Raw genomic sequence first — 71,884 nt, 5'->3', positions numbered from 1 at the left:
GTGTGTGTCTTCGTAGACTCTGTCAGGCAGAGATCTTGAGTATCATATTTCAGCCAATAACAGCCGACGACCATTTAAGGATCTGAAACACCAGGAAATCATCATATCAAGGCTTGGGTTCAACCTGACTGTCACCCACGGCAACAACGAGGTCTGAAACGCATATACACACACACACACACACACACACACACACACACACAAACACACACACACATATACACCTACAGTATATTCACTCACCTCCCGGGTCCATGAACCCAAACGTAGAAATATGATAAAAGATCATAGATGTTCATAAACCTTTATCTTTTTTTCAAGATTATTTTTGGGCATTTTTTGCTTTATTAGACAGGTTGGGTCAGATAGGCAGAGAACGACCCGATTCGAACGATGAGGACTGAGCCTCTATTGGGGAAACTCACTACGTCCTAAAACCTAATCGTTTGATTTTGAGTCTTTGTTTTCTTTTGAAATGATTTTTCCTCAGAGCCAGAAGCTTGTGAACCAGCGGGTGCTGTTGGAGTGGGACATTCCTGCTGTAAACGGGCTCATCCACGTCATCGAGGCCCCTCTGACGGCGCCCCCCGTACCGGTGAGAGGAGATGGTTTAATCCCTTAAAGGGCAAGTGGCTGGGCAAGTGGCTGGGCAAGTGGCTGGACAAGCTTAATGTCAAGGCCTGGTTATGCATTACCTACTACATAGTTATTCATAGTAACTACTACAAAGTTATGCTACATTACCTACTTCATAATTATCAATAACTATACCAAGATAGTAACTACTATATAGTTATTGAAAAAAACACCGCAGGGGAGAACGGGGTAATCTGAGACACTTTTTACATTTGCTCCCCTCTAAGCGAGCTAAAATGATTTATCACTCAAATTTACACATTTCCCATTAATTCAGGATGTTTCCTAGAAATGGGCAGTAGCAGAATTTTTTCAAGACAAAGGGCAGTGAAAATATAATTGTTTTAAAAATAGTTGTCATGTGGCTCACTTTACCCCAGCCGTGGGGTAAACTGATCCACTTACTTACTTTTTCCACTCTGAAACTACCATAACAACACATATTGTAACAGTAAGAATCCTGAAAGCTAGCCACACATTCCAGAACTAATGTTGGACTAGTAAAATAATGGTGGGGTTTGGTCAATTAAGCAAAGCAAATTTTCTAAACACTTGAAAGTAACTCTGAACAAAATCAAATACAACATATTATAATTCAAAAGGTTTTAATAAGATTCAAATGAAAGATAGAACCAGTTAGATTAGAACACAGTCTGGGGGTCAGAACACAGGACCCTTAGAGCCAGCTTGTGTCTGAGGGTCAAAGCATAGGAAAATCAGAACCAGCGAGAACAGCCTGGGACTCAGAACACAGGAGAAGACCCAACTGGATTAAAACATCAGTCAGTCATACTCTACAACTAGGCCTACTCTACATTCCAGCCCTGAAGGTTACAGGGAAAGATGAGAAGGTGCTCTTTCCGTGTGGTTGCCCCAGGTCGTCTTCCTGGTGTATTTCCTTGGCATGATGGCTTTTCTACAATGTGTATGACATTAAAATAAAACATGTGTAATGTAGTATTACATAAAAATATGTTTAAGAATAAACTTAACTTGTGCCTCATGGTGGGGGAAAGTGAGTCAGTGGCTCACTTTCCCCCACAGCATTTGGCTCACTTTCCCCCACCACCACAATTTGAGAAAAAACTACCTCTCTTAGCATTTCAGGCTAATCTTCAGTTTCTCAGCATCACATGGTTTCATTTGTTGGTAGTTCATCAACACGTATGATATAAGTTTTTCTACGTGAATACATTTGCTTTGGCACAACAGTTGATTAAATTAACGGCAAGAAAATTTACTTTTACATGCAAAATACCTATTTTGGTGAAAAAAAACATGCTTACCACAGCACCATGAGGTCCTCTTTTTCAGGGCCATGGGGAAATGAGAGGGGCTTGAAAACATATATCTCACATGACCACAAATGTTTTCCGTTGCCTAGATACAGGGGGTGGCTCACATTACCCGATGCCTCAGATTCCCCCGTTCTCCCCTATATACTGTATATATATTCTTTTTAGTAACTACATAGTTATGCATTACCTACTACAAAAGTAATTTTTTTGTGTGTAACTACTACATCGTTATGCATTACCTACTACATAATTTATTTTTTTCTAGTAACTACTACATAGTTATGTATTTTTTTAAGGCTTCAACAGATATGTGCTGTACATGTTAACTGGCAAATCTTTTTTATTTTTATTCAACACAGTTCTAGAAATCATATATTAAAACCCAAATACAGAGTAAACAAATAATAAATCCTTTTCTCTTAGTCTAATACTTGTTTGCTACAGGGTCGGTCCTGTTTGTCTTCTGATTGGATCTTTAACTTTAATTATTCATTTTAATTGGTTAATTTAGATTTTAATCTTCCTCTGGGAAAATAAAGCTTGTGGCGATAACCCTGGACTAGAGAGTCAGGTCTCCATGGCGACAGGGCAGCTAAGCGTTACTATGGTTATTAGAGATGGACAGATATAAAGAGTGATAGTGTGTGTTAGTGATAAAAGATAAGATAAAAAGGATTAATGTGATTCCTCATATATGTAATCATTCTTGTGTGTGTGTGTGTGTGTGTGTGTGTGTGTGTGTGTGTGTGTGTGTGATTCCTGTTCTCTGCAGATCTCCCATCAAGCTTCTCGAGGCCACGCCCACGCCAGCAGCACAGCGTCGGCCATCTTGGTTTCAGTGTTACTTGCGTGTGTGTTGGCAGCGCTCGGATACTACGTCTTTAAACACAAGACAGATGCCTTCAGATTCCACTACTTCAGAGTGAGACACACACAGACACACAGACAGACAAACACACACACACACACACACACACACACACACATACACTGAACTGGTGCACTGACTTGGTGTTCTGCAGGTTATACTGGACTAATTTGGGATGAAAACTGTTTTTAGTTGTCACATTTTTTTCAACTGCAATGAAATAAAGTTGGAAAACATAAGAGTTGCATTTGGTCCATATCTATAAGTTAGAATGTATCCCATAGCTGTTGTTTCCTCTGTGGCAGAACGAGGATGAGGACGGTGCGTCGGGCGGCGGGAAGAAGCCCACGCTGGTCTCCATCCCAAACCCTCTGTACAGCGGCTCCAGAGCCTTCAGTGAACCGTTCGGGGTGAGTCACCAAACACAGTCTGACTGAACTGCTCTCTCTCTCTCCTCTCTCTTTCTCTCTCGCCTCTCTCTTTCTCTCTCTCCTTCTCTCTCTCTCTCTCTCTCTCTCTCTCTCGCGCATTAGTATCCAGCTGCAGCCCTGGAGACAAACACCCTGGCGTGACAACAACACCCAGGCGTGACGGAAGTAACTGTGGTGTGACGGACGTTACCTGTAGATTTTATTTTTGCCACGTCATAAACAAGACCGCAGACCGATACTAAGTTTGTGTTATTTATATTGTTTTGGCGATTAGGTTCAGGCATCACAGCTGGGTGGTTAGGGTTAGGGCAAGTGAGTGACGTAGCAGACATGTCATGGAAGCCAAATAGTCAACAATCACGTCCGTCACACCACAGTACTTCTGTCACGCCTGGGTGTTGTTGTCACGCCAGGGTGTTTGTCTCCGGGGCTGCAGCTGGACTCTACTCCTCTTGGGTCTTTTTCACACTTTTCACACTGTTTCAGCCCTCCAACAGAACTCAGACCTATTAGTCTTGTGCATATGTGAACAATCCAAAGGGACTCAGGTGGTGGTCTGAGAACAGTATGCTTCAAGTCTTTGTTACAATTCTCTTATCCTGGGCATTGTGAACACAGCACGCTCCGGGTTCGTTTTGCCTTTTGCCAATGTATTTTAGCCCTCTGGGCTTGCTGTAGCCAGAGCAAATATAGGCCGCTGGAAAAACAAACAAACGGTACTGATAGAGCCATGGCTGCGGCTAAAGCTAGCGAGAGAACTGAAACATATGAGTACATCATGTGTGGGTGTGGAAAAAACATGTACTTGCTGGTATGATGTATAAAAACTATTGAATATTAGAATCCACACAATCCAAAAATAAATATCTACTTTGGAAACATTGGCATTAATGGCATACAATACATTAATACCCAGAATGATGGATTGGATTTTGTCTTCCATCACTTACACTAGATGCACATTAAGAAGAACAGAGAACAAAGCCTCTTTATGAAACCATAAAGGTCAAATGTGAATACATTTACTAATTCCAGGCCATTTTCTGCACTCTTAAATCATTATTCCTTTTAATTCTGTGCACAGCAATATCTTTCCTTTCTCCTCCATTTTATGATCCGTGAACACCCTTAGGGGTGAATATGGGAGCGCCCATAATTATTCACTTTATAAAATAAGTATGTGGACCCTGCACACACTTCTCCCTTGTATGTCTCACCCCATATACTGTACAGAATATAGCCTATAGAGACAGTGGAAGACCGTTCCATTCACTTTATTGAAGGAAACCTGTCTTCTGCAAACAAACTTAATTAAACATCCATTTAACAAAAAAGCGTTACTTTCTTTAAAGCCACGACTCTTGTCTGTCTATACGAGCTGTTTTTGTAAAAAATTATTGAGTAATTTTCAATATTGAGGTGTGTTTTCCCGTCCGACCTGGCGAGGATGGAGTATACGTGAGGGTTAGCCTACAGCAGAAGGCTAACATTAGCCTAGCATACAGTATACATTAGTTGAGAGTTGTCTCGATATTGAAAATAACTCAATAATTTTTCACAAAAAACAGCTCTAAAGCCACGACTCTTGTCTGTCTATAAAGAAAGTAATGTGTATTTGTGAAAGGCATGTCTTATTACGTTTTTATTAATGTTTGCAGAATACTGTGTCATTCAATACAAAGTGAATGGAGCGCTGGGAATTGTTTTCCCCCACGATGGGCGTGGCCTTTGATTATGACACGTTCCGCACTGTCTCTATACACTGCATTTTGTATATATTTTTTGTATTTTCTTTTCGTCTTTTTTTATTGTTTTGTTTTGTATTGTTTTGATTTAATTTATTTGATTGTTTTGCATTGTTGTTTAATTATTATTATTTTTATTTTTTTACGTGTTATATTCTTATATTTAAATGTTTTTTCGGTGTGGTTTACATACAAGCCTGTACATGTTTCTGCCCCACCCACACACGTACTTATATGTTTTATCACTATGTGTTTTTATATTGTTTGTATGTGAAATAAAGCTAAACTAAACTAATCAAGTTTTCGTGATTTGATCTTTCTACAGGAAGCCAATCCGGGGACAGAGCCAGAAGAACCTGAAGAACCTCCAAAGATTCTGGACTTCGAATAGTGAAACCATTATTAAAACTGGATCTATCTGTTTACATAACGCACGCCACACTGTTTTATCATGGTTCAGCTTTTACTCAGTTCATCTGTATGCTTTCCTTAATAAGAAATACATGTTGTCCGTGTACTTAGCCCAGGTGATCTCAGGGAGGAAAACCAATATTTTAATATTTTTTTTATTAAGCAACGGATCATCCCAAACTCTGCAGCTCTACGGTGCGTTTTAGCCTCTTTTAGCTGCTTTTTTATTATACATTGTCTGTGAGGTTCAGTCTCATAGTTTTCGGCTTTCATCAAACAAGCCGTAAGATATCTGTACATTACCTGCCTAGCAAAAAACTGACAAAATTGAAGACTAGTTGTCGAAGAAAGTGGAATATTTAAAGCTATAGTGCGTAACTTTTCCTATAAATGATTGTTGGTTACATTCAAGCCAGTTCCAAATTAGTTGACACTCAATTTGATTAAGCCTATCAGGTCCACAAAACTCTCTGCTTATTTCTCAGTATGGCCCAAGAAATGTTCGAGCAGTTGATTTTACTGAAGAAAACACCTGGACGTACAGCAGAAGGAAAATCCATGAGCAATCACTGAACGCTTAACTCGTGTAGATGTGCCGACAGTCTTGTTGTAAGGACTCAGAATTCCTAATGGGGCAACAGAAGTTACATACTATAACATTAAAGAGAAAAACTTTATGCAATATTGTTGTAAAGAATAGCCAGTGTTAGCCATTCTTCAGTTCCTTCCATTGATGTATAATGTACTAACAGCCAAGCTCATCATTTGAAATCACAACCTCCGAGAAGATATTAATAAACTCCATCCCTCTGCCTGTCTAAGACTGGTTTGTCATGATTTGTTTATATTGTTGTAAGTCAGCTGAAATGTTAATGTAGGGGAGACCGGGGCTGGTAGGCACACTTTTTACTCTTGTGAGAATTTTTCATCACCTAGACATCTTTCAATGGTCACTCCTACATTAAATTGAAGCTTATGGTGTTGGCTTGAAATGTGTACCCCTCACTTTTTCTAACTTATTGTAATAAAGAAATTAATCATCAAAGACACCTTTACACATTGTGACAGGGTCGGTTGTCACACACTATGGGGTTGTTTGTCACAATGTTATCTCATTAGGCCTACATAACTGGATGCATCTTAACACAAAATGAATCAGGAAATACCCTCTCGTATGTAACAACATAAAGAACAAAACAAATAGGTCTAACAATAATAGCCTACTCAACTAGGCTACACACATCTACTGTTTCTTCTTCCCCAGCTGGTGTGGAGTGCACTGTGGTGCAGTAGTCTTCGCAACTTGTCTAGTTTGGGATGCACTGGGTTGTTTTGATTTGGTTGCCCTTTTTCTCTTTTGCGTGCAAGCTTCCTTTTCCTGTCAGAAAGGATACAGCTTGACATTTTCTTTTGTTTCTGGGTTCCTTTTATGGCTGCAGCCTTTGGATAACATGTAACAACCAACCCCCCAAAATTCAGATTCAATTTGACATGAAAAACACAAACAGTCCTCTCACCTCAAATTCAGCAGTCTAACTCCAAGGAAGACTATGTAGGTGACCTCTGATCCCAATTCTGGATATTTACTTACCAAAATTTAACAGACAGCGCCTTCTGGTTCCGAGATATAACAATTGTGACAACCTACCCGTGTGACATATAACCCCGTTCTCCCCTACTGAGTTTGTCAGGAAAAATAAATTAAAGGTGGAGTCAACAATACTGGAGAATGCTTGTTGTTAAAATCCCCTTTTGTCAAAATCATTGAAAATCTCCTCAGGATCTACTACAAAGCCTTTGTTTACATGCCAGTGTACAGAGCCTAGGCTGTTAACACTACTTTCTGGTATTTTCTCGAGATTTGTACTGATTTGAGAAAATGCTCTTGTTTTCTTGAGATATTGTGGTTAATTGACAAATATAAGAGTTTTCAACAACAACAAAAATAACTCGGGTATTGCGGGTTTTTCTTCTGGGCTTCCGAAATATCTTTATCTATCCAGAGAAAAAAAAGATTTTGTCATTTTGCACTTTTGTGGTGGACAATTTTCACTATTTTCTAAACTCCTATTTGAAAAATTAAGACTTTGACTAGTTGGGTTCAAACAGATTTAAAGGAAAAAAATTGGATTTGAAGGAGGGAATTTCCATCTAGGCTTATTTGCATATGAACCACTTTTTATAAATTTTTATATATTTCCAATTCACAAATTGAATATCTATCACATATGTTTATTCTTTCACAAGTTTATTTACAGAAACCAAGATCTCCCGGAAAGCTTTCAGAATTTGTTTACTTATTCATTTAACGTACATTCACATCGCACTAGACAGAGCAACAATAACAACTTATCTTTACCCTTTTCCCGCACATCACATCATCAATTTAGTATATATTATAGAGGCCCGGCTTTATGGAATGTCTTACCTCCCCCTTTAAGATCCATTTCATCCCACTCACTCTTTAAAAAGCAGCTTAAAAAACATCTTATCTTTTTGTGAATCTTCTAATCACCTCCTGTCTTCTCCATTGCTTTTTTCTTTTTCTTTCTAATTTTTTCATTATCTTTGACATGTATTTATCACATTTTTTTCCATCTATTTTTGATTATTTTGAGTATTTATGTACCTTGTCTCCTTAATTTCTAGAGTTTATTTGTTAGCCTGAATATGATTTAATTGTGATTATTGATAGGGGTAGAACTCTGTACAAGCCCATTGGGCTTCGTTCCCTCCTTGCACCATTAATTGTTAATGTGTGCTAAATAAATAAACTAAAAAACTAAACTAAAAGGGGACAATTTTGCACCATATTTTTGAGTATTCCTCCATTTGATTTACATACATGAAAATGACACAGGTGCACCCAGGATGTTGTCTGCATTCTGCACTTCCCCTTTTGCACTTTGCACGTTGTGAAGGGCATGCTATCTTTTTCTCTCTTTTTTGCAAAGACTAAATCTAAAAATGCTGCCAAAATTAAAACTGGTACAAAACTCATGACAATCCATTTCATAGTTATTGAGATATTCTCTGTCTGCACTAACCAATACTGCCACCATTAAAGCCTTGAGACATGCATAAATCTAAATGTTAATTATTACATCATGATTAGTTTAATTATTGGTGACAAATTTTGCACAACTGAACAGGATGAGCTGAAAAGTATTTCAGTGTTTTTCTCAATGAAACAGAGTCAGTAACAGCTGTTTTAGAGGATGGCTAATGGATAACTGATCCAGCCCTGCTTTTAATTAAAAAAGCTTGAAGTTATGATCCTTTGCTGGCTTTGCTGCCATAACTGTTATAGCATAAATCTGCATCAGCTTTCAATTTGATTTTATTTGACTATAATTGGCCCCCAAAAATAATATGCATCTGAATAATAAAGCAGAGGAAATTATATTGAGACCTCCAAATGGTTATAGTCCAGATGAAATGTACTCTAAGAATTACAGCAATTAAAGGTGGAGTCAGCGATTCTGTAAAAAGCTTGTTTTCAAAATCACTTTTTGTCAAAATCAGTGAATATCTCCTCACAATCCACTACCTGTCAGTTTTGTGTGTGCACTGAAAAGAAATCTGGTGTTAATACACAGCCTAGGCTCTTCCAACTGGTAGCCTAAACAACACCGTAGCTAAAATGCTCGTAAATTAAAGTCTATGTATTGACACTGGAATGTTTTTCAGCGCACACACAGTACATACAGGAAGCAGATCGTGAGGAGATCATAGACAGTATATAAAATGAGGAGATATTTACTGATTTTGACAAAAGGGGATTTTGACAACAAGCGTTCTCAAGAATCGCTGACTCCACCGTCCTGTGTGAAAGCAGCCATGTTGTTTATGACGGAAGGAGCCGGTTTGTTTGTTTAATTTCTTCTGTTCAAATCTACAGGCAGAAAGAGAGATGGTTGTTATCCTGCTGCTCCTACCTCGGGCGCACAGTGATACAACACCTCATAACGCTTTCTAGACCTTCACTTTAAATAGCTTTCCTTCTCTGCTTTCGACATTCAAGACACAAAAAACCTGACTGACCTCTCACTCGACTGTCTACTTTATATGTGGCTAGTGGCTTATTGGTTTGACAGAACAGCAGAAAGCACACAAGGTTCATAAAACAGTGTAATTACTTATTATACATTCAAGCCATATTGAGATCTGACTATCTATGACGAGAACATTTCCAAAATGGAGAGTGAGCAATCAGCTATGGAGGTTACTGCCTCTCTGCCTGCTGCGCTCCCTTCCCCCAACACACAAAGAGCCGCGCGACAGAGCAGAGCAGCTTGGAAATGGTTGTGCCTGAGAAGCAATGCCGCTGGGGGGAGAAAGGAGGGAGAGAAGGGGTGAGGGCAGTGAAGACCAGACTTCCCGACCTCAGCTGCTTCACACTGGCTGGCTGTTTGCCGCCATTGGAGACCCTGTTTAAAGCCAGTGTTGTTGAACCACATCTGACTTCCTCTACGATGTAACGTTCTGAATAGAGAATTTTGAAGCCGTTTTACTTTTCCTCCATTTCGTTTCAGTTTCTCAAGAGAATGAAAACCAGAAACGGGTCAGTTTTAGGAAAATATATTTTCACGCTTTTCGTTTATTTATGATTACGGTTTGATTTGAAAAAGTCAAGTTTTAGTTGAATCTTTCTTATGTGTAATGGGGTTCATAAAGGTGCGAACACACTGCACTCCGCCAGTTTACATACAAAGTCAATGTATTCTGCGCGGCGATAATGGGCGGCCAGAGGCACACATAAAGCTGTTCACGAGGCGCGGCGCGACTAGGGCGCGCAGGAGTTGAGAATATTGCGCCGCCATAGCCAATCAGCGTTGAGCTCCTCCCGACGTCACACGCTTCGGGACAACGGACAGAGGAAATTGAGATGGATGAAAACATAATAGTCACAGTTTGCACCCATAAGTTCTTTGAATAGCCTATGTGTCTGTTGCCTGCTGTGTACAGCTATCAGTTTTGCTTTATGAACCAAGTTAGCACCGGTTAGCTTGGGTAAAGCACAGCAGACTGGTCCCCTCAGCACCGGTTAGCACCAGCACAAGCATATCCCCAGAGTAGAGAAGGCTACTCTGGTCGGGCGGCGGGCAGCGGACACAATATGACCCAATATGATCACGTGGCGCGGAACCTGAGATTCGCGCAGTGTGTTCGCACCTTAAGGAAGCTAGGTAATCGATCAACAGTGGGAGGAGAGGTCGTTTTCTGTATGACACTTTTGCTTCTTTTTTTCATGTTTGAAATCCATCAAAACAAATCAAATCAAGAGGTGCTGAAATGCGACCAATGATCCCAAAAAATCCCCATTGTAACACTTGGGTGGGTATAGTTTTTTTTAAGGAAGAAGGCACAATGCATGAACTCTATTGAGACACAAAGGTAAGCCTGTGCCTTGGTGAAGCAGCATCAGATTTTTTAGGGATGGATTCACCACTCCACTGACTCCTCTTGAAATCGCCTCTCACTGATTTCCCTGGTGTGAAGAGAACAAATGTGATGATTCTCCAGTTTGGTTGGACTGCAACCAGACAGTACATGGTGGATATCTACTGAATGGTCCTTTTGGGCCAAATATTCCCAGGAACTTGAGTCAGGAAATGGTAGCCCATTTGGGTGGGGACCAAGAATTTTTTGAGGAAGAAGGGACTACATTGAGGGGCACTTTACACGGTGAAAACATGACAGTTTTCCCGTTTTTGGTTTAAAAAAAAAAAACCTGTTCAGACACAATTTATCTGACATCTTCACTCGTACACATGTTTTCAGAGGAAACGGGACGAAATCGCTGTTGTAAGCATGAAAGTCAATAGTCAGTGGTGACACTTAGGGGCACTTTACACGACAACACGAAACGGTGCATACGCGAAAATATTTTCGCGGTTGCACTATATCATTTACATGAAAACAGCAAACGCAGGCATGAAACCGCAAGTTTTTGAGATCTACTCCCAGGGAGGATTTTTTGGAAAACACAACGGTTTTGGTTTCTTGTAAACACCGAAACCATTTTCCCTGGTAACGCTGACGTCACGGCTCCACTTCACGTATGCGTAGTCTATAACATTTGCTGTCAAAATACCCACACGCGAGTTATAAAGTTAGAAGACAACATAACATGAAAGGTGTCTCCACGGCACCATCACTGTGATCAGCGGAGAGTGTCGTGCAGGGCTCAAATATAACACTCGCCAATTTAGTCTAAGCGATTAGTAAGTTATTGAGACCACCCACCACTTTTTCTGGGGAAAGATTTGTGCTCTGCCGGTTTTTCTAGCAAAATAAACGTGTGTAGCTTCTATATGCCAGGGACACGGCTCTCTCTACATTAAAAAACACTATCCATAGTTCAGCGTGCAGCGGTTAAGTTACTGTTCAACAAAAGGCTAAACATTAATAGCATTTCACTGGACAAACGTGAGTTGACTTTTATTTTGAAGTACGCCTAACAGGAAGGTAGCCGCTCACAAAGCCCCTTCACTATCAGCATGTCTTCTGTTTTCACGAGTTCAATGCGGTGAAATAAGAGGACAGAAAGCTTGTAATTTACAATACTTGTAACCCCAAGCTTACACCAACCGCTTTATGAACGTTAATGGCATTAATTTTCGGTCACAGTAAGGTTTTATGCATCAAATTGTACCGGAAGAGCTAGAGTGAGCTATAGTGTCACCGCTGACTATTGGCTTGGCATGCCTACACTGCTTCTACAGCGATTTCGTCCCGTTTCCTCTGAAAACATGTGTACGAGTGAAGATTTCAGATAAATTGTGTCTGAACGGGTTTTTTATTTAAACCAAAAACGGGAAAACTGTCACGTTTTCACCGTGTAAAGTGCCCCTTAGCCTAGTAGATAGCTCTTCCGGTACAATTTGATGCATAAAACCTTACTGTAACCGAAAATTAATGCCACTAACGTTCATAAAGTGGTTGGTGTAAGCTTGGGGTTACAAGTATTGTAAATGACAAGCTTTCTGTCCTCTTGTTTCACCGCATTGAACTCGTGAAAACAGAAGACATGCTGATAGTGAAGAGGCTTCGTGAGCGGCTACCTTCCTGTTAGGCGTACTTCAAAATAAAAGTCAACTCACGTGTGTCCAGTGAAATGCTATTAATGTTTAGCCAGTGAAATGCTTTTACTGTGAAGCCGTAGCCTTAATGCTCCTTTTGTTGAACAGTAGCCTAACTTAACCGCTGCGCGCTGATAGTGTTTTTTAATGTAGAGAGAGCCATGTACCTGGCATATAGAAGTGACACACGTTTATTTTGCTAGAACAACAGGCAGAGCACAAATCTTTCCCCAGCCAAAGTGGCGGGTGGGTGGTCTCAATAACTTACTGCGGTAATCACTTGGACTAAATTGGCGAGTGTTATATTTTAGCCCTGCACGACACTCTCCGCTGATCACAGTGATGGTGCCGTGGAGACACCGTTCATGTTGTCTTCTAACTTTATAACTCGCTTGTGGGTATTTTGACAGCAAATGTTATAGACTACGCATGTGTGAGGTTGGAGCCGTGACGTCAGCGATACTAGGGAAAATGGTTTTGGTGTTTACAAGAAACCAAAACCGTTGTGTTTTCCAAAAAATCCTCCCTGGGAGGTGATCTCAAAAACTTGCGGTTTCATGCGTGCGTTTGCTGTTTTCATGTAAATGATATAGTGCATCCGCGGGAATTTTTCCGCGTTTGCACCGTTTCGTGTTGTCGTGTAAAAGTGCCCCTGAGTTCCTTTCTAATAATTTACTATGCAAAATAAGTTTTGAAAACATGCAACAAAGGGTTTGAAAGCAAATGGCTCCCTAACGTCTATGTTTTGGTGTAAGTAGCACTGGAGAAATCATTTGTTGTTACACATTGGGGAATTAATTAACTCTAAGCCCTGCAGCTGTGCCAGTTACATGCAGGACCCAATACACTCAGTGCCATCTGTTGCTGACACGAAAGAGACCCTTGTCTCCCAATCACCCGTTTGACAGCGCCATTTTGAAACATGTTGAGTGTTAATTCTTTAGCGTGTTACTCAATTGAAACAAAAAGCGATGTTCCATTTTTAGCCAATACTCAACCCAAGGATGACCAAATCTCGTTATTTGGCTCTTATTTGTAGCTGACAAGTTCTAACATTAGGTAAATGATGATACCATTACATTGATAATGGTGTATATTAGTTGCAGCAGTGAGGAAGTTTGTGTTTGGCAAATCAGTAACAGTCATTAAAAACCACTGTCCCAATAATTCCTAAGCCTCCAGAAAGTACTCTCAGAACACGAGATACGATCCAGGAACTAAATCTAGGAAAGGACGTCCTCACAGAAAACCGTTCATCTCCATATTCCCAATTGTCCAGTTCACCACCCCCACACAAGCCAAAGTAGACTACCAGGAGGGAAGCATCAAAACTCCTTTTATGGCGTTGCCTGTCTGGGTTCATTATGAGCTTCACCAACCAAGACATTCCTCACTTCTACTACCGATGTGAAGGGAGGCCATGGCTACAAGCAGTGACGATGGTTGCGTTCCGAATCGCATACTTTCTACTATAAAGCACTTTGAGTGGCCTTGTGTTTGAATTGTGCTATATAAATAAACTTGCCTTGCCTTGCCTTGCCTATATAGTATGTAGAAAAAATATTTAGGATATGCCGATTCTTGTGGCCAGATTTAGGATGGTTAGAAGTACCTGGATGTCCTACTTCCTCCGGCCAAGATTGTTAGTGTTGAAAACTGCATCCTATTTGGGCGATTCTCACCCACAATCCAGTGTGCACGTGAAGTGACGTCACATCGACGAAGCCTCCATATGAAAACAAACAGGGATGCGACGGATTTAAAAGCAAGAGGCAAGATCAAGGCGCAATGTTATGATGAAATAAAAGAGTAAAAGTATGTCCCAATAGTATGCCTACTGCTTCCTAACTAGATTATTTATATCGTCGGATGTAGTATGTAGAATAGAACAAAGAAAGAGTATGCGATTCGGAACGCAACCTTTGTTTTTCTGCAGAGGCTTGGAACGAATCAACTACTGTTAGCTCAGTATCAACTGTCTTCTGTCCACCTGCTGATAAGTCAGAACTATCCTATCCTGGCTTTGCTACATTAGTTCACTAAAGGCTGTTAATAATCTGTATGACATTTACATGAATATGAAATGCAGTAGGCGATGCAATCCTGACGATTCTCGTTAAAGGTGCAGAAGATCCCTCCCAAATATCACAGGAGCAGAGCCTCAGGCACATGAGAGCAGTGAGAACAATGCAAATGTATACTCTTTTGGACTCATTCATATCGAGTGACATACAGTATATGTCACAGAAGGGCGTTGCTTCAGGTTTACTAAAGCTGCGGCACAGCAGACTTCTTTGTTATAACTGAGCTGATAATTTAACATGATCTACAGACCCCATTTAATTGCAGACATCACAGTTCAAATTTTTTGTTGATACCGTATATAAAAATTTGCTTGAAGGATGAAGTTAGTTGATTATTTCCCAGTTTTTAATACATTTTTGTGACTTCCATTAACTGTTTCACTCTCTCTGTTTCTCTAGATAAACAGGGCGCCGGCACCCAGAGGGTCTTGCTGCAGCAGACTGCGTTTTCTCCACGGAAAGTGAAACCTGGACCTTGCTACTTTTTCTCCTATTTTTAGGGCCCGGTAGATGGAGCAGCTGTAGCTCTGGAGGTGGGGTGAGACTTCCTCTGATAACAGGGTTTGGTGCTCTTGGCAATTTTGATTCATTCCTGTCCAACTACGAAAGTGTGCTGGGGCCAGACACTGAACCCTAAATGGCTCCATGTGGGGTATTCTACTACAATGAGTGTATGAGTGAGAAGCAAAATAAAAAAAATTCTTTAGTAAAATTGTAAATTGCTTTGAGTCATAAATGCAGGCGATTTACAATTCATTGGTACTGCATCATGTTTTCTCTACTGGCGGTTAGAGGTCACAGTGACCTTGAACTCAAAAATGTCATTAGTTTATTCTCTAATCAAAGTGTTCAAGATAATATGTTCTTGAGTCACATCACATTATGAAAAACGTCATAGTTGAGGGAAAAGAACTCCGAAATATTTTCAGATATTTTTTATTGAACAAAAGAAGTTTTCAAATATCATGTAGGAAATACAATATACAAGTGTTTTGCACAAACAAGACTAACATAAAGAAGATCTAGAAAACGGAATTGTTGGTTGGCATGAACATGACTGCGTACGGACAGATCCTACAGGGCCACGAGGAAATTGAGACTTCCAGTATGTAACATTCAGACGAGGAAATATTATTCTTTTTTGTCAAAAGGTTAAAAAATAAAACTTTAAATTTGACCCCAAAAAATTTTCCATCATTTACTGACTTTTTTCAGGAGCTTTCAATCAACAACAAAAAGCTCTAGAAGATAATAAATGAACAATGGGTCTATTAAAGAACTGCTTCTGAGGTCAAATTTAAAATGTAAAAATAAATCAACTTCAGCAGAGACGACATTGTATTATTTTTTTTTATATCTTTGCCCACACAACTCAAACTATTTAGGGGAATACACAGGAGTTTCTCACAGATGAAATATGAAAATGTATTCAGTACGTTCCTCCCTTTGAAAAAAAGGTGATTTGGCATTTAAACATCCACACCTGCAGGGGGCAGCAGTGACAACAGTCCCTCATAGAGTAACTAATAGGAAGTCGCTGAAGGAGAAAGACGGGATGACATTCTTCTTTTATTAAGCACCAACATTGCAAAGTTAGCACCTGTAGCAAAAAACTGTTTCAACCCAAAATTTTTTAGATAATTTCTAATGTTTTATATGTGCTAATTTCAAATGTTTTATATGTGCCGCTAGAAATAAGAATTAAAATGACTTTTTAAAAATAAATATAAAGCACTAATACATTCTCAAAGTGCATATTTTCTTTTTTTAAGCTGAGCCACAAGTTTTTGATCATAGCTGAGGGATTCAAGAAACTTTAAAATAGATTTTTGTTTGCTAATTCAAGCTATTTAATAGACCACAAACGAGTTCTGAGGGGACATCAAACTTGCTGATGTGAGCTTCAAATTCAACCGAGAACAAACCGGCCTGCACCTCAAGGTAACAAAAAAAAAAAAAAAAAATTTAAATAAGCCAATCAAAATGTCTCACTCAACTATGCCTATGAAGAACAGAAAATGTATTTAAAAAAAAATAAAAACTGGGCCGCTCCGGTGGCGTAGTGGAGCGCATACCATATTGGCTCCGGCCTTCGTTGCAGTGGTCGCGGGTTCGAATCCGACCCGTGGACCTTTACTGCCCCCCTCTCTCTCTATGTCTCCCCATTTCAACTCTGTATTATCTAATAAAGCTTGAAAATGCAAAAAAAAAAATTAAAAAAAACTATGCAGCATTAGATCAGCAGCTCACGGCGCACATCTTAAACCAAATGAGGTGGACAAGGGCCACATACTGCAATTGAAGAATTTTGAGTAAAAAATCCAAAATTCCTGGATTCAGGATTTGGAGATCTAATTTTGGTAATTAGAAAACTTTAGAGATTGAAGTCAGAATTCCTAGATCTCAGAATTCTCAAAAGTTCTCAACAAGACCCATTAATAAGTCCTATTCCATACTCCCAGTTTTCAGCAGTTTCTTAATGTAAGATCCATGTGCGGATAAAGTAACGAAAGGAACACTTTGTGAAGGACTGTAGCTCAAACAAATCATCCAGGTATCAATTTATCTCTGTATGGGCCACGAGTTAGATTTCCTGCTGGATTTTCTCCCAGAGACTTTCTTAAATTCCAGTGGAAATGCAAAAAAATACATACAACAAAGGAAGATGAACTGAACACTTTTCTCTTTTTTTCCTAATTTTGTTCAAACTAAGCAACCAACCACCACATCTGCTCGTCTAAAGACTTTGGAAAGGCGCCCTGCTCAGCCACTAGTTCAACTAGACTTCCAATGGAATTGTCCTGTCCCAACAATACCTTTATATTCTCCTTCTTTCTAGTGGAAATAGGGCGCTGCAGAGTGACAGCACTGTGATTAAGTGCTACAAGTTAAAAAAAAATAGATAACAAAATGGAGTTATGCTTCCAAAAAGTTATAAAAACTGTTCAAACTATGCGAGTCACAGCCAGTGCCTTGTTGAAGGGAAGAAAAATTTACTTAAGTCACAGTAGATGCTGCGCCCCAAAAATTAATCAGCGACGTCGGCTAGCAGAATGATGGTTGGTTGAGTATTGTGTAATGTAAACATACAGTGAAAATGTGTCAGCATCTGGCTGATGGTCATTCCCAGCCTGCTGGGTGAAGCATCGCCAAACTTCAGATGCCTTTCAATCCCAAGAGCCCCTGCAAGGAATCAGAACTTCCACAGACTAACTTCTCTGCCAACATTTAAACGAGATCACATAAACTCATGTGAGACCTCTGCTATGAACACTGGGGATCAGCCAGGTAGAGGTTAATGAATGCAAAACACTAACATCTGCTAAAGGGAACAATGTGTGTGGGTTTAGGTGGAATTGTCACTTATTCTGGTATCTGAAGTCTCTCAGAACATGGTTTAGAGGTTGGATCTGAATCACTGGAGACAGATTGACCTGTAGCATCTTCTGCGCTTTTCTTCGGGCCTCAGCCAACGAGCGAGAGTCATCTACCTTTATCACTTTCCATCTCAAACTGTTCTTGTCCTTCCAGCCGTTTCTGTGATGACTGTGGTTGTTCAGTTCTTTACAGAGCTGACTGTCTCGATGGAGTCCGTTGCTCCCCCAACCATTGCTAGTCAGCTCTGTGTGAGTCTCTGGAAACACCCGGCCATTAGTGTAAAGGACCGGTGCAGAATCTCCAATTAGGGCGCCATCCAATCGGATGGGAAAGGACAGGTTCTTCTGACTGAACAAGGCCACCGCTTTGGTGGGTACCCCGCCACCATTTTGAGAAGGCTGCAAAGGTATTCCTGAAAGCGTAGGAGGGTGCTGTTGCTGTATAAAGGCAACAGATGATACCTCAGAGGACGAGTCCCATGAAGTGTGGATCTTCAGTCTGGCAGTGTGAAAGCCCGACTGCCCTTCAATGTTGGTCAGTCTGAGGCAAGGCCGCATTTGCATTGCTTGTGACATCTCTACAGTCCGAGTGGGTGTCCTGCTGCAGAGGATGGTACGATGCTTCACCAGCAGCTCTGGAGGGCGGACCCCTTGGATTCTGGGTTTGCTCCCTTCAGGGGTGTTCCAGGACGGGTGTACCTCCCTCTTCTTGGGCAGCACTTTTTTTCCCTTCCTCTTGGCAGTCGGTCTAAGGTTCCTGCTCGGTGGCTTTAGCTTGTCTTCAGTTAGTGGTTGGCTTGTACAGGAGCGGTAGCGGTACACGTCCATGCTGCGCAGCACAGTGGGCTTGTGGCCCTCCTCGCTCAGCTCCTCCAGGAAGGTAACCAGCTCCTCACTGCTGGAGAGGTCCCGGGACATCGGGCTGAGGATCTTCAGAGCATCCAGGAGGACGTTGTGCCCTGCTGAAGAGATCCGGGACCAGGAGTGGATCATCTGCTCTTCATTGGCGAAGGCCAATGGCCGGCAAACAGCGGGGCCTCGAACCTTGTCAGCCATGTTTCCGAGCCTGCCAGGAAAATACAGAAAGCTTCAGGTTAAACGGAATCACAGAGATGAACAACTCAAGGTCTAATATTAATGAAACATCGTGATCTTCATCATTTAGTCACTTTTTTTGTGTGTTATAACAATTTGTTTTTGTCCCCATTTTATATATTCTCATGTACTCATAACATTGGTGGTAATTCCAAGTCTCACTGTGAGTTAGTCTTAGCCTGGCTCCGCACGCCAAACTACTTCCGCTCAAATTTAATTTTCCCTTCAGTAGTCAGTCTGGGGCTGCGGTGAATTCATGTGTTCGAGCTCAGGAAAATTTCCGGCCTTCCAATCAGCGAACAGAGCGAGTGGCTGAGAACGATGACGTCGAAGTCGCGCTCCAGTTTCAGTTGAATGCTGCGTTCCTTTATACTTGTAACTCGGAGATTTCCGACTTGGTAGTTCCGAGTTCCGACCTGTCTGTGTTCCAGTGCATCTGCTCGCGAAAGTATGGACGCCTACAACCTTTCTCATCCAAATAACTAAACATAAGCTCTAGCAAGTTACCGTTTCTAGGTACTGGTATATCCATAGACTACAATATGTAGTGAAGTCGGAAATTTCCGAGTTCCCAGGAACAACTGGAACGCACCGTCAGAAGCCGGCTCATGACATACGTCACGACCAAACGTTATGCTATTGGTTGGCTGATCCAGAGTGGCACTGGGAAGATCCAATAGTTTTCAACTTCAACAGACACCAGCCTCCAAGTGAGTGAACGTTTGCCAATTACAGCATTTCCAGACCTTCTGTACAAATGAAATGAAGTACGATGGTCTGGTTGGACCAGGCTAAGTAAGGCTGGTAATTCCCAAAGAATTAGGCAACTAAATATCTTAAAACCGAAGATATTAACATAACAATATTCTCAACAATTGCCAGATTGTTTAAAGGAGCTGTAAGCGGAATGGTCAGTTTAGCTAACTTCCTGTCAGTTACTGCAGTTAGCAGTCCCCTTGCTCGTCCCTACGTCACCACATTAATGCACTGCGGTCTTCGAGCAGCAAGTTATCTAGCATCATCTCAGATCCATAAGTGTGATAAAACATGATAAAAACCATTAAAACAGACATTGGGAACCCTGTGGGAGCAGGACCTAGGTTCTGCCTTCACAGATCACATGTGGAATTCAGTCCTGGATCGGATACACTCTACCTCCATGTGCGCCCGACATGCTCTTGTGCAATTTAAAGTAGTACATCGTATCCACATATCTAAAACTAAATTAGCTCGTATGTTCCCCGATGTAGACCCGACCTGTGATAGCTGTAAGAGCGCACCGGCATCACTCTTTCACATGTACTGGTTGTGTCCCACCTTGACTGAGTTCTGGACATCAGTTTTTCAAACAATTTCTGAAGTACTTCAGCATCAAATTGAGCCGAACCCTTTTCACTGCAACAGGCTTGCCTAAAGTGAAGCTAAAGGTACTGGCCTTCACCTCTTTACTTGCTCGTAGGGCTATCTTACTTAAATGGAAAGATCCTGCTCCTCCCATGTGTCGCTCTGGCGTGCACCGGCAGTGAGACCATGAGTGAGACGGGTACGGACGGGTGTGGGTTTGTAGCATTCTCTCTTGTGATTGGATAAAATTTCGGGATACTACATAAAGTTTAATTGCCGATTACATGCAGAGCAGCTGACTAAGAGATTGGCTTTATGAAACGTGCACATCGTGTAAGTGATTACTGTATGAATAAAGAACGATTTAACAGTTATATTAACATAAATAAACCGCTCACTTCACCTTTAAAAGTAAATTAAAGAGCTTTATTAATCTTACTTATTCTGTGCAGAGCATTGTCTGAAGTGTCTAGATACAACATAAGAGAGCTGTAAAAAAAACTGCTAGCTCATGGCCCATACTGCATAAACTAAAGAGTACATTTTAATTTATAGCGGGAATGGAGAGATGTGTAATCACTTTAAGTTAAAGTCTTAGGTAAGGACTTCCGGTTTGAGAGTGAGATGGAATAGACGCACTTAGTGTGAGCTCCGGTAAACTACCTTTTTATAACATTCCGCACTCATACTTTTACACCAAAATGGCTTAAATTTTTTCCGTTTTTGTCTAACACTCCTTTAGAGAAGTACAGCCGTGTCTCTAAATGGCTTCTAAAAGGTACAAAGCCGACTGAGCAAAAAAGAGGATGCTAATGCTAACGTTAGCTTGGGGGCTATAACCACGCTTCTCGAGCAGCACCGAAAGGCACTAACCGCTGAGTTTAAGAAATCCTTTGATCAGCTCGACTCAAAGTTAGACCGGATTACACTGACAGTGGAGGACCATGGTCAAAGTGTCTCGTCCCTGGAGCTTTCTGTTGAGGACCTGAGTCAGCGTGTCAGCGACCTCGAGACCATTTGTTCCACTCACAAAGCATACAGCTAAAGTGGCCGACTTGGAGTGCCGAAGCCGGCGACAAAACATACGGTTTTCGGTAGGGATGCACCGATCCACTATTTTTAGTTCCGATCCGATATCTGGGTTTTGGATATCGGCCGATACAGATACTATCCGATACGATATCCTAATTATTATTAAAAAAAATTATGGTGGTGATGTTATGTGTAAGGTTAGGAATGCTTAAGCAATTCTAATTTAAAAGAGCAAGATATATACACAAATGCATATAGGTTTATCTTAAAGGCAGACTATGCAATATTTTAATGAAAATATCAATTATAGAGTCACACAAAAATAATCCTTCTCAATGATCACTTTTGCCCCACTAGAATATGTGGTGGTGTGTTTGTCTGCACAGTCTTTCTCTCTCTGGCTGTATTTTACATAGTAGAATTTGTCACAGTGCAGAAGCCTCTCCACTTCCTTGACTTGGGTTAGCTCACTGGCTAACAAACTGATATGTACTGTATGTCTAACTAGAAAGTGGTGTCCTCTCTCCCTCCACCGAACGTCGGCGCTTGCTCGCACAGGCTCGTTCACTCTTTCATAGAAAAAAAAAATAAAAATAAATTTTTTTTATTTTTAATATCGGAGCCGACAGTCCGATATCCGATACGCAGATTTCGGCCATATCGGACCCGATACCGATACTGGATCGGATCAGCCCCATCCCTAGTTTTCGGGAGCGAGATGCTTCCAAATCCCCCAGAAGTCGACAGAGCCCATCGCTCCCTTAACACTAAACCGACACCAGGCCAGAGACCGCGAACAGTCATTCCGCGCCTGCATTGATACCAGACGAAGGATCTACTCATCAGAGAGGCAAGACGGAGAGGTCAGATCGAGTTTCGCGGCAAGCCTATTGTGATCGTGGAGGATTACAACCCCGAGGTGCAGAGCCAGCGCGCAGAGTCCCGGGACGTCATGGCAGAGCTTTACAGATTGGGACTGAAACCTGCGCTTCTATTGCCAGCGCGACTCCGTGTCACGATGTCCGATGGAGCCAGAAAGTGGATAAACTCACCCCAGGAGGCGCAGAAATACATCGACAAGTCCCCCAAACCCCCGTAAAGACACTCTTTAAGGACGTTTAATCCACTGGGATGACAGGTAACACTGTAGCCATAGAAGGCAGACGTGCTGTCAGTTAGCTCTGTGTTTTGCCCTTATCCGGGTGCTTTGCTTACTTACTAAAAAGGTACAGGCTGCGCTGTATACAATGGCTACACTGAAATATATACGTGTATTTTAAATTACAGTAGAGCTGTGGCTAGGGCTGGGCGATATGGACCAAATCTTATATCACGATATAGTATTTTTCCTTTAAATTCAATGGATTACAATAACCGTACTGAACTTTAATCACAATAGATTATTTTCATCTTTTGCTTGGAACTTAAATTTTCATACAAAAGAAAAACTGGTGCAAAATACCACACCAGTCTGGCTTTAGTCAGTCAGTGCAAAATAAAAATGACAGCAACCAAATAGCCTACATTTTCCAATTGATAGTAGCCTAAATCAAAATAATGAAAGACTTGAATTTTCCTGCAGTATTTGCTCATCTTCATTTAGAAAAGCTGTCAAAATTAACTAATGAGCAAATGTCTGGTAATACTTTAACTCCAGCTTCAACACAAATAATATTTTCAAGTTTGACATGTTTTACATAAAACCAGCCTTGCTCGCTGTCTCCAACAATAACAGCACGGGGGTGAAGGCCCGAGTAGGCTAAAGATGTCATTATTAGCCAGCTAGCTCACGAGAGCTAACCCATGTAGTTTGCGGCTTAAAACAAGCCAACTCTGCGTCATGGCAACAGCACGCTGAAGCAGCAAGCAAGTTTCCTTTGCCCGATGACATTTTTGACCATAAATACCAGCTGCTCTGTCACCGTGACACGGAGTTGGTTTGTTAACTGTAGTGATGGCGCACCGGAGCTAGACAGCTAGAGCAACAGATGAGGCTTCTTCTGTTGAGGGTAGAGAAGCTGTATTGCAGCCCGAACTCTGCTGCAGAGCCCCCGTGTGGCGCGGCAGTGTAACTGTAGGGACTCGGAGGGACAGCTGCCTCCCGCTCTATCTATGCTCCCGCCACATGAACTTTTTTTCTCCGCGGTATAAACGGTATGGCCAAATCTCTCCCGGTAGACACTTTCATATCGTCCACGATATGATATCGTCATATTGCCCAGCCCTAGCTGTGGCTCAGATGATTGATAAATGTCAGAGCACATCACAGCTAATACTCACACAATGAAATGCAAAATAATTTCTATCTTTTTTTGTGTGTGATTTTCTGGATTTTCTTTTTGATATTCTGTCTATCCCTGTTAAAATAGACCTGGCTTTAAAATTATAGACTGTTAATTTCATTGTAAGTGGGCAAACTTACAAAATCAGTGAGGATCAAATACTTATTTCCTCCACTGTAGGTTATTGATAGTTTTGGAACATGTATTTCCTAGTTTAAAACATCTATCTATAAAGCAAGAAACGTCTGTCTGTGTGTGTGTGTGTGTGTGTGTGTGTGTGTGTGTGTGTCTGTGGCTCGCATATCTCTCTGAGTTTTAGTCAGATCGGCATGAGCTTCCGGATATTGCTTGTGCACAGCACGAAGGTGTGCATCCTTCATTTTTAAGTTGTAGAAGTTATCATATTTATATCATGCTGGCGAATAGTAGCTTACGTGCGCACGAAGCCGACTAAACCCCGCCTCCCTCTGACGAGCGGGACACACACACACAGCAGACCGACACAGCCTCAACAACTCCTCACCTGCTCCACCTGTCCGCTTTAGTGGTAAAGAGTGCACTTCACGCTATTTTCAGTGTAATAATACAGCACGGTCTCGGATGCTTCCACAAAATGTTTTATATCCGTTTAAAATCTAAACTGAAAGCCTGTGAGCGGCCGTGCGCACAAACAAGTCCCACACACCGAGCGTGACCGCGCGCGCACATACGAGTCCCCCCCCCCCAAGACCAAGGAGATGCTAGAGGATATGAGGAAGAAGAGGAGTCCTCATAGGCCACTGTTCATCTGGGAGCTGGAAGTAGAGAGGGTGAGCAGCTTCAAGTACCTCAATCCACATCAGCGACGACCTCACTTGGACACTCAACACCACACAGCTGGTTAAAAAAAGAACAACAGCAGCTGTACTTCCTGAGGAGGCTGAGGAAGTTTGGCATGTCGCCTGAGATCCTCAGAAACTTCTACTGCTGCATTGTTAAGAGTATCTTGACCTGCTGTATCACCTTCTGGTACGGCAACACTTCTGCTTTGGACCACAGACGACTGCAGAGAGTGATAAAGACTGCAGAGAAGATCATCAGAACTCCACTGCCTTCTCTGCAGAGCATCTACCACGGCACAGTCCACAGAAGAGATGCCTCCATACTCAAGCACCCCACCCATCCCCAGCATGGACTGTTTGTACTTCTACCCTCAGGACGGAGGTACAGAAGTATGAAGTCCAAAACAACCAGACTTAAGAACTCTTTCTTCCCCACTGCCCTCAGAGTTCTAAAAGTTATTATTCTACCTCAGGACTGCCGCCACTGTTTACATTTTTGCTCATGCACAACGGCACACTTTTTTTTGGATTTGAACCATTCCGTTTAATTTTTACTCAAATTTACTATTTTGTACCCAGTATTCTTTAACGGTCTTGTTCTCTAGCTGCCGTGTGAGTGCAATATTTTATCATTGCAAGCGCAAAAGTGATGAGAGAAATGACCGCTTTCAAAGCACAGGGTGCAACGATATTGACAAAAATAGACGGGACCATTCTCAAAATTATTTCTAAAATAACCAGGGGAAACCGATGCGGAAATCAGGGTGTCTGTCTGACTTTAAATACTGGGGGAAAACATGGTGAACTGAACATGACCTCGGCAGGTTTCTGAGCAACCTGATCAGGGATATGTGCAGACAAACGTGGGGGCTACAAAACAAAAACAGCATAAATGACAACCTATGAATATGGATGTTAAATAGGTCTGGGTATCATCAAGAACTTTGCGATACGATACGTATCACGATACACTGGTCACGATACGATATATCACGATATATAGCGTATCTTGATATATCACGATATTCCATAAACAAGTTGCCTTGTCAAACATAACAGCACAATATATTGATATTTGCACAGACAAATGAAGTCAAAACTATTTTATTCACAACTTCCTTTACTATTTTCTTCCTTTTTTTTGGTTTTGGCAAATGATCAAACACTGCTGCAGCTGCCATAACATCAAAATAACAAATCCAATTCACTCTTGTACTAACTGTACAGGACACAATGAAAATGAGAACACATCAGTGTGCTTTTGTGACACAGTGAATCTTAAGTGTTCTTATAAACAAAACTCATTTAACTTCAATAGTCAGTATCCTAGAGGCTCAGGCCTGACAGCAGACATGGGTTTGAATCTGACTCGTGGTTGTTCTCTGCATTTCATTCCCTCTCTGCCCCATTTCATATCTGTATCTCTGCACTGTCAATAAAGCCTTAAAAATATATATACACTCAACAAAAATATAAACGCAACAGGTTTGTTTTTGCTCCCATTTTTCATGAGATGGACTTAAAGATCTAAAATTCATTCCAGATACACAATTGTACCATTTCTCTCAAACATTGTTCACAAATCTGTCTAAATGTGTGATAGTGAGCACTTCTGCTTTGCTGAGATAATCCATCCCACCTCACAGGTGTGCCACATCAAGATGCTGATCTGACATCATGATTAGTGCACAGGTGTGCCTTAGACTGTCCACAATAAAAGGCCACCCTGAAATGTGCATTATTTTGCTTTATTGGGGGTCTGGGGACTCTAGCTCAGTTGGTAAGGCGTCCCCCTCCCGGGCCGGGCCCAGCAGCAGACCCGGGTTCGATTCCCACCCGCGGTCGTTCTATGCATGTCACTCCCCTCTCTGCCCCATTTCACCTCTGTCTCTCTGCACTATCAAATAAAGCATAAAAATGCCCAAAAAATATCTTTAAAAAAAAAGAATTTGCATCAAAGCCTTTTTGATAATAAAAATTAGAGGCTTTAATTAAACGCTGCCAATGCGCCGGAGGGGAATGTAACTTACTCAGAAGAAAACAGAAACTAACGGAGGGATTCGGCTCACTGTAGGCCCTTCAGCCGACATGGCTCTGTGTAATCAGTCTCGAGATACACAAACAGATCACGGAAGCCGTTCCCCTATACCCCTTTCACACTTAAAAGAACCAAGAGCCAATTCCGGGCTGGTGCTGGGGCCAGTTCAAAACTGGTTACAGCCTTATCCCAGTTATGAACCGGTTGGTTTCACACCGACCAGAGCCAGACATGGACATGGAGCCGGCAAGAGAGCAACGTCATGACGTCACTGTAAACGTCTGTGTACGTCGCCGCTGCTCTCGTGGCTAACGCTAAAGCTAGCGCTAGCTTTAAGCGCAACCAAACAGGAACCAGCATACTTTTGCCGGTCAATTTGATCGCTACGTTCTGTAATTATGTTATGTTTACGTCTCGTAGTAGCAGTGTTTTTAAATATGGCGGGCATGAGGTGTGAGTTGGTCTGGTTGGTCAGGATAATCCCTCCCCGGCCGCTGGCGCAAGCAGTTCTTACCTCAAACCCTGCTCAATCCTGGGGTTTGAGTTGAACCGGTTTTTACAGCCCGGAGCCGGCTCTCTGGCGGTGTGAAACCAAAACACTGGCCGTAGCTCGGAACTAGCTCCGATTTTTCGGTGGTGTGAAAGGGCCACTAGACAACATTAACCGGCATGATATCCCCGACTATCATTTTAGGCGTCAAAAAGAGTTTTCTGCACGGCGGCTCACTCACTCACACTGGCGAGGTCTCCCGGTGATTTTCGCCGTCACAGTGTTCTGCTCGCTGCTTTGCTCGGGCGGAGGCTTTGTGTGAAGGGTATTTAACATTACGGTCGTAAACGAATGTTTTACTGTTATACTGCATATTTTGCACTGTAGTGTTGACCCACACCGTACATTTAATGCACACAATGACACATTGCAGAAATGAAGCACGTTCTGTGCGCTCGCAACATGTCCGCAAAAAACAAATAAAGTAAAACCCCCGATTTACGGATTTAAATTTTTAGAGTCGTTTTGAAAGCATCAGTTCAGCAGCAACATAACGAAGCTCCAAAATATATGTATTAACAATAAGCAACGTTATTAACATATAATCATGTTTGATCAAGGTTTGAACAAAAATTTATTTAGCGCTAATGCTGCGCAGTCTCCGGGCATCACTGCCACTGCAGAGAAGAGAGCAGAGGAGATCAAATTACAGCAGAGTCAACAAACCCAGATCTCCCACAGATTGTAGAAAAACCCCACAGGGCAAATTGGCTAGCTAGCTTGCTGACAGTTAGCTTTGATAGCTTTCTCCATCCTCAGACTCTGCACTAATAGCATTCAGCATGTCAAAGATTTTTTTTTAAATAAATGAAATGATGACACATTTCTAAAGTGAAAATACAATGATGCTAGCCTGGAAATCCAGACCCATATCTAGAACGATAGAGGGTCTTGCCACGATCAATAGACCTTCCCAACTCAAGCGGACTCCTTTGCGTGCATTTCAAATACCACTGTACGCAATTGGATAGCACTACAACCAATCAGAGCAATGAACAAGGTGACGTATTAAGCCCCGTTCATTTAGCGAACAGCAGGATTAACTGTTAAATTAAACTTTTGCCGTGGTCGGCCGGCAAAACAGAACATTCCTCTTACTTGCTAATGAAAGATTTGAGTGCCGTCTTCAAACAACATATCCACAGCCATCTCTGTTTCAGCTTTGTTGGCGCATGCACATCACTGTCGTCATCCAGTTATGTTCCCCCTCCCCCCAGAGCCCCATACATAGGGCTCTGGCCCGCCCATATCAGAAAGAACGATTTGATTGGTAGCTCAGGATTTCTTGACATATTAAATGAGTTTCAATGGAAAGTGTCCAGACCGACAGGCGCAGCAAATTTAATTTGCCAGCGGCAGGTCTGGATTTACAGGCTACAATGATGCAGTAATTCTATCAGAAACCAAATCATTTTACATGCTGGTGTGACTGGGCCTTCATTGATCTTATTCATACGACGGCCATTTTGCTCTAACATCATGGACAGGGCAGAAATTATTTTACCAGAAATTAGTCAATCAGCAAACTCCTATGACAAAGTGGTCTGACCACTTGTCTGTTGCTAGTCCATGGGTTAGAGGCTATGTGAAAATATGCTAACAGTTAGCTGTAATACCGAAAACAGAGTCTGTCCTTTTTCTTACATAAGTACCCGGTAATGAAAAACACTGTGTAAATGGCGTCCATTTTGTAGAAAGGTGAGCTTGGCAGGCGTGCTAATTAGGCTAGACGCTAAAAAATTATCACACGTCCTGATGACCTATGACACATGAATTTAATTTGCAATTTGATGAAAAACTGATCACCCTACCATAGTAGCTGGCTAACTGACTAGTTTCCAGGAGAATCATTAACAACCTGTTCCTACTCAGACCATTACGTAAAACAAAATGGCCACTAGTCAATATGTATTCGGTAGTCAGTAAGCTAGCTCCAATTCCCCACTAACGGTGTAGCTGCGAGATTACTGGTCAACAAATCTGATGTGTTGAGGCTAATCATAAAGAACAAGGACAAATTGCGTTGCTACATTTCAAAAAGTATTTCATAAAACGCTAAATAAAGAACAGCGCAGCCAATAAGGTTTAAGCTACGTAACAGCATGCGCGGACGTACGTGCTGTGCTCTCGAGCGCCCTCTTCACGCGCGAAAAAAATCACACTAACCAGCCCGCCTTCACGTCCCCTCAGCTAAGAGGCTCAGTTAAAACTTTGAGTGTTTAGTCAAAGACGTCGCCATTTTTACATGGACTTGTGAACTGCCAGTGACTCTCGTTGGTCACCAAACACTCCCCCAACAATCCCCCCTCTGTCTGGGCAGCTACTACTAGTTGTGGAGGCTCCTTCAGCTCCTCCAGTCGGCCCTCGGCTCACCCAGACATTAGCGGACGCATTTCATGAGTCGGAGACGCGAGGGCTGCCGACGGAAGCGTAAATGTTCAAGAAAAAGGCGCAGTTACCTTTTAACGCTGCAGTTTCGGCATCCTCCTGTCGTAGCTGAGCCGACACTCAACAGTAAAATGGCTGCAACAACAGCAGTGTGGATGACAGACCAAGACCAGGGAGGAGGAGGCACTGGCAGCCGGGGAGAGAGTAGAGCAGAGGGGGCGGGCTCTCTGCTATGCCCCGCCAAAGGGTGGGGGTGGGGACCGTAGATACGACTGAAAAATGATATTATCGTCAACCGCGAAAAATAATTTCAAAAACAGTAGCCCTCATAATAATTACATTTTATGAAACTGCAATTCTTAGGACTTTATATCTGTTAATATCTACACCCGTTTGCCATCTTATTTAGGCTAGCCTACAGATATTCAAGTGAACGGGTACAAATTAATGAAAAATTATAGCTTATTATCTCTAACCGAGATAAAATATTTTCGAAAACACAAAAAAAACTGAATGGAATCAATAGGCTACATTATATAAATCTGAATTGTTTAAGTTTACACCCGCTAAGCTAATAGCCTATGGACATCGTAGGCTAATATTGCGTAAGCTTAGCCTAATTATTTCCATTTTTTGTTTGGCTCCATGTTAAATAATTTTTATTTAATTTAGATTCCATTTCATATAGCCAGATACATTTATTAAATTTCCGACAAAATTCCCCAAAAAATCCACCACGTCGTGGAGGGGTGGGGTTGGGGAATGTGTTAATGTCTGAAAATAGTATCTTCAACCAAAAAATAAATATTAAAACAATTATAATAATAATTTAAACATAGGACTACATTATATCTAGCCTGGTCCAACCAGACCATCGTACTTCATAATCATTTCATTTGTACAGAAGGTCTGGAACTGCTCTATTTGGCAAACGTTCACTCACTTGGAGGCGGGTGTCTGTTGAAGTTTAAAACTATTGGATGTGCCCAGTGCCACCCTGGATCAGCCAACCAATCGCATAACATTTGGTCGTGACGTATGTCATGAGCCGGCTTCTGACGGTGCGTTCCAGTTGTAGGCTACTGAGAACTCGGAAATTTCCGACTTCACTGCATATCGTAGTCTATGGATCTACTGGTACCTGCTAACGGTAACTTGCTAGAGCCTATCGTTTAGTTATTTGGATGAGAAAGGTTGTTGGCGTCCATACTTTCGCGAGCAGATGCCCTGGAACACAGACAGGTCGGAACTCAGAACTACCAAGTCGGAAATCTTCGAGTTCCGAGTATAAAGGAACGCAGCATTCAACTGAAAAAGTAATATTCTCAGTTTGCATAACCCGTTTGAAATTCATATTAACTTTTGCGAGCACTTCAAGATCAGATCATCAGTGCAGTTTATGTCATGGAAGAGAGACGATAAAAACAAACACAACTGTCAATTATCATAGGCTTACGTGGCTTGATTGATTCACCACGTCAACTCATGCACTGAGTAACATGAAAGATAACCAGAGCCGGCCCGAGGCATAAGCGAACTAAGCGGTTGCATTAACTGATCACGTCATGTTCAGGTCCATGCACAGTGTGTATTGAGTTTATTTTATTTTTTTAATTGGAAATGGGGCTGCCCTCAGTTGCCCATGCATTTTGTATATAGTCTATAGCCTATTTCAGCCTCGTCTGTGGAAAAAAAGATAGCTGGACTGTAACGGCTGGATCAGGAGGACACAGGCGCGGAGACAGTAACAGTTTTAAGAAGATTTATTTTGGAAGTAACCAGCAGGGGTTTAGGACCGTGATCCGGGGGGGAAGCTGGCTGTCATGGGGCTCCAGGGAGAGAGCAACGGGGCAAGTCCAGGGAGCTGAGTGTGAGCAGGCTAGAGCAGGCAGGCAGAGGGGTCAGGGAGGAAGTGCTGGCGGGCGAGGGCTGGAGCTGGTGGCTGGAGTCAGGCCGGGAGAGCTGTGGCAGAAAAGACAGGAGTTAGCCAGGAAAAATGCAAAAAGCGGAGCTGCAAACAGGTTAGCTTAGAGAGAGGACTGACTGTGTGGAAACAGAATCTACAATCTGGCAGTGTCTGGAAGGTAGGGCCGGGTATATGAAGAGCAGTTGATTGATTGATGGCAGCTGTGAATGCTGGTGATTGACTCCAGCACACCTGACTCCAACCCTGCAATAGACCAGCACATAGACGAGGGTAAAAGGGAAAAAACAACACAAGGGCTTGAGGCCCAAGCAGGATCATAACATGGACAACAGAGTTCTTCTGCTTCATTCCTCTCACTTTATTGAATTGCATTCCTATTACAGAGAAATATGTCCCATAAAAGAAAAAGAGCACCAAGCCCATCCCAGAGGACCCTGCATAATATTTTATTTTAAATTAATATTTTTATGGAAAATCCATGTGTCTTTCTTCAATAGCTTCTAATTCATCTGACCCAGTGTCTTCAAATTCTTTGTTCACACAATTCCTCAGATTTAGCCTCTTCATTTTCCTCTCAAAGTGCACCAGATTCATGCATTTCACTTTAAAAAGGTATACAAAGCATACCCCCGGACCCCCGGACCCCCTGGAAGAGTCGGGATCTAGAACAGACTTAATGATATTTGTGTTTTTCTATTGTAGAGTCACCAGAAGGCAGGAAGCAATGTATTTTAATATAAAAAAAAAAATCTGGGGGAGACCCCCATACCCCCCAAATTTATTTGGGAATAGAAATCCTAAATTCTGTGTTTCTAAAGGCAGGCTAAGGTGTCACATGTTTTTGCCTTTGCTGCACCTAATGCAGAATCAACAAAATTGTAAACTAACCACGGTATAAGCCATATTAAGCCGTATGTTTAATGTGTAAATGCTATGCTACATTTTCAAGAAGAGGCTAGGAGGGAATCATCACAGTATACCCACTACAAAAAACTAGACTACACCACTGGACGGCCGGACATTTTCCTCAGCTAGATCCCACTAATACACCCCAGCCCCAGACTGACTACTGAAGGGAAAACTAAATTTGGGCGGAAGTAGGTAGGCGGGCGGAGCCAGGCTACATAAATTAACAACACAACTATAAAGGCTTGTTTATCTCTACAACGCTCACAGCTTAATAGCTTAATTAAGCCTAGCCTACATTCTAGGCTGCATATCGCTTAAATAGGCTAGGCCTGCATGTTTCCACTTTACATTGTTCAAATCAAAGTTGTGATTTTACGAGAACATTTTTATTATATTATAAGACTTAATTCTCAGAATATTACGACTTTTTCTTGTAATATTGAGCTTTGAGTTTATTTTCTTGTTTAGTTACGACTTTATTCTTGTTATTTCATTTATTTATCTTTCTTCGACGTGGCCCTAACACAACAGTCGTAATATTGTAACAAGTAACAGGTTAAGAAGTGTACTACTTTCTGACCACAAGGAAAAGCATAAAAACAAGATGACAAATGCAGTGAATGAGCGTAAAACCAAACTATGTGCTAAAACAGGTCTCAGCAGATTTGATTGGAATTGTCTTTGGGCAATGGAAGAATTAAAGGATAGGTCCACATTTTTTCAAGTCAAACTTAAAATAAGTAGCTATTTTAAGTGTAAAATTCTTACCAACCCACTGAGTAGCCTGCGTTGTGTCATACCATCGTTGTTAATTCTTTGGGTCATTGCTGTTCGGTTGCGGTACACATTTTATTGAACTTTCTGACCAAAAACCAAACTACTTTAAGAAAAGATTTAAAATAGACAAAAAGGCAATTTAAAAAAAAAATCTGTAAAAGTTGCTGCTCCATCATTGCTTCCAGAGACTCCGTTGGGATCCCTGCTGTGTCAACAGAGTTGTCTCATTTAAATGAACGGCATTAGTGTGTGTGTTTTCTATCTGTGTGAATGTGGAGGCGTCACTGTGGCAGCCACATGATACAGCTAATGCTTTGATGTTTGTTCGCTTAACCACCCACTGTTGTGCCTGTATATTACTAGCTCTGGAGAAGGCAAACTGAGAAAGATGTATTGCTTCAGACAAGCTGAGTAATGAAATTCAACCAGAAGACAATGGCAACAAAAACACACAGGATATCGTTTTCCTCAAGGGTTTGTTGATGTTATGGCCCTGTTTGCATGAATTTAAATGTACCTACACTTTTGTACCAGAAAAGTACGTTAACCATTTGTGAATTTACATGCATTTACATGCCTTCATGGTCCAGGCTTGTACTTTGACAACATGCTGCGAAAAATTACACCAAGAGAGCACATGAAGGCTGCGTTTGAACCAAGAGTAGCGCCGCTGCATCACAATAAACTTCTCCCTCTTTCAGTTCAAAGAGACACATCAGAGTTCACGCTTAGTTATTTCATCTTCACATTATCAAAATCATTGAATATAGTGTGTGTGCTTCCAGTGTTGATACACAGCCTTGTCCCTGCAAACGGACATGTTACTAGCTACGATGGGCCCCCTATGTTGAAATACCAGATTTCAGAGCCTAGGCTATGTATGAACAGTAGATTATTTTTTCAGCCCACACACAGTATGGCCAGGAAGCGGTTTGTGAGGAGATATATTCACTGATTATGACAAAAAGTGATTTTGACAATAAGCGTTCTCCAGGGTCGCTGACTGATATACGATTCTTAAAACAATATCCAGGTGCCCATAGGAATATTGAAACTGTATTCCAAAATGTATAAGAGCCTTAAATGAGGCTTCAACTGTCAAATCAACCAGGTGTCGAGTCTTTGTGGTGCTAAATCCCCTCATTGTAGCCCCTTTTACACAGCCAGTGAAAGCCGGGAATATGCCGGCCTTTCGGCCCTCCGCCCTGCTGTTTAAATGCGACCGTTGCGGAACGAGGGAAGAAAGGTGCGAGTGATTGTTCCGGGAATTTTACTACCTCGGGGGGAGAGTAAGATTCCCGACACAATCAGTTCCGCCTCTCTGTTTAAATGCTCCAGCTTGTTGTTGCGGAACAGGAGGGGGGCGTTTGACGTTCCATAGCCTACGTTCTAAACATGCGACCATGTTAGCAGTTGAAGGACGTGTGTTTAACATTAATCACGGCGGCCTGATGTCCCGTAAAAATCACCAAATAAAAGGAACGGCGTATAATCTATTTGATCATAAGGTCCGCTGCTCAATCCAAACCCCCGCGCTTCATTTTGCAGAGTGTATGAGTCTATTTCTGCCCAGTAGAAGTTGTACAATGGGAAAGCTAGGCTATGCTAAGCCACACACACACACACACACACACACACACACGCACACACACACACACACGCACACAGACAGACACAGAGGTGAAGCGGATTGATTTTGTCAGTTTGGTTAACAGTCCCAGTGATGTTGGACTCAGCGCGTAGCGAGATCAACCGGCACATCGTGGGGACAGTAAAATACGGCCCTCTTACTGCAAGCTCCAGCACTCATCTGCTCTCAATTCACCTGCCAGTGTTGTTGTTGTAAAGCAGCTAAATGTTTACGTCACACCTGACGCTGTTTAAAAGCACCTCTTTCATTCCGGAACGCTGTGTAAAAGGGGCTACTGATGCGCCAGCAGGCCGGCGTTGCTTGGTTCTGTGTAAATAACACAGAAGCAAGCAAAGCCGGCATATTGGAGTGATGTTGTTCCGTCAATATGCCGCAATCTCTGTGTAAAAGGGGCTTGTGTTTCCCTCTCTCCACTGCAGCGCAGCAGAGAAACCCTGTCTCAGGAAACATCAAGAGAGAATTTTATGCAAAAAAAAGAAGACTACATTTGTTTAAATCACACTGCTGAGGCCTCACATAAGCTTCAAAATAAACGTTTGACTTTGAAGAAGATGACATACTTTATAAATCTCCAAGGGGAAATTCAATTCCAACGCTTACACAGAACGAAGACTGTGGATTGTGTCCTCAATCATTTCCACTGGAAGAAGGCTTCTTCTTCAAGAAGCATGTTCTTGATGTCAAGAATGGAGAGGGTAAATTATTACAGTAAGACAAACCTGGATTAATGTGCATACGAACACCTGGCTACTGTTTTAATCTCTTTCCGGATGGTTTTATTTCGCAATTAATATTAACTTGTAAGTCATTGCTGATTAACCAGATATGAGGCAATACACTACAGTATAGGTCAAATCCACTAAAGGATTGCAGTATACTTGGATCCACTAAACTTGTGCAAATGTGAGAGAAAGTTAGCGTGTAATTCACAAAGCACACACAAAGGGTGAATTGCTCTTAAACTGCACTGCCAAGCAGACAGCACCCTGGGTGCACCTGTCCCATGCGTTTGTATGTAAATGATTGAATATTTAAAAATTTCCCCTTTCTTATGCAAATAAACCTTGATGCAAATACCATCTAATGGACTACAGAGGATACGGTGCTTGAACGGGGCAGATTGCAGGTGCTAATTCTACAAATATCATGGCGCTATTAGTGTGCGCAATTCTTTATTTGTGGATCTGGTCCTATGTGTTCAAAGGTATGTGGACATACTTTTATCTGAACATTGAAACTACAGTGTGTGCAAACATTTTAAGAAATCCTCATTTTTGAGGATTAATTTTATTATTGAACAACTACAGTGCTCTCGGTCAATCCAAAATGTTAAAGAACCTAAACCTGAATGTTTACGAAAGTAAAAGTGAGGTTTTGTCTTTCTTACGAGAATATATATTTGTTTTGCTATTATTAGGCAACTATTAATATGCAGAATTATTCTGCAACTAAATAAAAAAACGAAAATGTTCCCATCTCACTTATTTATTTTCATCTGTTAAAGTGAGAATAATAAAACAACTCAAAATTTACAAATAAAAATTTCCGACATGTCAAAAAAAAAAATCAGTGACCATTATAGCCACCCTTCTTTTCAATAAAATTAAATAACGAAAAGGTCCAACTAGCTCAGGCAACTATTAGTATCTTTAAAGATGAGCTAGTTGGACCTTTTCGGGTTGAAGATGGCCTCAAAATCAACTCCCAAACCTCCTGCCAGTTTCAAGAAGATACTTTCTTCAAGCAGTGGTACAGGAAAAAGTCTGCATCTTTCAAGAAGACCATGATTTTTATGCAGGACAATGCTCCATCACATGCATCGAAGTACTCAATTGCATGGCTAGCCAGTAAAGGCCTTAAGGATGAAAAATAATGACATGACCCCCTTCCTCACCTGACTTCAACCCTATTGAGAACCTATGGGCCCTGCTTAAACGGGATATTTACAGTGAAGGAAATCAGTACACCTCTTGGAACAGTGTCTGGGAGGCTGTGGTTGCTGCTGCACAAAAAGTTGATCGTCAACAGATCAAGAAACTGACAGACTCCATGAATGGAAGGCTTGTGACAGTTATTGAAAAGAAGGGTGGCTATATTGGTCACTGATTTTTTTTTGACATTTCGGAAATTTTTATTTGTTTTATTATTCTCACTTTAACAGATGAAAATAAACAAGTTTTTTTATTTAGTTGCAGAATAATTCTGTATACTAATAGTTGCCTAATAATAGCAAAACATATATTTATTCTCGTAAGAAAGACAAAACCTCACTTTTACTTTTGTAAACATTCAGGTTTAGGTTCTTTAACATTTTGGATTGACCGAGAGCACTGTAGTTGTTCAATAATAAAATGAATCCTCAAAAATACAACTTGCCTAAAAATGTTGCACACAGTGTATATGTGATTGTTGAACATGGGCATATCTCCACCAGATATCGCAACCTGGCTGCAGGGATTTGTTCCCATTCAGTCACAAGAGCATTAGTGAAGGTCCAACACTGATGATGGGCAACGAGGTCATAGTAATAGTCATAGTTACCATTTAACTCAAAGGGGGATAAAGGAATACTTAACCCAAACGGAACCGGCGTTCTATCATTATAAAATTGCTATTATAATATAATGAATGAGGCTTTCCTCAGTCTTCCCTTGGCCCAGTTGTCCTGCTAATCCTAGACAGTGAGACCATAAGACACTTTTTCTGCCTTTTCTCTGGCTAGGATGAACAGATTTCAAAAAATGTTTGCACATTTATATACATAGGATCTCAGAGTTCAATACACCTTCATATTCCCACCGTTGAAGTAGGTCTTTAAGGTCAGAGCACTTGGTCAAGTTCAGTCACAGTAAAATGGAAAAAAACATTGTTTTATTAATACATTTTATTTATTTTATGGGACTGGCTTTTTGAACCAAGACCTCGTCAAACAAAAAGGGTTTCAACAAATTGTTGATGTTGGAGTTGGAAACACACTATTTGCTAAAATTCCATTGAATTCAGTAGCAGTAAGATTGGAGGGTTGGCCATATACTTTTGGCCATGTAGTGTTATGATAAAAAAATGTTTTAAATATAAGTTGAAGTCTCATGATAATTTAACACATTTCACATTTGCTATTCTTGCAATGACATCACTTGGGCTTTAGCTCCGAGTAGCATGAAGGAATGATTCAAAAACAACACACTTAATAGAAAATATGAACTTATTAAGACGCAACAATCAATATGACACTTTTGGACTCTGTGTGAGTGTGTGTGTGTGTGTGTGTGTGTGTGTGTGTGTGTGTGTGTGTGTGCGTGCATGCGTGCGTGTGTGCGTGCGTGCATGTAAATCCATTCATCAGTTCATCCGTCCGTTGTGGACTTTGTGAGCTCGCCGGCAGAATGTCCAGTGATGTTCCACTGTGTTCTCGTTGGCCCGTTCGCTCATGTGGTGAACGCGCGTGTTCCGTATTGTGAAACCCTGGAAAGATATAAAACAAGGCAAACCCAGTCAGTTCAATCTGGTTTATCCTACGAAGCAAGTCCTACATAGCCCAGCCTTCACTGGGTTAACTGGCTTGATAAAACCTAAACATTCTGATAAAAAAAATGATGGTTATAGAACAAGGGTTAAATGGATTTTATACCTTCTGCTGTACGTGCAGGTTTTTTTTTTTTTAGCAGTAGAATCAACAACTGAAACATTCCTTGGTCTCTAATTTTGTCTCAACTCGTTAGGCGATGGCTTGGATGTAACCAACATTCATTACATTACATGAAAAAGTTATGCAGTATAACTTCAATTCTGACGAGCTATAATCAAAATTCTTTGTGTTCCCCCGTCATGTCTAAGATACGTTGAAAGCCACATACTGATTGATTGATTAAATTTATTTCAGGCATATCAGATATACAAAACAAAATAAAAAGCATGAAAATACAATAAACTAAAATTATGTTTAAATAATATCACAAAACACAAAACAATTGACATATATTGATATGTTATGATACGCCTGATAAAGGAGTAGGAAGAAGAAGTATAAATCGTACATACTGCTTTGGAGATGAAGTCGAGCAGGTGAACGCGCAGGCCGACTTCCTGTTGGTGGTCACATGGTCCGAAGGTGAAGGACACCTGGAAGTCTCTGGTGTCCATCATGTGTTTACTCCACTTTGTGAAACTGCTGCAGACCGACTGCAACATTCCCGGGACCTAAGAATGGAGAGTCATGTGAGAACTTATAATGCATTTATTTTATACAGTGTTTTTATTTATTTATTTATTTTGTATTTAATTTTAATTACATATTTATCTTATTTTTCTAATTATCTATTTTATTTGTAATTTGTTGTTACTTATGAACTATGGTTTGAATAAAATCTTAGCAACATTCCCTGGACCTAAGAAAGGAGAGTCATGTGAGAACTTGAAATTTTATACAGTGTTTTTATTTGATTGATTTTATATTTATTTTGTATTTCATTTTAATTCTATATTAATCTTATTATTCTAATTATTTATTTTATTTTTTATGTTCTGTTATTCATGAACTATGGTTTCCTTTTTTCTTGCATATAAATACAGTAAAATCAAAACCTTAAAAAAATAGGATAATAATGGATTTCATCATGTTCTTGTATCACATAAACATGATGATTAAGGTTAGGGTAACTTTATTTCTATACCCAAGCGTAGATTTGATTGCAGTTAAGAAGAATTGGCTGCTTACACACACACAGACAACATTCACGACATCAACAGACAGTGAGATAACAGTGACAACAGTGCAAAGCAATAGATCCCTATTCATCCGTGTTCCCCACTGACCTTGGTGGTGATTGTGAGCTGCGTGATGATGACAGCGACCGGGTTGGAGTATTTGGACAGCTTCCGTGTGCTACAGAGCTCCACCACTTCCTCATAGGAGTCTGTGGGGTAGGGGAGCAGGGCCTTGGGGTAAGGCAGCAGCGCTCTGGGGTCTCCTAGGCTCTGGACCAGGGGCTCGATCTGATAGTAGTCAGCCTCCTTCCTCAGCAGCTCCGTCTCCTTGAAGTCGTACGGCAGCGTCAGCTCCGACGTCCGCAGGAAGCTCAGGATGTAACTGGAACAGCAGGAACCAGATCAAATCAAATCAAATCAAATCAAATCAGTTTTATTTGTATAGCCCAATATCACAAATAGACATTTGCTTCAGTGGGCTTTACATTCCATACAGTATGACAGTGGTTCTCAATTATTTTCTGTCATGCCCCCCCTAGGGGACCGACATTTTTTCGCGCCCCCCCCCCCCCCCGAATTGAAATACGTTTGAGAACCTGCTAATATTTATTTATTTATCTGTACAAAACCACTGTATGAGGTTCTGGCACGAGCATTCTGCATACAATCACCTTATTATCGAATTAGATAAAAATTAGCTTAGATAACTTCTGCAGCAAGAAAAATTCAAAGTTCAGTTTATTAGCTCAATTTGTAACATTTAAACAAGACTGCTCAGTCTGTGTGAATCTCAGGACAGAGAAACAAGAGCAAATGATTAACTGAAGTCTGCATTTCATTCAAAACATTTTTAAACTGTAAACATAGTTAAGGTGGTGTTTTTTATTATTATAGGCCAATAGGCCTCCTGCGATAACCAATAATTCATTAATGTTATTATTACTCTACTTGCTTGATTTCTTTTTAAATAGCCTACAGAGACACTTGGATACACATGGGGACATTTATTTAATGCAAATCGCAGCCTTTCGCGCGGATATGACACATCACACATCGCGCTTGCTAGCACTTTAAAAAAAGCACTGCAGTATGACACCCTGCCCTTAGACCCTTAGCTTGGCAAAAATAAAAAAAACACTTTATCGGGATTTTAAAAAATTTAGAAATCTCAGGGAGAGGGGAGTCCAGATGGGAGAAAAGTTCGCATTAGATTTCCCGACGTTTGAGTCATCGTTATTCTTAAAAGTTGATTCACTTCTCTTGGACAAGGCTTGTGTTCAAGACCCTATTTATAATACACATTGACCTAATATTTAAATACGCTCTAAATGTCCCACCTAATATATTAATATAAAAATATAAAGAAAGATATTGCTTTGCTACAACATGCATGCAGTGACAAATTAAGTAATCATTATCAAATGTAATCATAAATATGTGTACATTTAAATGAGTACATTTACAATTCCATTATTATTATTCATAAGAAACTCTCTTACAGTTGAGGCATCAAACACCTATCTGAATGCTTTGATTCTTTCCCATTGTTCCTACTGTATGACAAGTTGGTCTCAAGCTATGGCAAAAGCCTGGTGCCTGCAGCCATAGCAGCACTAAACAAAAGGCCAAGATAAATCACCCCAGTCCCACCCTGTTTATATATCCTGTATGTTTGTTTACTTTGTTTCTGTCTATTGTCTGTCGGCGTGCAGCCCATAAATGTACATGTGATGTGAAAAAGAATTTCCCCTTGGGGACAATAAAGTCTAAAGTCTAAAGCAGGTAAAACAACCTTGAGACCACTTGTATCATTATATAAAAATGCTCTTAAAATTCATGATAAAAAAAACTTGTCAATATCACCACTGCAAAATCCTGGATAAACACAATCTGCTTAATTTTGAAAATCGCATTGTGTATGCTAATGTACGCTTAATTTTAAAAATACACAATGCTGCACCTCCTCCCTTAAGGAACTGGGCTCAGAAATCTCAGCACGAGCAACCAGGTCAACAATTAGGGGAGAATGCAGAATCCCACAATGCAGAACCACATTTGGAAAGTCGTCCTTCTCTTGTGTAGGGATAAAACAGTGGAACAGTCTCCCAACAGATCTTATAAACAATGGTGATTTCCGGGCTTTCTCCCGTCTGACAAAGGTTTGGTTGCTCACGCAGCAGACCTGCACACACTTATCTAATTTTGTAGTGCTAGTAGGATAGGGGTATTTAAAAAAAAAAAATTATTAAATATGTAATGTAGTGCTTTTCATAAACTTTTTTTTATCCTATGTATTTATATCATTGTATCTTGTTGTCCTTTTAATGTTTAATCCCATGTCTAGATATTGTTGTATCTTGTTTAGTTTAGTACTTTTTATTGTTACCTGCCCAGGGACTACAGGTGGAAAATAGCAGTTTGCTAAAACCTGGTATAATGCATCTCTCCTTGCTCTAAACAAGGTTAATGTTTCTTTTTTACATTGTCCCTGTTCAAATAAAGTTGCATTACATTACATTACATTACATTACATTACATTACATTATAACTGGTTTTAGTTTTACTGTAGTGCATTTCTGCACGATGTAATTTTTTTAAAGGCTCTGCAAATTTCCTGAAACATCTGGTCACTGAAACAGGACAAGTAGTGCAATTCTTAGTGACTATTTTATGCTCGCCAATCAATAAATATTTAATTCCGAGTCTAGGTCTGAGTCTAAATCTAAGTCTAAGTCTAAGTCTAAGTCTAAGTCTATAAATATTTAATTCTAACACACACACACACAGGCAAACACACTTACCTAAAGAGCTGGCCGTCGCGGTCAATGAAGTAGTTTCCGTGTGTGTCCCTGGCGGTGGGCAGGTCTCCTCTGATGATGGCCGCCAGCATAGAGTCGGGGTAGCGCTGCAGCATAGACCGCGACACGCTGTGTACAAAGCCGCCAACATTCAGACCCACCGACTCCCCCATCTGGACAGAGCAGGAACAGCAGTCAGAGACAACACTACAAACGATTGTTGTTGAAAGATTTTCTTCTTTTTTTTTTCAAACACACAAACATTTAAAACCCCCATCCACCCCACACCCCAAATAATCATTGGACAGATGAAAATGACAAAAAAAAAAAATAATAATAATAATAATAAATGAAAAATATATAAAAAAAAGGCACAACAGGAAAACTACATGAGTACCGTCAGAGACAACACTAAAGGCCAAATCAAACATTTACCACATATTTGAAATCTAAACTTTCTTGACTTCAGAAATTCAAAAAACTGTGACCATTGAGTGTTAATATATTTTCATTAAAAGGTGGAGTAATTCTCTTGTTGTCAGAATTACTTTGTCAAAATGAACATTTACTCATGATCCACAACCTGTTTGTACTGTGTGTGCGTGCGCGGAGAAAAAATCCAGTGTTAATACACAGCCTAGACACTGTAAACGGGTATGTAGACAAAGTGGTCTGGACCTACCCACCGAAACCAGCAATAATGCTATCGATAGAGGCTAAGCTACTGATCGGCTTGGCTTATACCTTTGCTTTGATAAGTATTTGACTATTTTGACCTATTTAAATATTGACCGGCTTATTTTTTGCTCTGACTGCAGTATTAAGAATTTGAAAAGACATCACAGGTATCAGATCACTAAGATAGACATGCAAGGAAAAAGACACACACACACACACACACACACACACACACACACACACACACACACACACACACACACACACACACACACACACACACACACACACACACACACACACACACACACACACACACACTTTTTCAAATGTCCACCCTTTTTCAACTGGCCAAAGGCTAAGCTGACAGAGAAAGAGAGAATTCAGATAGAAAAATGTCTGCAGCAAAGGAAAATACCACTACACACACACACACACACACACACACACACACACACACACACACACACACACACACACACACACACACACACACACCATGTGACCGAGGTCTCCATTCTCCATCTGCACCCCGTGGCTGACTGTCTGTGTTGTGTCTCTTCAGGGTCAGACTGTTTTCACACCTGCAAGGAGAGGATGATGGACAGATAGTGAGATGGTTGCCATGGAGATAAGCAGCCAGCTATAATGCTGCGTTGCCATGGTGCAGACTCCAGACATCATCTATTTAGTCTGGTGTCGCTGATGTATCTACAAACCGCCAGCCAATGGGAACATTTTTATGCTTTATTGATAGTGCAGAGAGACAGAGGTGAAATGGGGCAGAGAGGGGAGTGATATGCAGAGAACGACCGCGGGTGGGAATCGAACCCGGGTCTGCTGCTGGGCCCGGCCCGGGAGGGGGACGCCTTACCAACTGAGCTAAAGGCGCCCCCAGAAATGTATTTTTTATTTGAATCATTCATCTTCCTTGTTAAGGTTAGAAATGGTTGGAAAAAGTAGCAAAGTGAAGATTTTAAATTGTGACAAGGAATGGGAGGATATAAGATGATCATGATCATGATTTAAATAAAACAACGTGATCCATTTCCAGATGTGAGTCCTCCTATCTGTGATGCAAAACAATTTGTTTCTTACGAAAATATAAGGCAATGTGAGTTAAGTATGTTGCAGTCATTTTAGGGATTTTTAGAATATTTTGATGATTTTCGGGATAATATGAATGGCAATTATTTTGGTCAGGATGATCTTGACATGAACATTTCATAAAGTCCCATGGCTGCCCAGTTCATATACGAAAATCATCCTTATTATTTGCAGCACTTGACAGTGAAACAGCCTGCATTCAGTAACCAGTTTAGGTAGACCAGCCAATCCATATCAACACAAACCCAGAGCCTGTGAATCAGCTGTTGTTGACACACTGAGCATGTTTACCTGAGCACATTTCAGAAGCCATAGTTAACTTTCGTGGTGCAGTAAAATGTTTCTACTGTTTTTCAACATTAGTTTAATACAACAAGGCGCATATAAAAACCGCTGAAGGTGACGACAACAACATGATGTGTGTGCTGCCTGTTTGTGATGATTAGCTTGAAACCTCGTCTGAATTAAGCTAACTGGAGAATCTCGCTCGTTAGCGCGATAAAGAATAGCCTACGTCACACCGTAATGTAATAGATTAAATGTAATATAAATGTTTAATTTATCTTACCTATAACCGCTCCATCACTGCTGTTATAACAACACACACACTGGATATATGTATCTTAGCTAACCCATTCATCAGCTGTAAGTTCACACACTTCCGGTCAAAATAAGACCTTACAAAATAAGAGTTCGTACTAAAGTGAGAATAATGTAATGCAATGTAACTTTATTTGAACAGGGACAATGTACAAAGGAAACATTAACCTTGTTTAGAGCAAGGAGAGATGCATTGTACCAGGTTTTAGCAAACTGCTATTTTCCACCTGTAGTCCCTGGGCAGGTAAGAACAATAAAAAGTAGCCTACTAAACTAAACAAGACACAAATACAATTAAATGTATGAATAAAATGTCTAATGGTCAGTATGTGCATTTATAGCTGTATAAAGGATTACGGAAATTAATAGATAGATCTTTTTTGATTATTCATATAACCTAATATTATACGTATCTCGTATTGTCATTGCATATTCATTGCTTTTTCTATAAAATATCACATTGTGATTTTTCCCACATTTATCCATCGAATCCAAGGTGATTTCCCGAATTTTTTAATTTTGTAGATTTACATTTCAAAACCAAAGATATTTAGTTCAAACTGATATGAACAGACAACAATGTTATTTCTGAGCACATTAGTAAAATCTTGATTTGTTTAATTAAGTTTAATTTATAGGCTATGTGTATATTTTGTAGGGCAGGCTATAGGTAATTGTGTTGTGTTAGGGTGTGTGTTTTCTTAAGGTATGTCTGTCTGTCTGTCTGTCTGTCTGTCTGTCTGTCTGTCTGTCTGTCTGTCTGTCTGTCTGTCTGTCTGTCTATCTATCTATCTATCCATCCATCCATCCATCCATCCATCCATCCATCCATCCATCCATCCATCCATCCATCCATCCATCTATCTATCTATCTATCTATCTATCTATCTATCTATCTATCTATCTATCTATCTATCTATCTATCTATCTATCTATCTATCTATCTATCTATCTATCTATCTATCTATCTATCTGACTGTCTATCTACTGTAGTAACAGCCTCCCACCACCTGGAGGCGGTGCTACAAACCACTAAAGATAAATCACGGAAACTGTTTTGTTTATCAGTGGCTACATCCGGTTGGCCACGGTTCTCTGTGTTTTCCATTTCCTCTGTAGCTGTTCTTACTTAATAAATAGCAGACTGCATGCTGTTTCTATTGCTTTTTTAACATTAAACAAACGTACACGCGTCGAGTTAGGCGTCCAGGAGAGTTTTACGGCGAAACGTTTGCGGGGAAGTCCTGGATTGTGTAGTGGCGGGCTTCGATGTTAGCATCAGTTGGTTTTAGCCGTTAGCTTCAGTGTTAGCATGCTGCAAGGAGAATAGAAATGACCACTGACACAGTTGTTATTTCTACGCATTGACCACTCAGTTGACTACAACCGGAGAGCCTCAGTTCACCATGGCAACTGAAAACACCGAGACTAACGTAGGGGCCGATGAGGAGGCTGCTCCGCCACCAGAGCACGACTATGCCCACAACACAGCTGCTAACTTTATCACCACACAGACGCCCTCTACAGCCTCTGGTGTACCGGTGACAGACGGGTCAGTCCCCATTGCCCCTCCGACTAACCCCGAGATGCCCAGCCTGCCTGTGGGGCTTCCTGGGCCCACCGTGGGAGCAGAGGTAGACTGCCCCGGTGGAAACGAAGAGGAAGCGGCCTCTCACCAGCAGGTGAAATCGGGTTTATATTCAAGTCAAGTACACCTTTATTGTCGATTCTGATACATGCAAGACATACATAAGAATCGAAATTACGTTTATCTTCGACCCGTGTGCAATAGGTACAATACAATCAAATAAGTAGAATAAGATAAAGATAAACAATATTTAAAGTAAATACATTCTGAATACTAAATAGTGCAAGGGTACAAAATTAAACGGTAGAATATAAATAGAATATAAAGTCAAAATGAAGTATATTAAATTGAAATGTGCAATGTGATGAACAATATTTACAATATGTGCAATATGCAGTCAACTGGATGTTATATTTTAAGGCATTTTGATGTGCAGGCAGAGTGTCAATGAATAGATATTCGAAATTTGCTTATTTTTTTGGGGAGTTTCTGACTGTAAGATTGTCACACACAGACCTGCAGACAGATTGAAAAAATAAAAACGCACATGTTCAAGACTGTGATATATAATGATGTCGGTCCGTTGCATTGCGCTTCGATATTACGAAACACCCAGATGTAAATTGTTACACCTGGCTACTCTATACTAAGCTTAAAAACACATGAAAAGATTCAAGGTTGTTCTTAGTGTCTCAAGAGGGCACATTAGTTTACAACAAGGAGGTAGTGGTTTAAAACATATGAACTGTACAGGACAGCAACAGACATAAAACACCATAGCATGTACACAAACCTGGGCATAAAGTGCAAGTAGTAGAGTAAAAAGAGTCAAAAGTACTTTGATGTTAAGAATTTCCCCTTTTTCCTCTTCAGGCCGTAGACACCCCTGCAGAAGCGCCCGCCGTCTCCTCCGCTGCCCCGCGAGGCCGCCGGCGTGCGAAGCGTCCCGATGACATGAGCTGCTCCGCCTGTAAGTGTGAGTTTGAGCGCCAGGGCCGCAGCTTCAACCGGCGGGCCGTGTACACCTTCACCACGCCCGACACCGTGCACTGGGTCTTCCCTCAGACCACCGTCAACGACAAGTCTTTCCTGTGTGAGACCTGCGCCCAGTTCATCAGGACCAAATGCAAACGCAAGCAGTGTTCAAAGAGGTCACTGTGGCTGAAACCGCCAGTGAAAAAACAGGTGGGTTTTGTGTGTTACTTGTTAATTATTTTTCCTTTATTTTTGAAGTTGGAGTATGATTGTTGTCCAAATCACTTTTTGTCCAAATGACTGAAAACCTCATTATGATCCACTACCTGTCTGTACTGTGTGTGTACCCAGTGTTAATACACTGCATAGGCTCTGTAAACGGGTATGCAAAGGATACGTAAACTAAGTGATTTGACAACAAGCATTTTCTAGATTCCCATGCTACACCTTTTTAACGGGCTGAAACATCCATGGTCACGTTTCAAGCACTTGGTATGAATTATAAGAAGCTGTGTGGTTTTCTGTTTACGTCCTTGGTGTCGGTGACTGCAGCCCGAGGCGAAGGACAAGAAGAAGAAAGCCCGTCGAATGGGGAAGAAGAGCAAAGCGGCGCTGCTGGTGAGCAAGTCCTGCTACAAGGCCGCGTTCAAGATGCTCTGGTCGGCCAAAGGCGCCCGCAAGCCCATGCTGGAGTTCTGGAGCAAACAGCTGAAAGAGGAGGTGAGGACAAGACACACATATCTGGGTTTAAACCGTCTTCAAGGTGCAGTGTGCAAAGGGAATTGGCTGTTTCTCAGAACAGACTTAGTTGAAATGGAATAAAATATTCATAAGTGTCTTAATTAGTGTATAATTACCTTAGACTGAGCCTTTTCTATATACATTGGAGCGTGGCGCCCCCTCATGTTGCACCGTCACGTTTCTACAGTAGCCTCACGCTTGTTTATAAAGTTTCCTCCAAAAATGCATTCATTAGAATACGAATGAGAAGTACTATGGAATACATTTTTACCTTCTCACTTGATTTTGTTGAAAGACTTGAGGCAGTGGTGGATGATGCCATCTTTGATAACTAGCTTCTTGTCCTTGAAGGCCACCGTAGCTTCTGTAAATTTGCCCAAAGGGGAGTGTTGCAATCTAGAACTTTACCACTAGATGATGCCAAAATACTCATATATTTCACACTGTATCTTCTAACTAGTGCTTGTTTTCCCTGCAGATGAAGGTGTTGACGCGGCAAGTCGACAGCCCGTTCCATCAGAAGGTGTTGAGCAGGAAGCCGCTGACCTCGTTCCCATGGCGATACTGTCTGAACTGGGCGCAGCACAAAGCTCCGCTGGTCACCACCTGTCTCACCTCGCTGTTCCCCGACATCACCGCCCTCGCTAAGAGCAGCCAGTGAGTCCGAGTCAGGACACACTACTTTATATATATATATAAATACAGCTCTGGAAAACATTTAAGAGACCACTCCAAATGTTCAGTGTCTCTCGTTTGACTATTTATTGGCATATGTTTGAGTAGATGAACGTATTGGTTTTATAATATAAACTACTGACAACATTTCTACCAAATTCCAATACTTTTTTTGTCATTAAGAGCATTTACAATAAGTTATTTAGAGATGAAGATTGTAGAAAAATCCAGACTGGTCTCTTAATTTTTTCCAGAGCTGTATATATAACAGAGAACTTTAAAAAGTGGAATCAGTCAACCTTGAGAAAAAAAAAATTAATATCTCCTCACAATTGGCCACCTACTGTGTGTCGCTGATTTAAAAAAAATCTGGTGCTAATACACAGCCTAGGCTCTGTAAACGGGCATGTTATTAGCTACAGTGCCCCCCCTTTTGTTTACACACTTGTTTACAGAGCCTAGGCTGTGTACTAACACCGGATTTTGTTTTCAGCGCTCACACAGTACGGTCCGGTAGCTGATCGTGAGGAGAGATTAACTGATTATGACAACAAGCGTTCTCCAGAATCGCTGACTATGCCCACTGAATCTGCACACATGTGTATCTGCGATCTCTCTCTCATATCGTGTGTGTGTGTGTGTGTGTCTGTCTGTGTCTTTACCTGTGTGTGTGTGTGTGGGAATACATACTCCAACTTCTGTCTCTGTCTGTGTGTGTGTGCGCAGCCAGCTGACGGAGGAGCAGGCCCAGACGCTGCTGGAGCGGCGGGCGGTGGTGGCGCTGTCCATCCCGCTCTTCACCAGGAACATCTGGAAGAACAACTTCCTGCAGGCGGCTCTGGGGGCGGAGCTGCGTCTGTCCGGCTGCTCAGGCTCCTCCCTCGACACGCTGAACACCATGGGCCTGTGTCAGAACAAAGACACCGTGCGCCTACTGCTGCACAGGCTGCAGAACGGCAAGAAGACCGTGAGTAGCGAGAAAAGCGCTATATAAATCCAATCCATTATTATTATCATTAACCTTTTGCCAAGTTTGGTGTCACATTAATGAATAATAGTTTCTTAACTTTGTGCTCTCTCTCTCTCTCTCTGTCTCTCAGCCAAGACAAAATGGACGACAGATGCTGAAGATAAAACAAGAGCAAATGATGAAAGATGTGGTGGAAGAAGAAGAAGAGGATGATGATGAAGAGGAGGATGATGATGATGATGACAGTGAGGAAGTGACTCTGGAGGAGGAAGTGGAGGAACAGGAAGTTCAGGACCGAGTGCAGATGGAACACGATGATGTCATTGACGATGATGACGACGTCGAGTCGGTCGAAGAAAAGGCCGAAAAGCTAAAGAAACGAAAGAAGAAAAAGGCTAAAAAGCAGAAGCGGAAGGAGAGAGGGAAACGGAAGGCGGGAAGGAAGGAGAGAGAGGAGGAAGAGGAGGATAGCAGTGATAGTGACGATACAGAGGAGAGTGATGATGACAGTGACGAAGGTTCGGAGAATAAGAAAAGGCGCGTGGTGGTGGTGAGACTCGGCCTGTTAAAGGGACACTCAGAAGTCGGACGGTCTGACCTATCGGCTCCCTAAGACTCTTATTACTGGTGACGCCTAAGGACAAGACGAGGCCCAGCGTCAAATCAGAAAGCAGGACAGAGGAAGGTCCCGCCCTCTTCTCTAGGGATGGTGAAAGGCATTCTGGGAATTGTAGGAGGTCAGCGACTGGAGGGAAAGTAATTGGAGTTTTTTTTTCTTTTTTCGCTAAAACATAATGTGTTTGACCCAGAAATGCCTCACAACTGCTCCACTGAAACGGAGACTTACAATAAAACGGACACCGCTGAAAAATGACAAGATTATTATCTGCGTAGGTTTTACCCCTGATGGTCGTGGGTGTGGTAAACCGTTTCAACCACCTTCCTCCTGTGTTTTGTTTTTACAGATCCCAAAGTTTCCTAGTAATTTAGTCGAAAAAGCGAATTCCAAAAGGAAAATTGTGAAAAAAATCACAAACGATGTCAATATTATGAGAATAAAGTTGTTCTATAATAATGTTGTATTATAGGTAGTATAGACAGAGAAACGGGGTTTGGGATATTGGTTACTTGGTCTCATTCACCTCATAGGCGTATGGAGAAATGGAGCCATAGTTGACACCAAATTTCCTTTGGTTTTTTGTTTTTTAAGTTTGACATTCGGCTTTCAGAAGTGAAAGACAAGACTGTGGCTGCACAGTACACATGTAAAGTTAGGCAACAGGTCAATTCTGACTGTTCTGTGCTTAATGCTTATTTCGTTGATTTAGTTGATGATGGAAGGTTTTGTTCGGTAGAGTATTAGGGCCATGGGAGAGGGAAAGTATTTGACGCCAGATTACACGCTACTTTCCTGGAAATTTAAAAGCCATTCATCAAGGGTTTAAATGATCTTTATCTGTTCATTGAATGATAATCCTAACATTTATAAAGTCTAAGCTGATTATCGAATGATAAAATTAACGTTTCAGAACGAGATGACGCTGTGAGATAATTTGATTTTGTATCTAGGGTATGCCGGTTTTCTGTTTCTTCTGAAAATGTTTATATTTTTATGTTTAGCGTCGAGGAAAGACTGACAGACGTGTTTTCTGATTAAGTCTCAGATCTGATATTCACAGAGTCAGAATCCCTGCTGCCTCCTGTATAAAGTTTGCCAATAAAAATGGTTTAAGGCTCCACCAGGTCTTCAGCTTCAACTTTCTCTTTCTGTGGTGAAAATGTTTAGAAATTCAATTTTACTAAGTTATTAAGTCAGGTGCGTTCATCTATTTCCCTGTGTGATAACAAAGATTTTTTTTCTCTGTAAAGAAAAGTTTAAAAACACTGCACAGTGCACACTGGTAACAAAATCAGTAAAATAAGGAATAGGATCAGTTTTTTTTTTAACCAGTACTCATTTTAGTAGTACTACATGTGTTCCATAAATACACAGCCTAGGCTCTGTAAACAAAGTGAGCCCACCGTAGCTAGCAACATGCCCGTTTACAGAGCCTAGGCTGTGTAATACTACATTCTTTATCAGCCCGCACACAGTATGGACAGGTAGCAGATCGTGAAGAGAAATTCACTGATTTTCACATCACGAATTCTCCAGAATTCCAAACTCCACCTTTAAGGGGTGGACTCCTGAATCACTAGAGGACACAGCTGTTGTAAGAAAGACGTTGACAGCCGATTAGCGATACCTCAAATGGTATTGCAGTAGCGCTACCATAGTTACCGACAAAAAGTTCACTTGACTGACGGATAGTATGAAAGAATAGAATGAAGCAGCGTTAAGGACTGAAAGGTTTTTATTTCTGTAACAGATTCATGTACAGCAAAAAAAACATCCACAGAGCTGCTGCAGCTACAATAAATATCCCCGAGCCCATTCCACCGGCAGCCCTCGGACCGGTTCACTCTCCTCCACCGCTGCTTTCAGAGACCAACCCAAAGTAAGTGCGAGGAATTACCATAATAGACCGGAGTATAATATGTTTCAGAAAGTTTGAAATATGTGGGAGTTTATTAAAAACACAACTACTAAAGAGCAAAAGTTACATTTTGATCAGTCTGCAAGTCTAACGTTGAGACTCAAAAACTTATTTTTATCTTTTTGCTGGACTCTAAAATCAGACTATTTTGTCAGTTTATGAGAACATGAGGACTTTTTTTTTTTTCAATACTTAGTTTTGGGGAATGTTAACATGTAACAGAGTGGCATCAGGCCAAAGATAGTAGCATCAATAAAACATAATTTTATAAGTTAGAGAACTTCCCTTATTTAGTTAATTTGGAGTGTAGACGTAATATATTATTTACACAACAGACTGACATGTTTTTTTGTACTCACTCAGCAGTTTTGTTGTTACCAAACTCCCTTTTAGCATCAAAGGTACGCCTACAGGATATAACAACTTTTATTTTGAAGGGGTAGAGTGGAAGTGGAGAGCAGCCAGAGCCACACACAAGAGTTCGGGTCAAGTTTACAATCTACTAACGGAGGTGAGGACTTGTCTGAACTGTGTGTGTCCACCACTCTGGTGCCGATAGATAAACAGTAAAGTTGTGCGCTTGCTTCATTTACCAACATCGGGCTGGAAACGTTTTATTTTTTTTATTTTTTAAAGGTTTGGCTGTATTTACAACACATGGTTCAAATGTTTTCACCACCGTCAGTGTGAACAGGACAGGTGTGTGTGTCCCGTGAGTGTGTGTGTGTGACTCAGACATTGAGGGTCTTTTTCACAGAGAGGATAATATCTTTTATCTGTGGGACACTGTTGTCCTCCAGGATCTTGGCGTACGGCATGGGGATGTCCACGCCCGTCACCCTGGTGGCCGGGGCGTCCAGGAAGTTGAAGGCAGGACCTGAAAAAACACAGAGATGGTTTATGAATTTATTTAAATTCCTCTCAAATCACTAAAAGTTAGTTAGGCTCCCACTGTTGATATCTTATATCATCAAGTGGGACACTGTGTAATACGAATATAAAATACAAAGTATCACTGTAGTAGTTTGATGAAGAGCAATGTTACTAGATCTGAAACGATTCCTCTGGTTCCTCAAATAACTCGAATACCAAAATTCATCATAAAATTCAAGACTGGAGTATTTTCAGACATTAACCATGACTCCAAAGTTTCCCTGCTCATTACAATCCACTTAAACATAGCAGCTGTGTACACAGCATAGTCTGTATTAAACAACCTGACGGCATACAGGCGTCTTATCAGATTAATCGAGGGAATAATCAGTATAATACTCGATTACTTAAATAATCAAAAGGTTTCAGCCCTAGATGTTACATATTGTTCTTTAATGCAGAGTGTCAGTCCCTTACCCTCCATGATCCTGGCGCAGATCTCGGCTCCGACCCCAAACTGAGGCCAGCCGCCCTCCACCGTCACCAGGTGGCCGGTCTTCATCACGCTGGCCTCGATACAGTCCACATCCAGAGGCCGGATGGACCGCAGGTTGATCACCTGACACAAGCACGCACACACACACACACACACACACACACACACACTAGTTAGCAGGCCACTGAGCATAGGTCATGAGGTCATAAGGCCAAACACTACTCGCAACTGTTTTAAAATACTATTTATGGTAACACTTTACATTAAGGGTACATTCATGAACTGTTAGTTAATGCTTATTATGCTTAGTGTGTGAACTTTTATAAACTCTGTTCTGTTCTTTTTTTTTTTTTTTTTTTTTTTTTTTAAATCAGCCTGTTGTGGGCCTTCATTTTGTTGTTGTTTTCACTATGAATTGTTTTGTTTAACTCAATATCATTGTAAATATTACCACTGTTTGATCTCTCTGGTATAAATAAAGGTTGATTGAATGTGTGTGAGGTAATAACAGGTTAGTGGTTCTCTTACCTCACACTCGATTCCCTCCTTGGCTAGAACCACGGCGGCGTCCAGGCAGTGACTGACCATACGAGAGTGAGTCACCAGAGACACATGAGTCCCTGAAACACAAAGGATCAGAATCAACTTTATTTGTCATTGCACATGTTACAGAGCAACAAAATTACTTTGCAGTTTAAACCCCGCCAAGAAACATAGAAAGACAGGGACCAATAACATGGAGGACAGGAGGGCGTAACTGTAGGGTCGTCTAGCTGGGCCGCGCCCCTTATTATACTCATTAAAAGGAACACATCAGCTCAGGGGGACAGATATCTGAAGTTAAAGGTGCTACGAGGAACAGTCTCATTTTCCCTCTGATGATCATTAATGACATGCAACAGCAAACGAGACCATCAGTGCAAAGAATGATAGTTTTATACAGTTTTTCTTAATGCTTTTTGTCATGGGTACGCTCACCCAGGAACAACAGCTGGCGTAGTAAAAACACTACCGCCTTTAAATGAACACAAAATGAAAGTTCCTCGGACCATTCAACCTGGTTAAAAACAGTGCTCGTATCACTCGGTCTAGCAGTTTGATTATGTATAACGTTCCTCGGACTCGCACTGCGTTTGGTGAAAGTGCCTTTAAATCTTTTGCCCCCTCATCATGGTGTAAGCTAGCCTGGCATTCCCAGACCTGCCACTAGGCGCTGGCAAATTAAATTTGCTGTGTTGGTCTGGACACGCTCCGTTGAAGCTTATGAATCCTTTATCACCAGGACTATTTAACCGCAAACTGTACATGCCCGGTTACTGAACACTGACTTACTGCCAATGAGATTGATGCTTTGTGACTTTTTATTTTATTTTTATTTTTTATTGTGTTTTGTGTCTTGTTTTAAGTGTGAAATTTTGTTTTTTTAATGTGAATCTTTTATGTTTTTATGCTGCCTTCTTGGCCAGGACTCTCTTGAAAAAGAGATTTTGAATCTCAATGAGTATATTCCTGGAAAAATAAAGGTTAATAAAAAAAAAAAAAAAAAAAAAAACCTATTCTATTATTTACCCAGGTGGAAGGGATATTTACTTTCTTTTCAAGAGAAAGACTACGTAGATGATCGATATCAATCTTGTGATACTTATCTAGCCGCTGGCTTTATTTGTTGCTAAACAAATAAATCTGTTCCATTTGAATCTGTTGCACTGAAAATATATATGATTTTTTTTAAATGATTGAATTTTGTAAACCTTCTGAATTTGTGAACATTGAAAAATAATAAAGGTTAAAATTAGTTGTTGAACATTTAAAATAATTAAATTCAGAGGCAAAACAATTCAGATACATCATTTCATTTCATACATATTCAGTGCTATAAATTCAATGGATTTTAAATTTCAATATCAGAGGGAACAGATTTACTTCAAAAGGATGCCCTGACAGTGCGAGGCTTCCTGAAGTCTTGTATTGACATTCGGGTTGCCAGGTTTGGTCCCATGATGCACACACACCACAACTCACCTTGCCTCTCGACCTTGGCCTTGCCGAAGGGAATGGTGAAGTCTTTGGACTGCGACTCCTCCGACATCTCGAAGGGAACGCCGTACATCAGCTCGTTCTCCAGGAAGACCACTGCAACAAATGTGTTGATACAGTTATGCATCAATCAGTGGCAGAAATAAAATACTTTTGAAAATGAATCGGTTACTAAATAAAATGGAAAATAAAATGTGACAGTACATATGGGAATTAACATTAAAAGCAACTAAATACAGAGAACTGCAAGAAGAAATATCAATTAAATCGGCTCTTGTGATTTAATAATTCATTCAATTATTTTATATTTTAAGTGCATTTAATGGAAGATTAATGAATTTATTGAAATAAATCTAGTATTAATACACAGCCTAGGCGTTGTAAATAAGTATGTGACTTACTACGGAGAGCCTAAACTATGTATTAACACCATTTCCTACTTTTTTTTTTGCTGAATTTCTCAAATTAGTGAGCTGAAATGGGAGGCACAGTTTAAAGTCATGCCTTAGCTATGGCAAGAGCAAAGTTACTCTGAGTTTTTAAGGGTCTAAGGGCAGGGTGTCATACTGTATGGAATGTAAACTGAGGCAAATGTCTATATGTGATATTGGGCTACACAAATAAAACTGATTTGATCTGGTAAGATTAAAGGGCCATCGCTGTCTTACCGGGGTTGTCGTCTCTGATGGCTGCTTTCAGGAGACCTCTGGCATCTTCTGCATTCCAGGGACTGACCACCTTCAGACCAGGACAGTGGGCATACCTGCACACAGACGGACACACACACTGAGACCAGAGCTACAGTCACATCAACATCACCTGCTGTTGACCCATTTATACCGGATGCTGCGCGACGCAAACACTGTAGCATATGTATCCTAGATTGCCATAGTGATTAATAGCAGGCGTTTTAGGAGTAAATGGGTTCATTCAACTATTACTAGTATCCCCACTAAAGGATCATTCATAATTTTGTTTTGTAGTTTAAGTTTTGTCTATTTGACATGTTGATCATATTCCTTGACCCGTCAGAAACTGTATGTATTGTTATTGTTGATGTATAACTGATAAAATGATGAAACTAAAAAAATAAGATCCAGAATTTTTACAGAACATTACACACAGTATAAAGCACCAAGTCATAACAGTAGCAGTGAAAGTATCAGGGTTTATTATACGGCTATTTAAAACACAAATATTAATGGCGGGATACAGCTTAAAGGAATACTTCACCCATACGGAACCGGCGTTCTATCATTATAAAATCGTTATTATAATATAATAAATTTGGTTTTTCTTCCCTCAGTCGTTCTTCAGTCTTCCCTTGGCCCAGCTGTCCTGTTAATCTACATTTTTACTAGTGTGATGTCACACCAGTAAAAATGTAGGGTTAGACAGTGAGACCATAAAACACTCTTTCTGCCTTTTCTCAGGCTAGGATGAACCGATTTCAAAAATTTATACATTTACACTGCATAGGATCTCAGAGTTCAATACACCTTCACATTCCCACCGGTGAAGTAGGTCTTTAACTCACCATGCAGCGAAGCACTGCGAGTGCTGTGCGGCGACGCCGGCTGACGCTCCGTTGGGGCCTCTGAAGACAATGGGCACGTTCTGCAGCCCGGCAGACATGTAGTAGGTCTTTGCTGCAGAGTTGATGACCTGGTCGATGGCTTGCATGGAGAAGTTAAAGGTCATAAACTCACAGATGGGTCTCAGGCCGGCCTGCAGGGGGGACAGCAGTTTGTTATTATTTTTTGTATCTGTAGTTCAGAGCGTTCTATCCCAGCAGTGTCTAACTTTTACTATTGTTTTGTGTTTTAATTTCAATTTAATTTTAGCTTTTATGTGTCTTTTTGTGTGACGTTTTGGATGTAATGTATTTTACTTATTTTACTGTGCAGCATGTTGGTCCGCCTCGGCTGTTATAAATGTGCTGTATAAATAAAGTTAACTTGACTAGACTTTATTATCAGTCAGTGTTTCCCCTGCCATTGTCTTGGGTGGGCAACTTTTTTTTTTGCAAGATTTTTGTGCAAAATAACAACAAAGGTCATGTAGCTACGGTCTCTTTCTCTCTCTCAAATATATCAGGTGCTATGTTATTGAATAAATTAAACAGTTGTGTTATTTATCTAATTTATGTGCATGAGATGAGGATGCTAACGATAGCTCTGCTGCGAGACATCTTATGTGGATCTGACTTCACAGGTGGCAGTGGAAACTGCTTGAAAGTAGGCTAATGGAAATGTGCTCAAGACAGACTTTCCTTCGCGATATTTAGCTGAGATTTTGAATTGTTGAATTGTTAAATAAATAAAAGACAGATCGTTGTAAAAATAAACTATAATAACTAAATAAAAATGTTGTACAAAAAATAAGGAAAAATATATACATGTGCGCCCCCCCAATTGGTGTTACCCAGTGTTGTAATGCTTATGTACTGTCTCTGTTGATGTGTTGCCATGTGGATGAAGAGGAACTCACCATGGCGGCTCCCACTGCGATGCCGGTGAAACCCATCTGCACCAGAGAGAGAGAGAGACGTTGGTTAACATGCTGAGAGATGTTTCTTCAAAAGGGAATGTATAGATCACAAAGACACTGACAGAAATCTCTTTAAGAACTGATTCAGTTTAGTTTACAACACTGTGAAGGGCGAATGCAAACAGTGTCTCACCTCTGTGATCGGAGTGTCCATGATGCGTTGGTCACCATACTTCTTCCACAGACCCCTGCTCACCTACACACACAAAAAAAATAAAAAATCTGTATTATTATACAGAATGAGGCAAAGCAGTCAGCTATACAACAGTGCTATTTACAGGTCCTTTTTTTAGTTTAACTTTACATGGCGGGTTTTTAGGGCAAAATTATGAAGCCTTTTGAAACACTTTTGAAAGATTAAAGGTATTTTAATACAAATGAACTTCAACCTTTTTATGTATTGGTTTATTTGTCAGGGACCATGTACAAAATGAACATTCCTCTCGCAGAGAAAAAATGCTTTGTACCACATTATAGCAGTTTGCTCAATTTAATCTGCAGTCCCTGTGCAGGTCAACCCAGAACACTATATATATATATATATATATATATATATATATATATATATATATATATGAGTCTGAGAACAGCCCAGTCTATTGACCATTTTAAAACAAAAGACTCACTTTTTTGCTTTGGCCTTTTGGCGTTTTGTATTGTATCTTGTACAGCACTTTGGTCAACTGATGTTGTTTTTTTAAATGTGCTATAGAAATAAATCTGACTTTTGACTTTAACAATACACTAGAAACAGTGCTGAGTGTCTCCTCACCTTGTAGGCTCCGTCGTACTGGGCCACCTCCTCCCCCAACAGGAACACGCGATCGTCCCGCTCCAGCTCCTCGTCCATCGCCTGGTTCAGGGCATCGCGCACCGTCATCTGACAACAACAACAACAACACCGCAGTCAGTACCATGGACCTACTACAGATCCACTACTACTAATACTATTATACTGCCTCCATACTGCTATGATGTAGAGAGGTGTGTGCGAGTGAGTACCTGCTGTTGCAATCATCCAATATCATAGAGAAAGAGGGGTGTGTGTCTTTTTCGGGTATAACTAACAACCTATGCCATTATCTACAATATGTTACACTCATCTTAATATGATAAAAGTATTGACAGTTTAAAAGGACGGGCATGACGCCACTGATTACAACATTGGCGTATCACTGCCCTCTGTAAAATACATTCACCTCTCGCTGCAGCCAACATCCTCAAGGGACCCATCACTGAATCACTGAATGGTTTGAACACGGTCACCAGTTTAAAAACAGCTTTTTAAAATATATCTATTGTTTCATCCAACCTAGGGGTAAATCCTTATATACAGTCTATGGGTAAATCAGTTCTAACTTGATGTGACAGCAGCCTCCATCTCTCCTCAATGACCGGACAACAGCAAAAACAAACTTCACATTTAAAACGAGCAGCTGACACCTAGTCCAACCAGGTGAACACTGACAACGGGACCTGTCCGCTGCATTTGGTCACTAAATTGATGAGTTAAAACAACAAAATCACAGTAAAAAGGTTGTTAGCTGTAGCATTCGTTAGCTTCGGCTGCTAGATGCTAACACTGACCTGCACAGCCGCAGGGGCGGTCCTGTGAAACTCCCGTCGCGCAACAGCCGACACGGCATTCTGTGGGAAACCATAGAGACGATATTAATGATCATCTTTCATCATTTAATGACAGAATAAACTTTATTTTCACTATATACTGCCCTACCTTGCCAGAGCGAAGAAAGCACCTCAGGGACGCCGCCATGTTGAACCTGTCCTCTGCCGGATAGAAGGCGGGGACTGTGTTGAGGTCAGGCGATTTCGACCAATCACAGCAGCTCGCCAGGAAGCGTCATAACAAGGAGCCAATCAGAGCGGCTTATCGCAGACGTACAGAGAAACCCAAGGACACTGTGCTGCGCTGTCATTATATATGGAAGACCAACTGTGCCAAGAGAAATGAAATAGATGTTGGACAAAAATAATGAATTAATGACGTTAATGTGTGAGTGTCAGTTCCATATATGAAGTCCAATTACATGCATTAATGTCAATGTGAAATATCATATGAAAAATAGTTTATATGTATGAACCAATATTGCCATGAGAAAAGAAGAGAAAAATGTGGGACAAATATAAATAAAATACTGAATGCATTGTGTTTGTATAGTAGTGTTCATTTTATTCAAATAGCCCAATGTAAACAGTTAAACCAAGTTTTGGACAATTAATTTTGCTTAAAGCTACTACGAGTAAGTCGGCACGTTGGCGACACCTTTGAACAAAAGCGGTAGTATTATTACGACGCCAGCTGTCGTGAAGCTGTTTTCTAGCTCGTGCAGGCGTGCGAGATTCAAATAATCAGGAAGCAATATGGTGCGTGTCCGTGTGTTGAAAGTGTGAGGGCACCGGACTCTTTTCGGCTCCGTGAGTCTATGGGTGACACAGCATCAACTAATGCCAGTAAGTGCTAAACACACCTGATTGCAATGAGTTGATGCAGTGTCACCTCTCACGGAGCTGAACGAGTCCCCGTGTCCTCACACAAAGCGAATGAACGAGAGACGGCAGTTAGTATGGATCACGATGAGGTAATGTGTTTATGTTGTAAATAATGACTATTTCAGATGAATAATGGTCATCTGATGATGCTGGTGAGGCAAAGTAAACTTTGTTTTAGTAGGCTACCGTTCATTCATTTAGGAGTAAACACTGCAGTCTAGGTTCGCTGCGTGAAATTGTGTATACGTTGCTTGGCCTATCACTCTCCCTTTTATCTTTTCTTCATTGCATTTTCTTTTTTTTCTTTTATGGTTCAGCCCCGTTATCAGTCATTATGACGACAAACAACTGTCTCAAACAAGGCTCCCGCTCCCCTTCCCTCACCTGGAGCCATAGGCTTCTCAAATCGCGTTCCTGCGCCTCACTGAAATCTGTGACCAATACCGATATGTGACCATAGAGCATGCACGCGTGAACCGAAAATCGGACTGGGTGTACGACCAGATCAAATGCAGTAATAAAAACTATATAAAAACGTCTTTCTTTGCACTGATGGTCTCGTTTGCTGTTAAAGGTAATTTATGATTATGAGAGGAAACATGAGGCTGTTTAAAAGATATTTAAATGTTACTCGTAGCCGCTTTAATGCTTTTTATTGTTAGTACTATTTAACTTTTTGATGTCTGTCCAATATCTCAAATGTTATTAAATGTACAACATCAAATCGAAATCAGAAATAATTTAGCAATGACAAACATCTAATTTAAAAAAACGAAATGCTTGAATATACTAGAATGAATGATGTTTCTATTATAATGGCAAGTCAAGTAGATTTTAGTCAAGTATACTGTATAGCCCACTTTCAGAAATGTACCTACATTTACATTTCAGAATCAGTGATTATTTGACTTCCAGGGGGAAAATTTGACCATAAAGGCTAAATTTTTAACGATAATCCTGATAAATTACACAATGTGTTGATCATTGTGAATTTAAATGATCAGGATAATCGTGAATATTTTTACATGAGTGTCTTGAAAAAGCTCTTTTTCTCTCGCTATAAATTCAATGGTATTTTAATTTCCTAATTTATTTTGAATTGCCTCAAGGGGGCGCTGCATCTTTCTATATCAAATTGTTTTCTTTCTTTTTATTTGTGATTTTTTTTCTTTCTTTTTATTTATGAATTTTTTTCTTACTTTTTATTTATGAATATTTAATAAAAATAAAATAGGGGAGAGTGGGTGGAGTTGTGCCAGCGGGGAATTAGTGCCACCCCTTGTTTCTAGAAAACCATAGAATTAATTGAAAATGTGACCAAATATTTTTGAAGAGCCATCCATTTGACTAAATAAACCTTAAATAAGTAATTGTCTAATGGATTTGTCTTGCATCACAGTTTATGAGATATATATCAATGGCACAATTTACCCCATTGTATTCTCTCCAAAGGCACAACTTACCCCGCACCGGGGGCAAGTTGTGCCACAAGACAATTTTTTTTCCGAAAGCTATATTTCTTAAACATTTTATTTCAGATCCAAAGTTATTGTTGCCAGGGATGCACAACACCCTGAAATATATGTACATATTTAAGTTGGAGACATTACTGTCAAGGCCTCACTTTAATGTCACTTTGAGTAAAAGGTGGCACAGCTCCCCCCACTTTCCCTAACAAAAAAAAAACTATAATAAAAAAAATATCTGAAAAGATTTGATCAAGATCTGTTTGAAAGTATTTCGTGAGACGAATGCTTCAGAGACAGTAATTAACCCGTCCTCCTGCCAAGTTACCATAACAGACTATATAGGATCTCAGTTCTGCCCTGGAGGTAACACATGTTGATGGGTACCCGTTGTTAACAGAATTTAGTTTGCTTTATGATTGTATAATATTTTAATGCACAATACATGCTTTCTGGCTGTTGAACTTTGTCCCACTAACCAAAGTGTTTTGCTTCAAGTTGTTGTTAAGAAACTGCCTAATAAGATTTTGGCACATACAGAGGTATGACGCATTCATGTGCACAGTAAGAAAAGACTCCCTAAATTTCCCATATCCTGTTATCTGCCTAATTAAAAACATTTCTGCTTTCGCCAGCAAAAACAAGGGCTGGACACACCAAACTTAGTATGTGTTTGCGCACACACCAACTTCTCTTGCATATAATCTCTGTACACTGTTCATTCGATGTATTCAATCATGTAAGCCCATTTGTGATGCATGTTGTTTGACCCTTGCATGCTGTTTGCAAGTAAATTCACCTGCTTCCAAGAAGGCCTGACTCAGTTTCAATTATTCAAACACTTGGGTAGTTTGATGAAATAATTCTATTAACACCCGTCACTCACAATTATCAAAACAAGATTTACGTATTTCTTTTATGGAAGAAGAGATTTGCATATAACATTGTGACCTTTACAACTCAACTGTGCATTGTGTTTTTAAAATGTTTCCTGAGAAGCAATGATTATCCAAGAATGTCAGAAAACTCGTATTTGTCTCTACTACCTCTCTTAACATTTAAACGTTTTGTATGCGACACTTTCCACAGGCAGAAGTATACTAGAGGGGTTAGTGGCTTAACTTAAAAGGATGGATACCATTTTTAGAAACATGTTACATAATGCTGTTTCCTATACAACAAGAACATCAATAAGTCCCCGAAATGAGCACTGATCCTTTCCACTCTCAAACTGAACATTAAGCTACATAAAGGCTGACATAATGTTTGAAAAGGTAAAATAAAAATGCCCCAAAATTCCCTTCAAGGCGAGACACTGCAGCCAAAATAAAAGATTGTTTTTCCAATCACTGGTCAATTTTGAGATATTTTACCATTTTGCTTCCATACCATGTCTTCTTTCACACTAGTATAAATAAAAGGTCCAAAATGTACATTAACTAACTCTTTAATGGCCATTATCTTAAAATATTTTTTTTTCAATATTCTGAACCAGAAATCTCCAATTTATAAAGCACTTCAATCAACTAAACTTTCCATAATCATTCTTAGCACTATTCCGAAGGTTATTACAGATGGATTTGTAACAGATATGTTGTTAATTGTCTGATTAAAAATACATTCTGCTTTGAAAAAATATGTCGAAAATTAATTAGGGGAAAATGATCTGTAGTATTTTTTTTAAATGAAAATGGCTGTACACAAAATCTGTGTGTTGGTATATGTGAGTATGTGATTTAAAAATGTAATAAAAGTTTTGACTCTGGCTTTATCCAACATTAAGATTTTATTTAATTTATTATTTTATGTAAGATATTGCTAAATTGCGAATTTATTCAAACATTTCTGAAGAAAATTATTGTTTAAATGTAAGTAATCAACTGGCAAAGTGTCATGACGATAAGTACAAGTTAAACATGTTACCTTATATATATTCAAAAACATGCTCCTAATTTGCTGAAAATGTGACAAAACCAGTTGGGGGAGACGACAAAAAAACATTCTGCATTTTCTGCACACACGAGTCCGAGTATGATCTGTGTGTGAGAGAGAGCAGAGCCTCACAGTGAATGGATCATAATAAGGACTTATCCACACAGATTTTTGCTTCAAACTTCTATTTTTTTTTTCCAGGGTAAGAATTTTATTTTCATCTCTTTCTTACACATATTCAGTATCCTTCTCTGTCTTTTTGAATAACATTAGACCACACTTTGGAATAAACAGAGGCCTGCATTTGTAAAAAAGAAGGAGAGATACCAACATAATACATTTTAAAAGAACTTGTGCTCAAATAGAAAAAATGTGTGGAGGGAACTCTGCATCTTGACTCTATGCAATAAAGTAATATAAGCGTCAGCCTGTAAATATGGAATACACTTGTTTGGTCAAGATATGTTAAGTGTTTAAGGTGGAGTCAGCGATTTCTGGAGAATTTGTGTTGACAAAATTCCTTTTTTTGTCAAAATCAGTGAATATCTACCAGTCCGTGTGTGTGCGCTGACAAAAAAAATCTGATGTGGTCGTAGTCACTTTAAATAAATATATAACGACTATAAAGACTAGAATGATGACCAACAAACAGATATCAAAATGTGTGTACTTAAAATAAACCCGTGAATGGGGTTTGCTCAAACAATAAATAAAGTTATAAAAGCAAACGCTGCTATAATTAATTGGTTTTACATGCAAAAAAAAGTTTAAATTCTTCTCACATGGTAACAAGCCCAACTCATTCCCAGCCATCAGTGGTTACTCAGAACATTTCAATCGGCTAAATAACATCTAGCAATTCCTAAATGCATCAACATCAATATAAAAACGGTTTTGTTATACTGTACATTATCCTCTGTGTCAACTTCAAGTCAGGGGAGGGGGAAACCTGATATAATAATGTCATACTGAGCTATTTAGTGTTATTTCAAACTAGGCCTGTAAAGTTACACGAGCAATCACATAACATAAAGCCTGCGGTAGTTTGAAAGATGTTTAACAGGCAGACGGGTTCCAATTTAAAGATGCCACCTCATGTAAATGTTAGGCTCAGCAACAAAACAAAAAAAACCTCCTCAGGCAGCATCAGGAGTGCTGACGTGTCTGACAGTTAAAGGTTCAGAAAGTGATATGGTCCTTTTAGCTGACTTCCTGTCAGTGGCTGCAGTTAGCAGTCCCCTCCCTTGTTCCTACGTCACCACCAGATGAACACTCAGCCGTCTTCATCAGATATTGCCACGTTGAAGAGCAGTGAGCACGGAGACCCGCGTCTTCATAGCGCTCTGTCTCCTGATTGAACAAGCGGGATACTCAAAATTGTATCTCGCAATTACTGCAAAGCTGAATGACGGAGACCTGTGTTATGAACTACGCATAGCCTACTGTTTAAGTGGTTGCTGTATGAATATAGAGTGATATAACATGTTTATTAACAAATATCATTTACTTCTCCTTTAAGCCAAAGACGTGAACAAGAAAAACAAGAAAATCATAAAAGGATTTTTAACCTGAAATGTATGAAATGCATTCATTCATTTCAAACAATAAACATTTGGACATTTTTCAATTAAGACGCTCGTAAAGCAGCATTACGTATAAAATCAATAAAATAATAAAACAATAAAATCTGTCTAGTGTTGAAAAAAAATTGCCAGTCTCACACGCTAATATCAATAGATGTAAATAATAAAATAGCACCAACCAATGATGTCTGTTGTTCTGATGATTGTGATTTTGTCTCTTCCGTCCAGCGGTCCCACAGAGCTCAAGCCGAGATGTTCCGCTGGCTGCTCTTCGTGACTGCAGTCCTCCATTTTACCACCTCTAACACCGAGGCTGTTTGCGGGGGAAACTATGAGTAAATATGTTCGCTTTACACTTTAAAGCTCCCATATTATACACTTTCCGGTTCTATTATACACCATATTATATGGTCTTAGTGGTCCCTAATACGTTTTTCTTTAATTGTTTGCTGAAAAAAACTTTCAGATAATTTATTGTACTATGCTGATGTTCAGCTAATCTCACAATGGCCTATTTTTTTAAAAAGAGCTGCAGCTCCCCTCGTAAATATACAATCTTTGAGCTCCCCCCGCCCCCTGTCCAAAGCCAGATACGCCTCGCCCTCTGTCTGTCAGGGCCGTGGACCAATAAGAAATAGGGGTGTGGGCTGCACAGTGGAAGCTTCTGGCTTTCCAGTTTTTGAGGTCAGAAACGAGGAGAATTCTGACTGGAGTATATTGGGGGAAAGGGGTGGGGGTTTCAGAAAGGGGGAGAGTGAGAAAAGGAGAGATTGTTATTTTTTAAAATATTTTGGCAGTCTCTAGGCACACCGTGGACCCATGGATATGTTAGAACACATTTAGCATAATATGTGACCTTTAAAGAAATTGCTATACAAATGTTTAAGGAGCCGATGTAAATGAAATCTAATCATCAGGTCAAAAAAATACTTTTACATTCCCTTCCTACTCAAAACAGAGAACATGTTCGTGTGAGTGAGCACTGACGACTTTGGATAGATTCATTGGAATTACTCATTCAGTGCAGAGATGCACCGATTTCTTTAGTTCCGATTCGAGGCAGGTTAAAATGTAATGACTTTAGCATCACTTAAAGGTGCTCCGAGGAACTTTCAGTTTGTGTACGCCAGCTGTAGTTCCTGGTTCAGCGTTCCCATGATGAAAAGGCATAAAGAAAAACTATATTTCAATAGTTTTTAACCAGTACCATCATAAGGTCAAAATGTCTATTTATCGGATCCTTTGATTTATGACCAAATAAATCTTGACATTTCCACTGCTGGCCTCAATTTTAGCTTTTTTGTTTATTGCTCAAATAATGTTAGAATGTTTACATAGTACACATAGTAAACATTGCTTCTCCTGCAGGTGCGCCCTGTGCACTGTGACAGGCCCCTCTGTCATAGATATCAACGGCCAAGTTAACTCTGTCACGGATCGCTGTACCTACACTCTGATGAAGACTTCAGGATTCCCCAGTCTGGAGGTTAACGCGAGGTTCAAGGAACGTCGCCGTAAAGACGTTAGTTTTTTGGACAGCGTGATTCTGGCTGTGGACGGTCAAAGTGTTTCTATCGACCTGGGGCAAGGCGGGAGAGTTCAGGTAACATATCTGAGTCATCATTCCACACCTCCATAATGTCAGAGAGGGATCTTCTTGATTTGAGCTTGTAACATTGTTGATTTGCACACATTTAAATATGCCACCAGAATTAAATCTACCATTTTTAATTGTTTAAATTTGTTTTACTTATTTATTTATTGTCATATACTACTGTTACAGTGAAGCAGTCTTGGGCAATGAAAAGCTTAGTTTTCTGGCTCCCTCCAACTAAGCTCTATAAAATGTGGAAAGATAGAAGCAAAATACTTTAATTGTCAAAATCAGGGAATATCTCAGATATCTCAATCAATCAATCAATCAATCAATCAATCAATCAATCAATCAATCAATCAATCAATCAATCAATCAATCAATCAATCAATCAATCAATCAATCAATCAATCAAACTTTATTGAGCACTTTTCATACAAGTAAATGTAACAAAAAGTGCTTAAAACAATCCCCCCCTCCCACGACACACAGATAATCTATATTATAATATCAAATAAAAAATCTTGCTTCCTCTTTTCCCCTTTGCTGTGTTGCAGGTGAACAACACAGAGATCACGCTAAACGCCACGGCTCAGACGGTCCTGGGTCTGAAGCTTTCTGAGGATCGGGCCGGAGTGACTGCCACCGTGACAGAGAACAACAACATGTTCACTGTGTTCTTTGACGGCTACACTGCACAGCTGGAGATCAGAGGTTAGGAACTATACTTTGTTTTGGAGAAATGTTTGTGTTGCGAGCGATAGATAGATAGATAGATAGATAGATAGATAGATAGATAGATAGATAGATAGATAGATAGATAGATAGATAGATAGATAGATAGATAGATAGATAGATAGATAGATAGATAGATAGATAGATAGATAGATAGATAGATAGATAGATAGATAGATAGATAGATAGATAGGTAAATAGATAGATAGATAGATAGATAGATAGATAGATAGATAGATAGATAGATAGATAGATAGATAGATAGATAGATAGATAGATAGATAGATAGATAGATAGATAGATAGATAGATAGATAGATAGTTTCTCTACATTCATAGTGTCCTGCCTCTGTGCACTTGCTGTAATAGAGGTTTATCCTTCTGCTCAAAAATTCGAGCTACGAAGCATTTCACATTTTACAAAAGTGATAAACAGTCTTTCTTGTTATCCATGGTGTAAACAATGCTTTAACACATGACTTCTCTGATTGTTTGGTGGCAAGCTGATCCATTCAGCCCATGACATTATAGTGAATAGTCTGCCGGCCTTAAACATTTCCATCCAGTTGTATAGCTTTGCAAGTGACATTGTGGATTATTGATATTGGTGAATAAATCCTGTCCTTGTGTGTGCCGCCAGTTCATATATACTCACATTCTCTCCTGAAACTGAACAGGAGCAAGAGGACAACTGCCGACTGTGGAGGGTTTATGTGGCAACTCCAGCAAGTCATTAAGTGAATCGAGGCTCTCTGATAACAGCACAATCGGGTAGGACCTGTGTGCGTGTGTGTGTGTGTGTGTGTGTGTGTGTGTGTGTGTGTGTGTGTGTGTGTGTGTGTGTGTGTGTGTGTGTGTGTGTGTGTGTGAGTGAGTGAGTGAGTGAGTGAGTGAGTGAGTGAGTGAGTGAGTGAGTGAGTGAGTGAGTGAGTGAGTGAGTGAGTGAGTGAGTGAGTGAGTGAGTGAGTGTGTGTGTTCAGGGCGTAATGGATGAACAGTCCTGATCCAGTGTGTTGCTCCCTAGATGTGAGACACTTTACAATGACACCGCTGACAGTACGATCAACTGCAACAAAACCACTGAACGGTGAGCAGAGCACAACACACAGTACATTTGTTACATTTCTGTGTGTGTGTGTGTGTGTGTGTGTGTGTGTGTGTGTGTGTGTGTGTGTGTGTGTGTGTGTATGTGTGTGTGTGTGTGTGTGTGTGTGTGTGTGTGTGTGTGTGTGTGTGTGTGTGTGTGTGTGTGTGTGTGTGTGTCAGGTCATTCTCTCCTCCCTCTCCCTCCCTGCAAAAATATGTTCAGAAAAATAAATAAAAAAGTAGTTCACTGTCCATGTTACAAAGAACACAGACAGAGGATGTTGCATCGTGTTGTTGCAAAATCTGAGCCAGGTTCAGCTCGTCTTGTATTTTGTGGCGATTCTGGAGAACACCTGTATGCAAAATCAGTAAATATATCCTCACGATCCGCAACCTGTATGCTATGTGCTGCAAAAAAAAAATCTGGTGTTAATACACAGCTTATAGGCTCTGTAAACTGGTGTGTAAACAAAGAGAGTGACGTGTACAAGGGCCCCCTAAAGCTAGCGACATGCCCGTTTACAGAGCCTATAGGCTGTGTATTAACACCAGATTTTTTTCCGGCTACACTCAGTATGAACACATAGCTGAGCACTAGGAGATTTTCACTAGTTTTGACAAAAAGTGATTTTGAGAAAAATGTATTTTTGAATGGCTGACTCCTTTAACCTTTTCCTAATTGTCCCTTCTGACTGGATTTCATTTCACTTCTCTCTCTGCCTCGCTGGAGCAGCTGTAACCTCCTGAAGGACTCTGTCTTCACCCCGTGTCACGCCTCCGTGGGACCGGATCCCCATGTCACCGCCTGTACCAACGCTTTGTGCAAATATCCAGAGGTGGACGCGCTAGACTGTCAGTTCCTGGAGGCCTACGCCAGAGCCTGCAGCCTGTACAACATCACGCTGGACGGCTGGAGGTCGATGGCAAACTGCTGTAAGACTTCCCATCAGTGTCAAGATCTGAATATACAGTCTATGGTTAGGATATGCAAAGAAAGGGATGGGGCGTTTTGAGGTGGAGTCACTGATTCTGGAGAATGCTTGTTGTCAAAATCAAATCAGTGAATATGTCCTCACAATCCGCTACCTGTCTGTACTGTGTCACTGTAAATCACTGACTCCACCTTTACAATGATGAGGCAGATCCAGTTTAACATGTTATACTGCTGGTTTTGCCAACATTTCTCCACCTCTCTCCCTCTCTGTCTCTCTCTCTTTCTCTCTCTCTCTCTTTCTCCTTCTCTCTCTGTCTCTCTCTTTCTCTCTCTCTCTCTCTGGCTCTCTCTCTCTCTCTGTAGCTTCAGAACCTCAGGCATTCTGTCAGGACCGTTACTGTAGCGCTCATGAGTTTTGCGGTGAGAAGAGCAACAGCAATGAAACCCGTTGCCACTGTCGGGCAATCTTCGCCTCGCCGTACAGATCAAACAACAGTATGGGTAAGAAAGACGTCTGATGTATAAGAACATTATAATATTCCTCTGCGGTTCAATGAGTGTAAAGTCAAAACCTACTGCGACATTTTGAACAAATTATATATTTTATTAAAGGTTGAATCATCGATTCTGGAGAACGCTGGTTAGCCAAATCACTTTATGTAAAAATGTGTAAATATCTCCACATGTTGAAAAAATTACAATTTGAATAGGAGTCTAAGCGCTGTAACGCGGGTATGTTGCTAGCTATGGTGGGACCCCTTTGTTTACATAGGCTACCCCTTGTTGAAGTGTGGTAACTTGATAGGGTATGTGCGAAAAGACAAATTTCAACGTGCCTCGTGTTAATTGATTAATAAAGATAACTTATCTTTAGTTTCTGTCAATGTTGCCTGTGTGTTTCACTGTGCCTCTTGTATCCACGGTGTACAGCTGACGCGGTGGAGTGCAATGATACCTACAGGTCGGTTGCTATGTACGGTTGTCTCGTGGAGGAGAGTGGCATCAGTTACTCCGACCTACACCTGTACGACAGCACCTGTAAAGGGGAGATGGACAACGTGACCCACATGTTCACTCTAGGCTTGGACATGGACAAGAACCCATGTGGGACGCTGGTTAAGGTAAGTGTCCACCAGTTTGTGAGTGAGTGAGTGAGTGAGTGAGTGCATTGATTCCAATGGATAACAGTGGCGGGGTAGGGGTAGGGTTACACTGTAAGAAATTTCCCTGTAAAAAAACATTAATCAACTGGCAGCAGGGTTGCCATTTTCTTACTGTTAAATTAACATTATTTGACTGTCACTAAAATTGACAGGATTATACTGTTAATGAAAAAAGGGATGAACCTGGACTAAATGTTTGTTATGTTGTTGGCACCGTGAGCGAAGGGGATGTTATATTTCATTGGGCAGATCTGTTTCATTCCATATGTAAATTTACTATGTCCCCTATTTGTTCAAATGCTAAACACAGAGAGCAGCTTCTGTTTGTTACTTCAAGACACTTGTTACAATATATCAAGTTCAATGGAATGATTAATTTCTATTGTAAATTGTCTCCTGAGTTGAACTAGGGATCTTGTGTAAGATTTCCACAAACCTTTTGTTATAACCAAAAATAACAGTTAGTTCACACACAGATATGATTTATTTAAACAAAATGCATAGTGAGGTAATGGAATGAAACATCCCCTTCACTGAGGGTGCAAATAGCAACATAACAAACGTTTAGTCCAGTGCAAGTCATTGTGGGAAAGGGGGCGTCTCTACAATACACTTTGTTGTGCTTACTTGATTTATCTAAGGCAATCCGTTTCCTTAATTCTACTGAGTAAACACAACTCTTCAGTTAAGTAAGACTAACTTGGTTTAATTACGTTAACTGCAATTTCCATTTCCAAGTAAATATAACTCAACTTTAAGTAAACTTAACCAGAGGATATACAGTAAACAACACTTATTAG

The 71,884-nt window shown here is 40.5% G+C and overlaps 5 protein-coding genes across 6 annotated transcripts in view; 2 read left to right on the top strand and 3 right to left on the bottom strand.

The window, feature by feature from the left end:
- The window catches only part of stab1 (stabilin 1), a 59,369-nt gene extending 53,186 nt beyond the window's left edge, over positions 1–6,183 (top strand). The window contains exons 63-67 of the mRNA XM_080025899.1: positions 17–151; positions 491–595; positions 2,707–2,856; positions 3,108–3,212; positions 5,304–6,183. Of these exons, the coding sequence (XP_079882025.1) occupies positions 17–151; positions 491–595; positions 2,707–2,856; positions 3,108–3,212; positions 5,304–5,369 (561 nt within the window). The 3' untranslated portion in view covers positions 5,370–6,183. The remainder of the gene's footprint in view (positions 1–16; positions 152–490; positions 596–2,706; positions 2,857–3,107; positions 3,213–5,303) is intronic.
- Positions 6,184–15,613: 9,430 nt separating this feature from the next.
- ccdc71 (coiled-coil domain containing 71) lies at positions 15,614–29,602 on the bottom strand. Its single transcript, XM_080026216.1, has 2 exons — positions 29,557–29,602; positions 15,614–19,001 (listed from the first exon to the last, which is right to left on the bottom strand). The coding sequence occupies exon 2, from the start codon at positions 18,989–18,991 to the stop codon at positions 17,918–17,920; it is 1,074 nt and encodes a 357-aa protein (XP_079882342.1). The 5' UTR covers positions 18,992–19,001; positions 29,557–29,602; the 3' UTR covers positions 15,614–17,917.
- An 8,050-nt stretch (positions 29,603–37,652) lies between these two features.
- On the bottom strand, positions 37,653–44,695 carry kctd6a (potassium channel tetramerization domain containing 6a). Its single transcript, XM_080026221.1, has 6 exons — positions 44,608–44,695; positions 43,431–43,516; positions 42,258–42,427; positions 39,565–39,838; positions 38,791–38,949; positions 37,653–38,214 (listed from the first exon to the last, which is right to left on the bottom strand). The coding sequence occupies exons 2-6, from the start codon at positions 43,455–43,457 to the stop codon at positions 38,092–38,094; spliced, it is 753 nt and encodes a 250-aa protein (XP_079882347.1). The 5' UTR covers positions 43,458–43,516; positions 44,608–44,695; the 3' UTR covers positions 37,653–38,091.
- A 1,038-nt stretch (positions 44,696–45,733) lies between these two features.
- Positions 45,734–51,320, top strand: LOC307249475 (uncharacterized protein). Of its 2 annotated transcripts, none has more exons than XM_080026204.1 (6): positions 45,734–46,321; positions 47,101–47,412; positions 47,755–47,922; positions 48,422–48,600; positions 49,345–49,585; positions 49,719–51,320. In XM_080026204.1, exons 1-6 carry the CDS (start codon positions 46,046–46,048, stop codon positions 50,199–50,201), a joined length of 1,659 nt encoding a protein of 552 aa, XP_079882330.1. In that variant the 5' UTR covers positions 45,734–46,045; the 3' UTR covers positions 50,202–51,320. The 2 variants fall into 2 exon arrangements, with proteins under 2 accessions (XP_079882330.1, XP_079882331.1); XM_080026205.1 differs by having other exon boundaries at positions 46,120–46,191.
- Positions 51,321–51,930: 610 nt separating this feature from the next.
- On the bottom strand, positions 51,931–59,873 carry pdhb (pyruvate dehydrogenase E1 subunit beta). Its single transcript, XM_080026215.1, has 11 exons — positions 59,817–59,873; positions 59,669–59,728; positions 58,854–58,961; positions 58,215–58,277; positions 58,022–58,057; positions 57,069–57,259; positions 56,200–56,294; positions 55,517–55,627; positions 54,023–54,114; positions 53,476–53,617; positions 51,931–53,002 (listed from the first exon to the last, which is right to left on the bottom strand). The coding sequence occupies exons 1-11, from the start codon at positions 59,853–59,855 to the stop codon at positions 52,857–52,859; spliced, it is 1,083 nt and encodes a 360-aa protein (XP_079882341.1). The 5' UTR covers positions 59,856–59,873; the 3' UTR covers positions 51,931–52,856.
- Between the last annotated feature and the right edge of the window lie 12,011 nt (positions 59,874–71,884).

Source organism: Ammodytes marinus (genome assembly GCF_949987685.1).
Source record: "Ammodytes marinus genome assembly, chromosome: 4".
NCBI lineage: Eukaryota > Metazoa > Chordata > Actinopteri > Uranoscopiformes > Ammodytidae > Ammodytes > Ammodytes marinus.
Note: the sequence above shows the minus strand (reverse complement) of the source record. Positions and strands in the feature narration are given on the sequence as shown.

Bases quoted from the DNA above. Each gene is read 5' to 3' on its own strand.
- ccdc71 (XM_080026216.1), bottom strand. From the start codon at position 18,991: ATGGCTGACAAGGTTCGAGGCCCCGCTGTTTGCCGGCCATTGGCCTTC.
- kctd6a (XM_080026221.1), bottom strand. From the start codon at position 43,457: ATGGAGAATGGAGACCTCGGTCACATG. The intron at 39,839-42,257 runs GTAAGTGTGTTT...CTGCTGTTCCAG, and splicing joins CGCGACGGCCAGCTCTTTAG to TTACATCCTGAGCTTCCTGC. The intron at 38,950-39,564 runs GTCAGTGGGGAA...CTCCATTCTTAG, and splicing joins AGCTCACAATCACCACCAAG to GTCCCGGGAATGTTGCAGTC.
- LOC307249475 (XM_080026204.1), top strand. From the start codon at position 46,046: ATGGCAACTGAAAACACCGAGACTAACGTAGGGGCCGATGAGGAGGCT. The intron at 47,413-47,754 runs GTGGGTTTTGTG...CGGTGACTGCAG, and splicing joins AACCGCCAGTGAAAAAACAG to CCCGAGGCGAAGGACAAGAA. The intron at 48,601-49,344 runs GTGAGTCCGAGT...GTGTGTGCGCAG, and splicing joins GCCCTCGCTAAGAGCAGCCA to CCAGCTGACGGAGGAGCAGG.
- pdhb (XM_080026215.1), bottom strand. From the start codon at position 59,855: ATGGCGGCGTCCCTGAGGTGCTTTCTTCGCTCTGGCAAG. The intron at 56,295-57,068 runs GTGAGTTAAAGA...GTCTGTGTGCAG, and splicing joins TCGCAGTGCTTCGCTGCATG to GTATGCCCACTGTCCTGGTC. The intron at 53,618-54,022 runs GTAAGAGAACCA...TGCTTGTGTCAG, and splicing joins AGGAGGGAATCGAGTGTGAG to GTGATCAACCTGCGGTCCAT.